The sequence below is a fragment of the Diceros bicornis genome, chromosome 5 (genome assembly GCF_020826845.1).
Source record: "Diceros bicornis minor isolate mBicDic1 chromosome 5, mDicBic1.mat.cur, whole genome shotgun sequence".
In the NCBI taxonomy this organism is placed as follows: Eukaryota; Metazoa; Chordata; class Mammalia; order Perissodactyla; family Rhinocerotidae; genus Diceros; species Diceros bicornis.
Genome location: NC_080744.1, coordinates 78,245,842 through 78,315,863, shown reverse-complemented (window position 1 = coordinate 78,315,863; position 70,022 = coordinate 78,245,842). Strand labels below are relative to the sequence as shown.

The window sequence follows — 70,022 nt, the reverse complement described above, 5'->3', positions numbered from 1 at the left end:
TGGCTGCCTGCTGGGCTGGGGTGGCCCCACCCAGAGGTCAGAGATCATCTGCTGCCCTTCCCAGCAGGGCCAGGCCTGGAAGGTGCTGAGCACCACCATCATAGCCCACCCCACACAGCTATCCACGTCCCACGGGAATTTGGCTCCATGCCATTGGGCAAGGCCTGCGGCCAGGTGGTGCTTCCTGGGGAGACAAGAATGGTAGAATGACTTTGCAAACACTTTCCAAGCTGGAAGGGCTGGGGGTGGGGGGTGGGAGGTGGGGGCAAGGGACTTGGAAAGCAGGTGGACAGCACCAGGCAGGGATTCACGCCTGGGTTCATGGAGAGGGCCCCCATGAGCAGTGTGGCTGGGCAGCGTCCTGCCAAAAGGAAATGCAATCTTCCTTCTTCCTCTTCTCTAGTCAATATTTATTTATCCCGAAGATGCTTTGGTGACAGAAATTCAGGGCTGCACATAGCCATCTCTAATGAGGTCGATAGGGAACAGAAAAGGGATGAAGCTGTCCCTCTGGGCCTGCTTTGGGAGGCTAACAGCCTTTGCGTCTGCAGAGCCCTGTGCCTGCTCTAAAGCATGCTCCCAGCCTTTCTCTCAATCTCTCCTTCCAGGTACCATGGTGCAGAGGTGTCACCAGTCAGATCCTCATTTTACAGATGGGGAGACTGAGGCCCGGGAACCACACTGCTGTGCCACATGCACACCCAGGGTTCCCAAGGCGCTGCCCGGAGGCAGCCCTGCTGGGAGCCTGCAGACTCTTCCTGTGCTCTGGGCACTGCCCACTTTCTGAAAATTACAACTGCCAGTTGTTGCCATGGTGACTGGTTGTGTTATTCCATCACTGCAGAGCTGTGTGTGCCACCTCGTCCCAAGACAGTCCGTCACTGCAGGAGATGTCTCTACCTCCAGGTGTGTGTGTGCGGCTGCCACCCTGGCCTTGCGCACCACCCTTCCCGGCATGCCCTCCCTCTTCCCTGGGCCAGTGGACCCTAGGCCCCTGTGATGCTCGGCCCCAGTCCTTTCATAGGGCACTGACTTCACTGTGCAGAGTGCTGGTTTATCCCTTCCAGCCCCTGCGCAGTCAGTTCCCCTGTATGGGTACACGAGAGCACCTTCATTCTTGTTTCAGCTGGCGAGCACTGTTATATGAGTGCACAGACCATAATCCCTTTAACCAACCCCTATAGATGGACACTTAAACCATTTCCAATCTCTGGCTGCTTGCTACAAAGAAATCTGTGAAGAATAACCTTGAACATATGTCATTTTGTACATGTGAGAATATTTGTAGGAAAAATTCCTAGAGGTAGCTTTATTGGGAAATGAGTGGATGCATTTCTAAGTTTGGTAAATATTGTCAAATTGCTGTTCATTGTTATCAGCCATTGCACGTGCCAGGCACTGAACTCAGTATTTTATCTGGATTATCTCATTTCATCTCACCACGACCCTATGATAGAGGCTATTCGTATCCATGTTTTACAGATGAAGAAACTGAGGCTCAGAGAAATTTGGAAATTTGCCAAATTGGCCAAATCACCGTCCAGGCTAGCGTGCTGTGGACCGGAAGGGTGCTTGAGTGTGTCAGTCTGGGGCTCAGGCCCTTCCCTTTGGCCACACAGGCCCAGGAGCCCATGGATGGGCCCTCCTCCCACCAGCCAGTCTCACCCTGGAACTGGCCACCCCACTTTGGGGCCTTGGCACGTGCAGCCCCTCTGCCTACTAGGCTGTCCACCCTAGATGCTGTCCCAGGCCAGCTAAGCCTGAGCCAGCTCAGAGGGGCCTCTCCTAGCTGCCTGGTGTCATTCTTCCCTGCTGGTTGCTCGATTCAAGGTGATGTCCTCCTGCCCCCGCTTCTTTTCTCTGGACCTGTTGCCTCCTGGCTGAATTTGAAAGTCCCCTAGAGCCCAGTCTCAAGCCTGGCATGGTGCCCGGCAGTGCTCACTGAGCCTGGCTGGGGAGCAGAGTGGGGATGAGGAGGGCAAGCTCCAGGAGTAGCAGCGCACTGCCCAGCTCGAGGGCTGTCTTCATCTGCATCGCAAAATGGTTAGTGTACAGAGGGGAGAGCGCGCCGGGAACCTCCTCCTTCATTTGCATAACAAAAGCAATTGCCCAAAGCCTCACAACAACCGCTCTCGCAGGCTTTGTTGAGAGCTCTCAGCAACGCTCTGGAAAGCCTCGAGAATTGTTCCCCAGCACAGGTCGTTCCCGGGCTCCACAGCCACCCTGGCTGACAAAAGCCACATTGTGAGGCCAGCAGCAGCTGCCAGCATCTGCTCCCTGTGCCACCACCCAGGGGCCTAGAGGCTCCATGGTGCAAACAATGCTTTTGCTAGGGACAGGGCCATGGTCAGACCTGGAGGCCAAGGGTCTCACCTGGAACTGGGCCAGGGGAGGGGGCCTGAACTTGCCTGATGAAATGAGGTCTCCAGGTCACTTGGTGGCTAAAGGTGACTCTAGACTTGAAGGAGGGAAGAAAACTGCTGTGGTACATGCACCTGCCACATGGTAGGCACCATACCCATGCCTCTGAGCATTACATTATTTGATGCTTCCTCGCAACAGGTGTTTTCCACACTTTTCAGATGGGGAAGCAGGCTCAGAGAGGTTCACTAGTCAGCCCAGCATCACACAGCACAGCCAAGCTTTGAAGGACCCAGCCCCTCAGGGGATGCTCCTCTCAGCCATCCCTGAAGCTCCCTGGTCCCTCCTTCTCTCTCCCTCCCTCCCTATGGCATCCAGCCAGCATGGGCCAACTCCTCTTGCCAAGCTCCTTGGGACCCCTGCTTCCAGCAGGTGTCACCTGCCGCCTAGAGCACTGTCCTCCAGCTGGGTGGAACTTCCTGTCCCCTGAGCACACCTCGCTGGTCCTGGGCTGTTTCTGCCATCACACCTGAATACCCTTCTGTCTCTGATGGACCCACAAACTCCCATTAACTCACCCAGCCCCTACACTCACCTCACCTTCCCACAAGTCCATCCTGGCTGTTGCCAGCTCTGCTGGCTTCTCTCTGCACAGGGTCCTGGCAGTGTCCTGGCTGTAAGCTCCTTCTGCATTTTGGCACCCTCAGTACTTAGCCCAGAAGCCGTACCTCAATGCCTGTATACAGCCAACATTTGTGGAACTAAATTGACTTTATGATAGTATTCCAAATAAGAATGCTGCGGCCACTTTGGCTTTCGGGAGAAACATTGAACTCTGTGTGTGTCTCCAGCTAACCTGAAGGAGGAAAGGTCATGCTGGCCACAGTTGCAAATGCACCCACATTTCCCTGGGGAGTGGCTCTTGAGGTCTTGAGAACTGCATGAGCAGTGTACAGAAACCACAGAGCAGGGCGTCCCTCGGGATAGTGAGGGCAGATGAGGGGCAGGTTACCACCTGGGGGCCCCATGGGGTGGGTGGGCAGTGTCTCGAACCAGGAAACAGCTGTGTGGAAAAGGATTCACTCAAAGCTGTGGGCTGCTTTAGGGTGACCCTGTGCAGCTCTATTCATCTTAGTGGGAGAAGACAGAGCCACACTGCATAGCTGAAGGAAGAGGGACTGGAGGACGCACTCCCTTTAGATCCAGGGGATCCCTCATCCCAGCTGTGAGGAGGCTCTTTGGGGTCACACCCACCTCGACCATGTTCATTGTGAGCTTGAAAATCCCATGCCCATGCCAGCCCTCCAACAAACCAGCCAGCAACCCTCATCAGGAAAACCCTGGAATATCTCAGAGGCAGCCCAGAGGTATGGAAATAGGAACACTGCATCTCCCGCTCATCCTCACTAGGAAAATAACACCCGCACATCAGAGCATGCTCATTTGCTAAGTATCCAATTAAACCTTACAGGGCAGTGTGAATTTGAGTGAGTCCCCTGAGCTGTCCCAAGTTGGCAGACATCCTGAATCAGAAGGCAGGATCTGTAAGGAGACGCTGGAGGTGGCCAGCACTGGACATGCCCAGCCCCTGGCCCATGCTGCCTCCCACCACAAGGGCTGAGAAGTCAGAGACTCACTGCTTCAGACTACCCTGTTGCTGGCGTGGCTGGGCCAGGTGAAGCAGAAGTCTGGGGAAGGTGCTGCTTTCTCACAGAGGGTGAAGGTCACGTGCCTCTACCATCCCCTGCCCCCCAGCTTCTAACCCTAACTGCAGACCTAGAGCTGTGGCCAGTGTCTCTAGAGCAGAATGCCAACACTTTAAAGATGGTGGAGAGGCAGGGAGAAGGAGATGAATCCCTGTGGGCACCCTTGAGCCGTGTCTCCAGCCCTGAGAAGGCGCACCTCCTCACATCTTATTATGGGAGACCCCTATTTATTTAAATAACTGTTGACTGGGTTCTGTTACTTGCAGCCCAAAGCATTTCTAGCTGATAAACTGGGCTTGGAATCTGAACAGGGCTCCAACCCCACCCCTGGGTGTGGCCTTAATGTGGCCTACTGTGCCTCTCAGAGCTGGTTTCCCCCTGTGCAATGGGATAATGATTCCTGCATCATGGGTGTCTCAGTCAGCTCGGGCTGCTATAACAAAATGCCACAGGCTGGATGGCTCAAGAACAGACATTTATTGCTCACAGTTCTGGAGGCTGGAAGTCCAAGATCAAGGTGTCGGCAGATTCAGCATCTGGTGAGAATTCTCTTCCTGGTCCTCACATGGTGGAGAGAGAGAGAGAGCTCTCTCGTGTCTCCTCCTCTTCTCATAAGGACACTAATCCCATCATGGGGTCCCCACTCTCATGACCTCTTCTAAACCTAATTTCCTCCCAAAGGCCCCTCCTCCTAATTCCATCACTTAGGGATTAGGGCTCCAACATACGGATCTGGGGGGACACAAACGTTCAGTCTATATCATGGGGCCATCGTAGGGACTACATAAGAGGCTGAGCAGCCTGAGTGCTGGTGTCATCAGCAGGTGGACAAATGTAGGCTGTTGGCTGGTGACCACCAATTTCTTCCCGACGTAATCGCCTTCCTCCTGGAGGGCGGTTGGAAGGAGGAGAGGGGTATTCTTTTCTGCCTTTATAAGAAAGAATGAGATGGTGACAAGGTGGGGACAGGCTATAGATGGCTGTGGATCTGAGGACAGCCCTGTGGCTTGAGGTGGCTGAGGGTGAGGCCTGAGGGCTGTGGTCTTGGGACCAAACCTCTCAAAGGCAGGAAAACCCCTGATGCCCCTTTGTTGGTGCTTTAGGTCCAGACAAGAACGGCAGGGGGACAATAAGATACCCTGGACCCTGGTGACTCCCTCATTGTGCCCCCACCTATACTCTTCATAAATTAATGATAAAGTTCTTAAGTGCAATAATGGCTTTGTGGCTTCTCAGGCAGCAAGTCCTTATTTTTGGAAGTATGTAGAGGTGAAGCGTCATGGTGTTGGCAACGTACTTTCAAATGATTCAGGAAAAGAGTAGATATAGATAGATATTTGGAAAGAGAAATAAAGTAAAATAAAATGGGGGCCGGCCCCATGGCTTAGCGGTGAAGTGCGCACGCTCCGCTGCTGGCGGCCCGGGTTCGGATCCCGGGTGCGCACCGGCGCACCGCTTCTCTGGCCATGCTGAGGCCGCGTCCCACATACAGCAACTAGAAGGCTGTGCAGCTATGACATACAGCTATCTACTGGGGCTTTGGGGGGGAAAAATAAATAAATAAAAATAAAAAATAAATAAATAAATAAATAAATAAATAAAATGTGGCAAAAACTCAACAATTGGTGAATCTATGTAAACGGTGTTCATTGTATTCCTCTTTCAGTTTTTCTGTATGGCTGAAAACTTTCAAAATAAAATGTTGGGGAGAAAAGCAGGAGCTGTTTGGCCCTCGTCTGCACCCCCCGAGTTTGAGGACGTCCTGGAGGTCCTGGCATTCCGAGCACAGCCCTGCCCACACTCTGTCCTTGTGCCCCTTCTGCCACCACAAGTGGGTGTCTCCTTTGGACCAAGCACTGTGTGGAGCCCTTCCTAGCACTGAGGTGTTTAATCCTGCCATGGCCCAGCATGAGAGGGAGGAGGATGCTTCTGATTTTAGGATGAGGATGCCAGGTGGTAGAGGTGGTCCAGCTGGGACTCCAACTCAGACCCACCTCCCCCTCCTCTGCATGGCCCTTCTAGGAAGCTCCCTGGCTCCAGCTGTGAGCTTCTCACCACGCTCTCCTGCAGCAGAGCGGATCCAAGATCTTCACCAGGGCAGCCTCTCCACCGACCAGGGCCTGCACAGAGGTCTGCTGTGAGAACCACCCACCAGCAGGGCTGTCCATCCGTCCATCAGATTTCCTCTTAGGGGTCTGTCCCTGCTGACTGAGAGGGTCAGCAGCCGGTGGTGAAGCTGAAGCACATGAAAATCGCTGTGAGAGGAAGCCCTGAGGTGGGAAGAGCCAAGGTGCAAAGCAAGTAGAGAGGAGGAGCCGCAGTGTCTGCAGAAGGAGAGGTGGCTGCGGCGCTGTCACTGCCAGGGCACCCAGAGGACAGCCAGGCAGTTCTCTCGTCCAAGCAGCCGACTGTCCTTCTCCAGGCCTTGTCCACCCAGGCCCTCCTACAGGGAGCCCCTAAGGGCTGAGGGCTCTGCATATTGCATTTTTGCAGAGGGGCATGCCTGCTCCAGGCATCACACTGGAGGGGCTGCGTGCTCCAGAAAACCCAGCACAGCCTGCTTCAGGAAGAGAGGAGCTCCTTTTTTTCTCTCCTGAAGGCACCCCAGAGGTTGGCAGCAGGGTCAGCACAGCAGCTCCTCAGCCTCGGGGCAGCTCCTGGAGCTCCAGCAAGGCTCTGGGTCCTGGGCAAGGGGTGCAGGGAGAGCAGAAGGCAATAAGGGTCACCCCTCTCTGTACGGGGCTTTCCTGAAAATCACCTTCGGAGATCCCATCAGTCCAAATGGAGTCGTGAGGCATGCCCAGCTCCAAGGGAGGCTGGGAAAGTCAGGGATTTTAGGGTTTTTTTCCTTCTCTCTGCTGCAGAGGTCCTTATGAGACATATCCGGGGTGCAGCAAGGCTCTGAGGGGGGTCACTCTCCGTGCTTACATTTCACTAACCTCCACTTGCTTCTCCTTTCCTTTTCCTTAGGGGAAAACATTTCTTTTTTCCTGGAATATCAATAGTCCTGGCTGTGCAGCTCTCTGCTTTACATTTGAAAGTAATTTCATACCAAATCCCAAATCGGAAAGCTCCAGTTCAAAGAGGCTCGAGTAGACAGAACCAACCCATACTACATTTTGAAAATATTTTAAATCAACTAGTTTCACTATAAAATCAGGTTTAATAGCTACTGACTCTCTCAATGTACTGTCTTACATAGGGAGCCCAGAGCCTAGGAAACCAGCTGAACATACGGAGGATGTGAACGACCGATGGACGTTCCTCCGAAGGTGTCAACAGACCTGTGTGCCCATACTGAAGGGCTCACCTGCCCAGGAGAGGCATGACCCAGCACATCGTTTCCGGCCCCACTTTCTGTGATTTTCTGATGCCTATATAATATCGCCTGGTACTCCCTTCAGCACTAACAAAAAAGAAGACTGCTTCATTTGTATCCTATCAGCTAACCCTTGCCATCCTTCGGTTCCTCACTAAGTCCTACACGCAAACAGCCAAGACTTAGAGTCTTATCCTACATCGTTCATGGCAAATCCTCCCAATCCCATTAATGGGAATACTTATTAGACATGCTTCCCATGAGATCCCAGAATGGACCAACTTGCTCTGATTGAATTGATTTGATAAATCCCCACATTATTTAGCTAGCTTCCCGTAGGCTGGGGGTGGAGGCAGCACTGTGAGGTGAAGGAACTCCGAGCTGACACTCCAGGCTCTGCATCTTGCTATGTGTAGCCTTGGGAAAGTCTCTCAGCCTGACTGAGGCTCAGCCTTCTCACCTGTAAAATGGAAAGGAATGGCACCTTCCTTGTAGCGTTCCCATGTGTGTCAATGTGTCAGAGGAGCTCTGAAGTGTTCCTGAAGGTTGGGGCTTATTGTTATTGACCAGGTCTTGGCAGGAATCTGAGTCAGGACAAAAGGATGAAATGCAGCATTTGACCCTGAGCACCCACCCAGGGAGAGGATTACAAGTTACGAACGGCAGACGACTGAGGGGTGAGAGTGGGGGGATGCACAGAAGAATGGACAATTAGCATCGAGACCACAGACCCTCCCAGATCACCATGAAGGAGGGCGGAATCCCACGTCAGTTGTATTTAGGAGTGGGAGCCATCTGCTCCAGCAAGCCTGGAAGGGACCATCCATCATTTTAACATGCTTTCCTCCTACATTTGTACAGACACTGTAAGTGTCTCTTTGGTCTTTCGATGACTTAGTCTCGGACGCATTTCTGGTTTTAATCTTTCCCCATGTAAAAGTGCACCAGATGTGAAGTCAGCTTTCATGATTTAAGACCTGATGAATTATTTTGCACTCCAGGACCACTGGGAGACGGGACATGAAAACAGAGTGTTCTCCCCCACTCCTATGTCATACAACAGAGAATGGCTTGTTTCCCTTTTCACATGCCAAGCCATCAGTGACTGTGATGATCAGGGCTTCGATCAGTCATCATCCAACCATCCAATTCTGAAATGGTCAGACTTGAGGACTGCAAAAGCTCTGGGGTCAAAGTCCTCTGTGGAGCGAATGATTCTTCACGATGTTGTGAGTAAGCCAAGAGATAGATAGAAACAGGTGAGAGAGTGCGTGGAGGACTCTCTTCCACTGTGACCCCAGGGCTGGGTGAAGAGGACTCTGCCTGCCCTCTGTACGTGGGAGGCACTGAGCATTAGAACATCATGAGATGGTCCTGGATAAACCCCAGCCACCCGCAGCCCAGCTCTAGGCCATGGCTTGTAAGCAGATGCACGACTTACAGGCAGCGGCTGCTCTGGGGATGAGGGAGCATGATGCCTAGAGCTGGTACCCCACAGCTGGGCTGCCACCAGGAAGCCAATCCCAGAGAACACTACAGAACAAAGCACAGCTCTCAGTCTGCCTGGCACCAAGCCCTCTCTCCATATACCTTCTTTTGTTGCTTTTCCTCCATCCTTTCCATCTCCTTTCACCTTCATATTAGGGTAGGCTAAGCTTCAGTAACAGGTAGGCTCTGAATTATTATGGCTCAAACACACTGACCATCCAGGAGAGTGCTCTTGGCCAGAATTCTGGGTCCCAGCCTCTTCTATTGGGTGGTTCCATCATCCCCTAGGGCTTTGCTGTCATAAGCATCAGGCTGGCCGAAGGGGAAAGAGAACATGCAGGAAGGAGACCTACTCTCTTAAAAGCCCCAGTGCAGAAGCAGCCCATAGCCCCTCCACTCAGATTCCACGCTGGGAATGTAGTCACCTGGTCACACCTAACTGCACAGGAGTGGGAGAAGTGTGGTCAATCACTGCTATGGAAAGAGAAGACAGATTTAGTTGGTGTCTTAGTCCGTTAGGGCTGCTATAACAGAATACCCTAGACTGGTCAGCTTATAAATGACAGACATTTATTTCTCACAGTTCTGGAGGCTGGAAGTCCGAGATCAAGGTGCCAGCAGATTTGGTGTCTGGGAGGACATCCACAGACGGCTGGCTTCTCGCTGTGTCCTCACGTGGTGGAAGGGGCAAGGGAGCTCTGTGGGGTCTCCTTTATAAGGGCACTAATCCCAATCACGAAGCCTCCACCCTCATGACCCAATCACCTCCCAAAGGCCCCACCTCCTAACACCATCACACTGGGGGTTAAGTTTCAACAAATGAATTTTGAGGGGACACATTCAGTCTATAGCAGTTGGGCGGCTGGTAGTCTCTGACACAATCTTTTAACTTTAGTTTTTCTTTACATCAAAGTTATACATGCAAATCACTTAAAGCTGCAATGTTTGTTATGAAACACAGCAGTGCCTCACCCTACTCCCTCCCCAGACAATCCCTCTTGCCTCTTTTACCTGATTATTTCCATGACTCAAATAGTATGTGCGTTGGTTTTCTACTGCTGCGTAACAAATTTCTAAAAGCTTAGTGGATTAAAATATTCATTTGTGATCTCACGGTTCTGTAGGTCAGAAATCTGGGCATGGTGTAGCTGAGTTTTCTGCTCAGGGTGTCACAGGGCTAAAATCAAGGTATTGCCTGGGCCATGGTCTCCTCTGGAGCCCGGAGCCCTCTTCCAAGTTCATGTGGTTGTGACAGGATTCTGTTCTTTGTGGTTGTAGGGCTGAGGTCCCCAGTTCCAGTTGGCTGTCAGCTGGGGGACACACTCAGCTAGCAGAAGCCACCAGGGTTTCTTACCATGTGGCCTTCTCCATTTTCAAAGCCAGCAACAGAGAATCTCCTTCACCTCAATTCCCTCTCATGCTTCCAATCTCTCTGACCTCCCCATCTCTGACCACTAGACCCACCCAGATAATCTCCCCATATTAAGGTCTGATTTGGGACCTTAATCACATCTGCAAAATTCTTTCACAGATACACCTAGATTAGTGTTTGACTGACTGGGAAAGGGAGTGTGGACCAGGGGCTGGAATGTTGCGGCCATCTTAGAATCCTGCCTACCACAGCATGACCACATTGCTACCTCTCGGGTCTTCAGTTTGGGGTGCTGTCAGTTGATCTCCGGGTACGTAGATGAGGACTTCGCTCCCTTTCCTCCCTCCTCCTCTACCCATGCACACAGCTCACAGGGCCCCATTCTTCCATGACAGCGACACAGAACAGTTCATCAGGTCAATGCTCCATGTTTGTTATTATCATTACAAAAATATTCTGTGCAACCAAGCCAAGCGGTCAACTACTATGGACTGTCCTTTTTTTGTTTTCTTTGGAGCTCTTCCTTGATTGTCTTCTTCTCTGTTCACTTAGTTTTCTATCTACTTACCATTAATTCAACCCCAACTCTTCGCCAGTTTTCTCAGTATCCTCTCAAGTCACACCAGGTTTTGTGGAAACCATTAATGCCTCACTGAATAGCTCAGTGCCTTGCCTTCTGGGCACATCATGGGTCTGCACCTACAGGATGGTCCATGTGACCAGTTCTGAGCAGAAGTGATGTGCAACATTTCCAGGCCAAGCATTTAATTGCCAATGCAAGACCTTCCAGGAAGTACTTGTTCCCACTGACATGGTGACAGTCAATGTTCCAGAGTGGCTGCCCCATTGATCTGGGTGCTAACGTGAGGGTGATCATGCCACAGAGCAGAGTCCCCAGCCAACGCTCAATGTACTAAGAAATAAACTTTTGGTATTTGAAGCCACTGAGCTTTTAGAACTATTTGTTACTGTAGCATAACTTAGCTGCTCATGACTGATACAGAGAATGGTAATCAGGAGCGGGGCATTGCTGCAACAGAAAACAAGATACGTCATATTGGCTTAAAGCTGATAGAGCAGGCAGTGAGAAAACTCATTGTGGAGGCTGGAAGCATGGCCATCATGTATCCAGTGGTAAACTGTCACCTGGGATAACTCAGAAGTTTCAGAGAAAAGAGATTTAAGGGAGTTACTCTACCATCAAAGACCAAGAGGCTCAAAGAACCTGCAATTAAGAGAGAAGCATGTCTTGAAAAGCACTGTGAGTGGTTACTGGAAATGAAGATAACTGGAATCAAACAGATTAGATAAGAAATTAACTAAATTTTTGAGAAACCAATACTGCCAAAGAAACCATGTACAAGGACTAATAGGGTTTGTGGTTGGAATTTAAGATAATCCTTGGTTTTCAACTGTCTAAAGGCAAGATGTGGGCTGAGAAAACTGCTCAGCCCCCAATGAGGGCACATTCCCAGTGCCCCCCAGTACAGCCAAGGAGGATGATGGCAAAGGAAGAACTCCCCAAGGGTGGAGCAGGGCCCCATAGAACAGTGGACAAGCCAGGCCTTCCCAGGGAGCAGGATTGAGACTATCCAAGGAACACTTTCACTTCAGGATGGGGGCAATATCTGTACAGTGGGATCTCAGGATTGCTACGGATACTGTCTGCTGGGTATCTCCCACCTCTCCCCTTTCTGAATTGGGCTCTTGTGTTATTCTGTCCCTTTCCACCACTGTGCATTGGGATTGTGTACTGGGGCTGAGGGTGGGATGGGGCCGCAGACGATTTATCTTTAGGTTATAGGTCTCTAGACCAAGAAGAACCCCACGAGCCAGCCACATGCATCACATGAAGAAACCGCTGAGCCTCCTACAGAGGTCCTGGACCTGGACCTGGACGCTGCAGAATCTCCCTCACCTCGAATCCCTGTCACCCTTCCACTCTCTGTTTCCTGTCTCTCGCTTCTAGATTCACATTTAAAAGGTTCATGAGAGTGAATCAGGCCCACTCGCAGACGGGGAAAGTGTATTTTGCGTGTGGGAAAGAAGGCATGAGTGATACCTCTGGGTTGATGCTCTCCCTGTCCCTCTGCCATGGTATGTTCTACACAGAGGCTGCTCCATCAACCTGGATGTCCTCAGGAGCCTCACTATGGACACACAGCATGGCCAGAAAGAAACCATTGAGATTTGCAGGTTGATTGTACTGCGGCACCGCCCAGCCACTCCTGACCAATACAGAGATTCTATCTATTTCACCTCCTGAAGAAGTGTCCCCAGAGCTTCTGACCTGCTCCAGCCTGGCCTGGAGGCCCTCTGTGCCTCTCTCCTCCCTCCTGTGTTGAATGTCTGCTTTCTGGATCACATACTTCTCTTTCTTGGTGAAGCATGATTTCTAGCAGCTTCCTACCATGAGAAAGGATGCATGGAAGGTCAATTTTTTGAGACCTCATGCATCTAAAAATACTTGGTATATACTTTGGCTGGGTAAAGACTGGAAAATAATTTTCCTTTAGATTTCTCAAGGCTTGGCCTCCTGCCTTCTATCTTCTACTTGTTGCTGTGGAGAAGCCCACAGCCACTGTGACTCCTGACTGCCTCTATGTGACCTGCTTCTAAAGTCAGGACACTTTCTGTCCCCATTATTCTGAACAGCGACATGCTTTGGGGTACGGCTGTTTTCTCCCATTGTGCTGGCCTCCTTGTGTGCCTTTTCAACACACGTTCTTCAGTTGTGGAGACTTTTCTTGGGTTAATTCATTGATGATTCCCCCCTGTTTTCTCTGATCACTTTTTTTGGTTTCCTACTATTTAATCAATGGACTTTCTGGGTGGTCCTCTGATTTTTATTTTTTCTCTCCTATTTCCCATTTTTGGGGTTCTTTTTTTCTGCTTTCACAGAAGTTTCCTCAACTTTACCTTCCAATCCCTCTCTTGCAGGTTTTTTCATTTCTGCTACCTTATTCTAAATTTCCAAGAACTCTTTGTTTGCTCTCTGAATGTCTGTGTGTCTTCCTTTGCTGGGTTGCAATATCTTCTTTAATTTCTCTGATGACATTATTGATAGTTATGTTGATGTGTACTTCTCTCTGCATAGTCTCTGTTTCCTCCAAGTTGCTTTAAAAAAACCTATTGGGGCTTTAGATTTCATGACACAGGATTTCCTGAAATGCCAGGTCAGCTTTGGTTCTCTGTGACAGACCAATTAGAAGCTCTGTACACATGCGTGGGGGTCATTAACTGTGGCCTTCCCTCCAGGGTGATCTGGCTGTTTAGTTGGGCAACAGCAGATGTCAGAAAGTTCAGGTGTTCTCCTTGGCCTGGGATGATGCCCTAGGAAAGACCCTTCCAGTCTCCTGGCTGCCTGCATTCTGATTCCCAAAAGGGAGCTGGGAGGTGGTCTCAGTGTCCCATATCTGTACGTTCATTTCACCCGCCTGTTCCTGTTATGGCACCTCTGACCTTAACTGTGCCTGGTGGCTCCCAGCCCAAGATACACCCTTTTACCTTCTTCAGATAATAAACATCCAGTCTTTTGTCAGGATGGGGGAGGCTGCACGGAATTGGGGGTGGGGGGATTTGGGCATCTGAGTGCTTCTTAAGCAGACTTGTAGCCAATTATTCTTATTTTAGCCCCCTATTCACACCCACATCCAGAGGTACCTAGTGCCATCCATTTTTGAACCTTCTGGAGATTCCGCAGAGTTTCTTCTTGGCTTTTCTTCCTAGCTACATAACAGGATTTCATTTCCTCAGGTCTGCTAAGTATCTTAGCTTCAAAAATCGTGTTGCTGTTACTTCCTGCCTTGCTCGCCCTGTCCTTGCCAATTTCTACCTGACAACAAACAAACACTGTTGTTTCAGGAGGCTCCAGAAGTTGGAGTCAACACATGCTATCAATCCACCACCTTTTCCAGAAACCTCAGCCACCTCTGCAGTCTTTGCCTCTTTACTCCCCAGACACATCTGCATCCACTTGCTCTGGTCTGATCCTCCCTCCTCTGCTTGTGTTCATTCTGTTCCTTCCATGCGACACTTGATGCCCATCCACCCTCATATATATACATAAGCCACCTCTGTCAAAATTCTATTTAGCAAGGAAAACAGGGACCCGCAGCCATGGGTAGATTTTCTCTGGGGGAGAGAACTGTATTTATCTGGAGAATATTTCCACGTGGGGCTGGGATAAAACTTGCCGGACCTGAGGCTTCCTCCAGTGAACAATCATCAAATGCTTGAGAAACCAGCCAAGAGGCTGAGTTTTGCATTTAGAATGCCACCGGGCACAGCCAAAACCCGCAGGGAGGCCACACTCCGAGATGCCTGTAGACTGTGTCGCACTGTGGATGGGGTGAGGTGTGTGTCAGTGCAGAAGACCCTTGACCAGGTTGGCCTCCCCTCATGTAGGGCAGATGTCTTGTCCACTCAATGCCTACGATAGTGCCCACTGGTAGGAGCCCCCCATGTGTGTGCAGGCTGGGGTGTCCCAGCAGAGGTCATGAAGAAGTGGAAAAATGTGGAACCTTGAAGACTGGGCAGAATCCTGCTGGCTAGAGAGGGACGGGGAGGGGATGTGTGGCTAAGTCAGTGTCGGGCCAGCTCCATCCTTAATAAAGTGACTGATTGTGACATGTGGTGGGACTGGAAGAACATTCTGAATCATTATTTGGTCAGAACACAAATCTCTTAAATGTCATCAACACAATCTGCCTGGGAGAAGAATGGTTACTTCCTGCCAAGAAGAGACCCTCTTAGAGGAACTTGACCCAGCGGGCCGTACAGAGCCACCCCAGCACAGCGCGCTGTGCAGTCTTCCCAGAGGGCACAGCTCCATCAATGAGGGAACTTTAGGGTTAGAGTTACAGATACTCTGGGTACTCGAAAGTCCACGCCGGTTCACAGTTCACCATGACATGTGACCCAGAATGCCTGGCTCAGTTTCTCTTGGTTACCTGGAAAGAGAATTTTTTTCTACCCAGGCCCCATATTAACTTGGTGAGAAATGACTGCTCTTAATCGCGTGGGCAGCACGACGCTGCCCCACTCACCCCTCTTCAGTCTACAGGGGTTGAGTGCCTAGGCTGCTTTCACTCTCCAGGCTGCCAGGGAGGGCGGCTGACACGTTCGAACGTCCATCGAGGCAAATGAACCAGGGGCTGCAGACTCTGGCCTGTCTCCCGGAGTCAACGGCTGCCGGCGAGGGTCCGGAAAGGGGCTTGCTGCGCTCGGTTTCGAGGCAGTAGGAAGTTACGCACCGGCCTCTCCGGCGATGGCTTAGGCCTGGAGAAGAAAGGCGAGGGCTGTGGGGTGAGTGAGGGTGGCGGCACCAGTAAGACTCAAGGGCAAGTTGGCGGGCCGGGGCGGGGAGACCGCGGCGGGAGCGGCCCGGCATTTTCTTCCGGAGGCCCAGACAGTGGGGTGGGTGGGGCGCGGTGGGCGGGGTCCTCGCAGCTGGTGGCGTTTGAAGCCTCCCCGACCGCGGCGGGAGAGGGGCAGCCTGGAAGTTGGCAGCAGGCCTGGGGCGGGGAAGGAGAGGAAGGGGCCCACGTTCCCCGAGCGCGGCGCCAGCCGCCCCCAGCACGTAGTTCACTCCTGCAAGCACGGGACGCGGTGGGCACGTCACCCACGCTGCCAGGTTAACCACCGGCTCGGGGCCAGTCCAGCTTCGGGTGACCCGGGCTCAAGGGCAGCGCGACCCGCTTCGGCTTCCCGGCCGCCCGGACCAACCGGGGGAGCTCCCGGTCCCTCCTGCGGGAGCGGCCCCGCCCCATCCGTGACCCCGTTCCCGGCCGGTCCGCGCCGAGGGCCCGGCGCTCAGCAGGGGAAGAGCGTGGAGGGAGCGAGTGGCCTGAGTCTCAGGCGAGGCCACCCGGGAGCCCGGCGACGGTGGGGAGCGCAGGAGTCGTTCCTCCCCGAGGCGAAGCCGGCAGCTCCGTGCCGGGCCAGGCGGACACGCCTCCTCGCCGCGCAAACCTAGCTCTGGAGAGGAGAAGCGGAGGCGAGCCCCGCCGAGGCGCACCCACCCACGCGCCCCTCACGGGCGGGGACTGGAGGGACAAAGGGGCGCTCGCCTCCGCGCTGGGGTTCAAGGCTGTCACAGTACAAAAGCTCTGGTAGGAAAATACCCGGCGGAGTCCCCGCTGCGGGGGGGCAAAAGGGGAACAGCACGCGCGGCCACGCCCCGACCCGCCGCCCTCGGACGTCGTGCGTCAGCGTGCCCGGCTCCCTGCTCCCATTCCGCCCCTCCTCCCGCCGGCCAAGGGGGCACGCCCATTGGCGCGCGCAAGCCCTGAGGCCGGGCAGGCCCCTCTTGGAGGCCCGGATTGGCTTGGCAGCGTATCCACGGACCAATGGCTCCCACCCCTGTCCTCAGCCACGCCCCCTCCCCAGGCGCGGGCGCGCGACCGCGCTATCCTGTCGGTGCGCGCTCCGGGATCCCCGCCCCCTCAGCGCGCGCAGCTCCCCGCGGTCGTCGCCGCCTGTAACCTGCGCCGCCAGGATGTGGCTGGGGGCTGACGTCGGGTCCAGATGTGGCCCCGGCCCCGCCCACCCCCGGGGCCGGGCCGCCCACACTGAGCCGCCGCGCGCACGGCGGCTGTCTCGCCTGCCACAATGCGCGGCGAGCTTGCGGCCGCGACTTGGGGCGGTTGTCCCTAACGTCGCCGCTCGGCATCCTTAGAATAGGCCGCCCCTGACGCCGCGCGGGGACCCAACTCTCCCGCGCCCCCCATGCACTCACTCATTCGTGCCCGGCTGGGCGGACGCCTCGCGGACGCGGAGCCGCGCTGGTGACGGCAGAGGCGGCTGCGCGCCCAGCCCAGCCCGCGGAGAGGGCGCGCCGCGCCCCCGCCCCCAGCCCGCTCTCCGGAGGCCGTGGGTGCGGATGCGCCGCTGACGACTCGCAGCGACTAGCAGTGCCGCCGGCCCGCCGGCCGGAGCCCGCAGCATGGCAGCCGCCGCCTATGTGGACCACTTCGCCGCCGAGTGCCTCGTTTCCATGTCGAGCCGCGCGGTCGTGCACGGGCCGCGGGAGGGGCCGGAGCCCGGACCCGAGGGCGCGGCCGCCGCTGTCGCCGCCACGCTGCCCCTCGTCGAGGAGCGCCGCGACGGCAAGGACAGTGCCTCGCTCTTTGTGGTGGCACGGATCCTGGCGGACCTCAACCAGCAAGCGCCGGCGCCTGCCCCTGCGGAGCGCAGAGAGGGCGCCGCGGCCCGGAAGGCGAGGACCCCCTGCCGCCTGCCGCCTGCGCCGCCACCCGCCCCCGAGCCCGCCTCCCCCGGCGGCGAAGGCGCGGCGGCCGCGCCCCTCAGCCCGGCGTGGAGCGAGCCGGAGCCCGAGGGGGGTTTGGAGCCCGAGAGGGAGCCGGGGCCCGCGGGGAGCAGCGAGCCCGGCCTCAGACAAAGGGGCCGCCGGGGCCGAAGTCGCGCTGACCTCGAGTCCCCGCAGAGAAAGCACAAGTGCCACTACGCGGGCTGCGAGAAAGTTTACGGGAAATCCTCGCACCTTAAGGCGCACCTGAGAACTCACACAGGTCAGTGGGGCGGCCCGGGCGCCCCGAGCGCGCGGACCGGGGCCAACGCGAGCCTGCCTGACACGCTCCCGGAGCCGCTGGCCGGGCTCGGGGGGCGGTCGGGCTGGGAACTGCACGGGTCTCGCCCCTTTCCCCGCGACTCGGTGTTGCGATCGGCCCCGCGCGCCGCGTGGGGCGGGTCCCGGCGCTTGGAGCCGGCGCCCGCCGGGCGACCGCGCCCCCGCCGGGCACGCCCCCTCTCCCGGCGCGCTCGGGCGGGGCCGCGGGGGCGGATATCGTCATCTGGGCTGGGGGCGGGGACCCCGCCCAGACCGGGGTGGGGTAGCTCGGGCAGGTGCGGGAGAGCTGGGTGGGGGCTGCGGTGCTGCTTGTGGAGATGGGTGGCCGGGGCGCCCGGGAGCAGCGGGGGAGGGGGTGCCCTCGTCCGCCCCTTGCCTGTCAGCCCCTCCCCCGTCTGCTGTGCGCGCCCTCGGGAGGGGAGGGGCCGGTAGGGCTCGGGCGCGCGGCGGGCGAAGTTCACCCGGGGACAGGGTTCCCTCCAGCCGCTCGGCACATTCTTCGCTCTCCTTTTCCTGTAATTTTTCCAGCGCCCTAAGGTTTAATTTGTCGAAACCAGAGCCAGCGGCGGCCGACGCGGGGGGCGGTCCGGGTTCCCTGTCCGCAGCTCTTTGTGGGAGCCCCGCCCATCCGGCCCGCGGGGGCGCGCCCGACCCGAGGGGCTCCTCTGCCCGGCGGCGCCTTCTCCAGAAAGGAGTGCCCTGCCCGCTGCGAGTGGGTCTGCGCCGCCCTCTTCCCGGTCCTGCTCTCACCTGCCGGGGACCGGATGCGGGCGGGCGGCACCTGCACGGGGGCGGGCGGCCTGAGCCGGCAGCCTGGGGGCCGGGGACCGCCGCCCCGCCGCCCGCTCTCGATTCCAGGGCAGCACTTTCCATCGCGCAGGCCTGGGATCTTGTAGTTGATTCATTGTGGTTGTTTTTTGTTTTTTAAACACCAAGGTGGAAACGTTTTAACAGATGGCAATCTTTCTTCCCCAGTTTGGTTTAAAGAATTCTATATTTCTTTTGCGCTCATGCGAACTCTTTTGTGACATTTAACTTTTCCACATTTGGGGCAGGTTCAAAACCCGTTTGGGTACTTATAAGCTTGTACTGTTGCCTTGTAACCAAACGTTTAGCCTTCTCATTTGTAAGATAGTTCACAAGCTGACTTAAAACTGCAGCCTTCACGGCCAAAGAGCTGAAGGGCCCCTTTCTCTCGGTAAATTTGGAATGGAGCGGCCCAAGGTTTGCAGGTGTCACGGACCGCGGATAACAGAGGAACCGTCCCTTCGGAGGCTGCCCCCGCGTTTCTGGTCCCACGCGCTGGCCGCCCCCAACCACCTGGCAGGTGGTGGGGTGGAGGGTGAAGGCGGGGCCATTTTTAGGAATTCTGAGTCAGAATTAAGGGTGTGTGGACCCAGATCGGGTGTGGGGTTAGGGTAGGAGTGTTAGTTCAGCTTGGGAACGTACCTGCAAGGGTGGGTGTGGCTGTGGGGGAGGGGCCAACCTTGGTTCGGAACCAGGTAGATCCTGAGTTCTAGGGCTGGGGCAGCGCTTCGGGCGTGGCTGGGGTTGAGGACCGCGTTGGGGGGCGAGGCCGGTACTGGGCGGGAAACCTAAAGATTGGAAAATCTTTTTGTAGCCAGTTTCACTGTGGTCTCCCACCCGGCAGCACCCGCTAGCCGGGTTCGCGAACTGCGCAGGGGCTGGTCGAGGGGCGGGGCTCGCTGTCGTGGGCGGGGCCGGCCTGGGCCGGGGGCATCTGTCGCGGGATGGCTTCCGGATTGGCTCGCCCCCTGGTCCAGGCTCTGTGGGCCCTGAGCGGGCCCCTTGGCTAGCAGATTGAGGCAGGGGCGCTGGGAACCCGCGCCTCCCGTGTTGGGGTGGAAGCCAGTCTCTGTGTGGTGCCTGGAAACCCTAGGCAGGCAGAAGAGGATGGAAGCAACACTCTGCTTGCATTGTGACTATGTCTATTGTTAGAGCAGGGAGCCGGTCGTCCAGGTGTGCAGAAACTGGAGGCCTTACCTCCAAAACGGATGCAGACTTCCAAGTCAGGAGAGCACAGATTTTCTTGGGGCCCTGGGAAATGCAGATTTCCAGGTCCCAGATGCGGACCTTCAGCTGAGCACTGTAGTTTAAGTTGCACCCCAAGTGAACCTGATTATGAACCAAGAATCTGCCTCTGGCGGAGGGCACGTTCAGGAAGCCCATTTCCAACCCAAGCCCAGGTGTGCAGAGCGCAAGTAATGGGTGTTCATAGAGGAGATAGAGGCAGCCCACAGAAGGGAGATGCCAGGCAGGCTGGCTGCAGAGAGTGACAGAGAGGCCAAGCCACCCTGGGAAGACCCGAGCAGCAGACCCTGGCCCTAAGGTGGCTGTGGTTTGGTTTGTGGGCTCCCAGCAGTGTTTTCAGTTTCTCTGCAGGCAGTGGCTCAGGTCATGCCAGGGCTTGTACTCCACTAGGGACCCTCTCTTCTCATAGTGGTTTCATGGCAAGGGGTGAATATCAAATCCATGTTAGCCAAGAAGGCAGTTGGCAGCTTGCTCTGTCTAGCTCTGTGGCCAGGGATGGGTCCCCAGACCTCCCTGCAGGTTGGTGGTGTCTCCCCTGACCTGGAAGGCTGTGTTTGTGAAAACCCTTTGGGAAGTGCAAGGGTCAGCTTTGACTCTGGGGCAACCTGGCCTTCCCTGGCTCTGTTCTGATCTCCTACCCCTACCGTGACCAACTGCACGCCAAGAACTTCCTGTCCTGGTTAGCTGTATGGCAGCGTGGTCCCCCCCTTCCATCCCTCAGTACTAAACCTGGGGACTGATTACTCCCGTCACATTTAGGTAATTGTTGATGTTATAGCAAACACATGATAAAGCAAAACAAAGACACAAATGTCTTTACAAGTCAAGCTGCTTACTATTTGGTCAATGAGAACGTCCCAGCCCACACCTGGGAAGTTTGCTAAGACTCTCTTTGGGGAGTAGCAAGATGAGCAGATTTTCTTGGAGGCTGAAGGGCTTTAATGGGAAAATTGGAGGACTTGCTTAAGGAAAGGCCTGAGGCCCTCTGAGGGGAGGCCCCCCACTCCCCCCAGCCGGCCAGGTCCTGCATCTGGAGATTCCTGCTTGTTGTCCAGAGTTGTGGGGCTTGGCAGGCCCCCAGCAGGATGGCCACTCAGTCTTTCTTGGCTGAGATGCCCCAAATACATTCCTACCTATTTGTTCCCACAGAGAATTGTTTTCAGAATGCCTCTGTGCGCTGTTTTCCCTCCATTGCCGGGAGACAGAACATCTCCTTTACGCTGCTGGGGCTGGGCCCATCTTAGCAGCTCTGGGGGCCTGGCCAGAAAGGTGGGCACTGTGCAGTGCACAGCCTCTCCCTCCTGCAGAGCCTGAGAGATGTTCCTGGTCACCTGGCCCTGTTTGGGGTTGGGGGCGGGAAGTAGAGTAAGATTGCATTTTCTCAACCATTTCCTGTGATAACTTGGGCAGGGTTAGTCTGAAATTTATCTTTACTCATTGTACAAGGGATTCGATCATGAGTGAGATTATTGGGGCAGGGTTTTTAGGCTCCCTCTCCCAACACAAACTCTGGATTGTTTCCGAGCACGCTGCTTGCTGGGACCCCTGGCAGGTGCTCCCTGGTGCAGCTGCCCTGGGAAGGCAGCCTGTCAGAGTGATGGGTGAGTGGCCAGGAACTCTTTCATCCAGGGCAAAGCCAGGCTGGCAGAGGACCAGCCCTTTGTCTGCTCCCGCCTCTGCTCCCCCTCGGTTCCAGGCTGCAAGTGGGCCAGGTTATGAAACTGTTCAAACAACGCAGAAGTGTGTAGACAGAATGTGCGAGCCTTCCCCTCCCCTGGTTAACCGCTGTTGCCCTGTGTGGGTGTGTCTCTTTCCAGACTTTTTTAACGATTTGTGTGTATGCATGTGCACATGCCTACATGTAGACATTTACAAAATGCAAATTAAGATCCTACCAAACACATTCTACCTCAGGCTTTTGCTCTGTGTTTGCTTAACAAGGCATCTTCGTTCTTTTTCCTGGCTGCATGGTACTCCAAGGTGTGGCTATCCCATAACTTATTTAGCTTCTCAGCTGCTGAAAGGCCAGCTACGGTGCCTTTCTCTTATCAGTCGTGCAGCAGTGGACTCAAGTGTATGTCTTGGTGCAGAGGAGCTGGCATTTCTGTGGGATTGAGACCTGGTGGTGTTATCCACAGTAGTGTAGGCAGTATTTAAATCTGTTGTGGAGTTACTGTGTTGACTTAAAAGACATATTATGTTTTTAAAGGAAATAGATGGATGTTCATTCTTGGTCTCCCCAGTGCTGAGGTTCCTGCTGTGTGAGGTTCCTGCTGTGTTGCTGTCCTGCCTTTTTTTTTTACTTCTCCCAGTTCTCCTTTTGCAAGTGTGAGAGCTTCATTTTGAGAACATTTAAAACACCGACAGAACCACTGTTGCTCTCTCAGGCCTCATGACTGCTCTCTTGCCGTCTTCACTTGCTTACCCCGTGGCCCAGCCTGGGTGAGTGCTCAGCCCCTGCAGCAATTAGGTGCGGCCCCCCACCCCCGCCCCGGTGCCTCCTGGCACCCCAGCACTGGGTGGAGGGCCTGGTGTGAGGCCGTTTGCACCCCTTGCTCCCTCCCTAGCTGAGAAAGGGCTGGAGGCCCTCCTGTGTGAGCCAGCTGATAGGACCACACTTCACTAACCAGAGGCCCTGTGTGTGGGGCTCAACTCTCTGAAGCCTTCAGAGGCAGGGGCCCTGCCCCTTCAGAGCAGGTGCCATGCGGTCCACTCACACCCTTAGGGCCTGCTTGCTCTGATTTTACTCTGAATCCAGGTGGTTGTCTAATTCCCAGACATAGCAAATCTAAAGCGGAAGGGCGAGGTACCTTGGTAGCCGCTAAAAGCAGGGAGGAAACAAAGCAACAAGTTACTGATCTAGACGCAGTGCTTGTGCACATGTGTTTAGATATATGACTCAAGAAACTCCGCAAAGCCAACAGCGCGAGGACAGACGTGGGGCCATTTGTGGAGGGGCACGTGGTCCTCCCAGTGGTCTCTAAGGCCTGCTCTGTAACAACTGACATTGGTAACAGTGGTCTTGAGGAATCAGGGCACTGTCAAAGGGTGTCCACTTGGTGTTTTCAGAAGGCAGTTAAAGTAGTTTTTAAAATAAAGACTTCTAAAATGATGCACTCAGCTCTCACAGTTGTATCTAATCTGTCCACACTGCTGCTAGGGGCCAGGCATTGTTGTGTTTGCATTAGTTTATAGTAAGCTATTCAGTCTTCACAAGGGCCTTGTGAAATAGGCACTATTATTATTATTACTGGTTTTCAAATAAGGGCACTAAGGCTCAGAGAGGTTAAGAAATACGCCCAAGGCCGCACGGCAGATGAGGGGGAGCTGGGTGTGTGCCTGGGCAACCATGCTTCTGAGTTTGGGTACACTCCTGTGTGGACCTGCATTCTAGGTGGTGACAGGAGCAAGGCCTCATGGTATTCGAAGCCTGCGTGTCCCCAGCACACTGCTTCCCCCATAAATCTTTATTATGTCTGAAATGCTAAGGGAATAGCACAGTGAACACTCATATGCTCGTCTCCTAGACTTGTCCGTTAATATTTTGTCACTTTTTTATCCTTTCCTCCCTCCTTCCTTCTCTCTCTCTACTATATTTGCTCCCTTCCCTGCCTCTCTTCTCCATTTAAATATTATGTATTATCTAATACACAGTCCATATTTAGTTTCCCTAATGATCCCTAAAATGTCCCATATAGGATCCAGGATCCAGCTGATCACACACTGCATTCGATTGTCCTGTCTCTTTTGTTTCCTTTAATCTGGAAGAGCCCCCCACGTTTTGGCCTTTTGTTGTATGGACATTTTAGGGGTCCAGGCTGGTTGTCTTGTAGAACATCCCAGTCTGGATTATTTCCTCATGATTAGATCCAACTTAAACAGTTTGTGGTCAGAAATATGACAGAGGTGATGTTGGGCACTTCCGTGCACCACTGCGGGGACATGTTGTGTCAGGTTGTCCTGTTGCTGGATCACGTGGTTAGGGTGGTATCTGCCAGATTTCTCCACTATAGAGGGATGTTCTCCTCTTGATAATTAAGAAGTAACCTGTGAGGTGACCCTGTGAGACTGTGGCTTTTTGGAGGGCCAGGGTGCTCCTGGTCCTGCGCGTGGCCAGGTGCTGTGCTCGCATGGGGGCGGCATCTGTTCTCCTTTAGATATTCGACCCCCTTCCGTCCAGTCCACCTGGTAGTTTCTCCTTCATCTTCCAACTACGTTGACTGGACAGTGCCGGGTTTTCTGGGTTCTGCTGTTGGAAGTCTTTTTAAAGTCAAAGGGCAACTCGGCTGAGTTTTGGGTGTTCCCTTCCCCAAACAAACAAGACTCCTAGTTTTACTTAGAATGAAAATGTTTCTGGGTGGTTTTTATAGCCAGCTCAGAAGGTGGTTATGGGCGTGACCTTGGTCAACCCACCCGCACCCTGGCCCGGTGGCCACAGGTGACCTGTCTCCCAGGCCTGGGTGGGGCCTGCAGCTGGTGACACCCTGAAGTCCTGGTAGGTCTCTACATGCTTTCCAGAAAAAAAACAAATATTGATGTACGTCCACACACCTGAGCCCGTTTTTCTTCCCTTTCACAGTTTCAAGTGGGATAATTTTCTTGAGAAGTCAGTTTCCTGTCAAGGTAGGACTGACATTCAGAGTGTCCTCTCCAGCTTGGTGCTTCAGAAGCAGCTGCTGGGATGGGACTGGGATGGGGCGGTGGGGATGGCTGCCGAGCCCAGGGTGGGAGCACTGAGCTTGGAAGGCCTCAGCCCCTGCTCTGGGTGAATATAATGGAGACTCAAACGCTAACTTTTTACTCTCTTGGCAGTAATTTGACACTAGGCACTTCATGTAAGACAGAGAAATTCTCACCTGACCAAAAGCTCTGCCATTTGGCTGCACACACACACACACATGCACACACTTGCACGCACGCACACATAAATGTGATATCCTGTTGGTTGTTGTGGCTGAATTCAGCATCCAAGCCTGAAACATGTTTATGTGGAACCTGTGATTTCTGGTTCATTTGTTCAGTTTTAGGTCTTAGGGTCCATCCTCGCACCCCCGCCCACCAGCAGCTGTAGAACAGCTGTGTGCAAGTCTGGCTTCTTAGGGGAGGCATGGGGTTCCCTCAGCTGAAACTAGGCCATGGTAAAGAGCTGGTCATGTGCCCCATCATCCCCCCCCCCCAGCCCCTTTCAGTGCCCTGGTCTGGTGTGCCTTCCACCCTGCTCCCGTCCTCTCCTGACCCAGGGCTGGGCTGTATCACCATTTGCTGTTGGGCACTGTGTGCCTGGTGGGGGGCAGCCTTGACTGGTGTGTCGTTTTAACTAACATCATTCTGAACAAACAGAACAGAGGGCATACTTCCACAGGTTTTTGTTTGGGGGTGTGTGTGGAGGGGGGATCTGTTTATTGTTCTCTTTTTTTGAAGTTCATCACACAAAAACACATGCTGACCAGGAACTTGGCTGTGCTCCGTGGCCGTTGGCCAGTCTGTCCCAAGGTGACCTGTTTGGAAAAGCGCTGAGGCTTGATGCCTCAGATCAAATGTCCCTGTGCTGCTGCCACGGGGGCGTGACCTGCCTTGCATGGCTCGGTGACCCGTGGTCCCTGGGCACAGGGCACGGGCTTGTCTCCTTGGAGCCAGAGCCCAGAGTATATCATGGAAGAGCTTTGCAAGAAATGGGGGCCCAAATTAAAAGTCACTCCCCAGAGAGCACATGGCTGAGTGCCTGCACTGGGCTCCATCTCAGAAGGAGTGGAGTTCTGCTGTGTGCCTGTCTCCTGCAAACATGGGCCAGTTGGAAGGAAGCTTGGCATGGGAGAAGGCCAGGGGAGCTCAGGGGGTTTCCTGCCCCCAACCCAGGGCCACCACACAGACATGGAGGGGGTCAGCAAGGTGATGGCTGGGCAGCCTGGCAGGTGGTCTAGGGCCCAGGATGGGGCCTTCTCATGCCCTCTGGTTAGGTAGACCTGAGGTCATTCTCGAATATGTGCAGGACCTATGATACAGTCAGGAATTCCACCTCTTGTAAATTCCTTCTCTGAGCCTTTTTACTTATCTTTAACTCTCTTTTATTGTATAAATGCTTACTAAAAAAGGGATAAAGAATTTGGTTTCAAGCTAGAGGTAGAAGCTAAAGTTAATGGCAGATCAAGAATAGAGGTTTTTGCCAGGAAGTGTTGGGAAAGAGAGGAAACAGAAAAGGCGTGCGTGTGCCTGAGAACTCAGCGCTTTCGGAGAGAGAGCGGAGGCCCAGGGGCCCAGGCACATCCTTGGCACTGAGGGATGTTTTGCTTGGGCCGTTGGCTGGACGAGTTGCTCAAAACCATGTCTGGGATCAGGGAGAGGGTCTGGGAGCTAGGGGTTGGCACCACCGGTGCACCCCAGGCATCTTACCAGTAGCAAACCTCAACACATTTTCGCTAAAGGAGGGATGATAAATGTGAATTAATTACATAGTTGCCACTGATACTGATCTAAGCTGTGTAACGAGTCACGGACAGTCTGGTTACTTAGCAGGCTCTCCATTGTCTGAGTTGACACTCCGGCCCATCTGCTTCCCTGTCTTACTGCCTGTTGTCTTCATTCCCCCGACCAGCCACATCTGGTTTGCCCACTAGTCATTGGTGGCTTCCCTGTCTCCACCCAGTCCCCTCCTACCCGGTGTGCTAAGTGACCAGTGGTGGGATGGGCAGGGACCCAGGCCATGTAGATGCCATCCACAGGTCCCCTCCATCCATCACTGAGGTCTTGCCCGCTTTCTCAGTGGCCTCACACTCTGGATTGGCCTGCGCTTGTTCATTAGTTGCCATTTTTGTCTCCAGCACGGGTGGCGTGGTGGGAGGAGGAGGCCCCTCACAGCAGTGTGTGAGGATCCACAGGGACCCTGGCTCCCTGCAGCCCTGCATGCTACAGCTTCCGTGTCTTTTCCGGAGTGCTCCTTTATGTCTGCTTGCATGGCAAATCCTGTTTTCTAAAATTATTTTGTTGCTTGGCGGTGAGCCCCAGGGGATTCTCTGGGAGGGTCTGAGGGGCTTTGCAGAATGCTGTCTTTTATGATGATGAAATGTAGTTTTAGCATTTTACACCATGCCCTCTTTGTGGCAGGGTTCGACTGATGAGCACAAGTCGTCACAGGCATCACGCTGCTGTGTTGGTGAGCACATATGTGGTTGTCGTGAGTTAGTGTCAGGCCTTAGAGTCTTGCAGGAAATTCAGCCTTGGCTTCTTATAGGTTCTGATTTGAAGCTACTCTTCCCTAATGATGGGCTGGGTATTACGTGTTAGCATTTTGCTTTGGACAAGTCGCATCATTCTTAAGTTCACTCACTTTGGCCTTTGAAAAACTTCTGTCTTTCCCTGTTCTTCCTCATCTCCCTGAATTATGAGCGGAGTGTTTAAACTCCTTCCCATATTTGGCCTATCCTGTCTCACATTCAGTACTGCACATGGCCTCGGAAGGCAGATATTGATGTGCGTGCGTGTGTGTGCCTATGTGCCTGTGCTGTATACGTGTGTGTGCGTGTGCACGTGGTCAGCTGCCTGCCAAAGCTCAGGATGATTGTTCCTTTGGAAGCAAGCCAGTCACGAGGCATCTGGCCAGGTGGCACGGGCTGCGGCAGGGATGTTTGTTTCTGTACGACCCCTGGTCGGGGGTATCACATTGAGGCTGATGAAGGACCTAGCAGTGTGTGCCCAGCTGTGGCTGCTCAGGCAGCACTGGCCTTCAGGATGGAGCGGGGACCCTGGAGCTGAGCTGGAGAGTGCGAGTTCCTGGTCCCGGTGGGGGCACTCCTCAGGCCATTCTGCCCCGACAGGGGCCAGCAGCCTGGGGTGGGAGTCTGGCCATGGCTGAGTGAACTGACTGGAGCTGAGCTCCTTGGCTGCCCCGCTGAGGCTCAGCCTGTTGCACCCTCACTTCTCCTCCTCCCCCTTCTCCTCCTCCTCTTCTTCCTCTCTGTCCTCGCCTCCTCTACCTTCTCTCTCTCTTCCTCCTTCTTTTCCCCCTCCCCCTCCTCCTCCTTTCACTCCTCCCCTCTTCTTCCTCCCAGTCCCCTCCTCCTCTCCCCTCTTCATCTCTCCTCCTCCTCCCTTTCTTCCACTTCGGAATGTAACCCTGGGATCCAAGCATGTTTCTTAACCTGCCTTCAGGAGTTTCCAGCCCTCAGGACTGGCAGAGGGTGGGTGTGCTGGGGAGCAGGGCCCCGGGGGCTTGAGGAGGGCAGGAGAAGACAACCCTCCTTTGTGCTGTAGCCCTGGCTCAGACTGGGAGATCCCGTGGGGAGGCTGCGGCTTCCTCCTCCCACCCTCTGGGGATGCCCTGGCAGCCCTTCCCCTGGGGTGTTGGAGGAGGCGGCCTGGTGGCTGTTCCTGGTCAGTCAGCATCCTCCTACAGAGCAGAAGGAGAGGTAAACACTGGGTTGCCTTGGCAACTGGGTGAGCTGGGGCTCAAAGTGCTTGTGGCAAGAGAAGTTCTCATTGTCTCAAGTTTCGAGCATGGGCTTCTATTTTGATTTTTTTCCTTTAATTAGCCGGAGTGACTAAGATACCAAAATGCCTGACCTGGTTCCTATAATTTCTTAATAAACATTTATATTCTCTTTATAGGAGGAACATTTCTTCTGATGATTCATTGACTTTTTCTTTTAAACTGTGTGAGGCAGGGTGGGGGCAGGCTGGCCACAGGTGGGTGCACTGCAAGGATCCAGGCACTGGGAGCTCTTACATAAATGCCACGCCAGGACTGCAGTGGCTTTGAGGTTGATAAGTTCCATGGGAAATTTGGGGGAGATGCCTCTCAAATCTCAGGGTGTTCAGATCCCCATGACTTGAGCTTCCAGAAGTCGTCCTACAGACCAGTAAGTCTTTCTGAGCCCAGGCAGCACTCTCCCCACCCTTGAGGTCAGATTCTCTGGGGAGGCCAAGGTGTGAACTAGTTTTACACCTTGGTACAAGGTGACACTGTGGGGTTAAACCGTAACTGCTCGTGTAGGTAGCTTGGGCTGCATATGCCCATCGGGTGCCCTCCTATCTGCCCTGCTAGCCGTCTCAGAGGGAGCACTGTGAGAGGGTCCGGGCCAGGCGGAGACCCAGGGGGCCTTGCCCTTCACCTGCACGTCCCTAGGCTTCCCTGCTCCATCCCTCTGTAAATTACCTTGAACAGAGTCACCTGCCCCTAGCTGGGAGGAACTAGGTGAGTATACAGGAAAGCTGACTTCATTCATGTTATCGTCAGTAGGGCTGACCCAGGTCTCCGGGCGAGTGGTGTGTCTGAGCCTCTGCAGAGTTATAGCTAGGCCTGTAGCCAGGGTCCCAGCTTCATCATGGGTGTGCAGGGCCACCTGGGTCCCTTCCTTCAACACAAGCTGAAGGTGTACAGGTTGGGCAGGGCTGCCTCAGGGTCCCCCCTCCTCTGGCCACACTGCCAACCCCACAGGTATACCTGCGTGGAAGGCATCCCCCTGCAGCAGGGGCTGTTGTGATCGCCACGGGGGCAGGGCCCACCAGCCCAGCACTGAAGGAAATGCCCGGATGTGCTGCATTTATTTTGGAGTGCGTCCCTGGTGTTACTTGTTCACATGCTGCGCCTCCCAGCTTTTCCAGGTTTTCCCATCAAGCACTGGGCAGCCTTCTTACCCGGGCACCGAGCAGCCTTCTTGTCATCCTTTCTCCTTCGTAAGGAGCCCCTTTCAAGGATGGATGCAGAATTTGATTTTTTTGTGAAGAATTTACATTTTATGGTGTTCGAGAAAAGAACCTCTAATGAAAGGTATTGAAAACTATTGAAGTCCAAAGCACTAACACATTTGAGGGTTTTGTCAAATAGCCAGCACCTCTGGGCTCTTCATGAGTCCTAACAATTTGGACTTGGAGCCCCCCATCATTGCTGCGTCTCTCGTCCTGGCTACATGCAAGTTTGACTCTGTCTGTGTTGTTTTAGTAACCTCCTTAAGGAGCCTCTCAATGTTTCGTTTTTATCAGAGAAAGTCCTTTTTGTCTGATTATGCATTGTCATTTAAACAGAGAGACAAAATGGAATGTTGATGAGATGCTGGCTTTGGAGTGAGAACAGATTGAGCTGGGCTCTGAGTTCTCATCTGTAAAGCAGGTCAGGGTGTGCTGACCTGAGAGGAGAGTGTGTGTGTAGTGTGTGTTGTGTGTGTGTATGGCACATGAGTATGTGTGTCTGTGTATGTGTATGTGCGCATGTGGTGTGTGTTTGTTGTGTGCATGGTGTGTGTCTGTGTGTTTAACCTGCAGAAGCAGACTTATACCCACTGTGGTGTTGCTCAGGGGCACTTGAATGAACAGACATTTTTGCTGCCTTCTCTTTTGAGAAGAAACAGACCATTTAGAACTACTTTTATGAAGCAAGTGCCATCTTATGTCCCAGGGCACCCCCAGAGCTGCCCTGTGGCACTGTGTGTAGGGTGAACTTCACAGGCACTGTGGCACCAGCTGTGTCCAAGCCTCGGCTCCCAAGTCTGTAAAATGCTCCTCTTGGGTTGTGGGAGGATGAACCAGGAGCTGCCTGCAGAAAGGCAGTGCAGATGGTGAGGTTCCATGAGCATCTTGTTGCTATGGAGACTACTGCCTGGGCGGCTGTGCTCAGATTAGGGCGTGGCAGCCCCATCTCAGGTGAGCCTCATTTTATTACCAGGTAACTAAGCCCTCCCAGGTACCAGCTGGTTGTACCTGGCCAGACTCTAAAGAGCAGAAGCAGCTGAACTGAAACCTTGCGGTGAAAGATACGGTCGCTGGTCACCATAGTGGTTCTGGAGGTGCCTCCCTGCCTGAGATGGGCAGGGGGTGGGCCTTCTCCCCCTCTCCTCTGGATGTCAGTAGCCTTGGACAATCTTGTGGTGACAAGTGGCTGTGCCAGTCCTGCCAGGTGGAAGGACTTTCTGAGTCCACATGTGCTCTGGGTGAGACTTCTGGAAGCAGGCAGTCTTTGGGGGAGGGTGCCCACCCCTCAGGGAGGCCCAGACTCCATGACAGCTGTCATAACTGGCAGCCTCTTCAGTCGGAGAACAACAGAATCCTGTTTGCAGTGAAACTTGCGTCCCCAGACCACTTGTAGCAGCTCCTTCAAGTGGGGAGTGCTTGTCTTTGCTGTCAGAGCATCTTGGACAGACGCAGCCGGGGAATCCCACTCAGGACCTACATTTGCTATTTTTATAACTTTCCTGGGCTTCTCTGGTTTCAGCACACATTCTACTTCTTGTTTACAGAAGTAATTGCTTTCTTGAGCTTCGGGCCATCTGTGGATATGTTTTTTTCCTTTCTTCTCTCTTTTTTGGGGGACAGCAATTCTATGTTTGCAGATATGAGAATTGTTTCCCAAAGGGAAATATGAAAGCATTCTTGAGGCTGGCTTTTCAGCCATCCAGCCACGATTTTGTCCCCTTTCCTGCCTGTTTTTAATCTTCCTATACGTGTGTTTGGCATTAGGATGCTTTCTGTGTGGTCTGAGGTGACTATTTTGAATGAATATACGAGCTGAGGGCATCTATTCTGAGAGAACACCTGGGCATGGGCATAGCCTTCCTTTCTCTCTCCTGTCGTCTAATTGTTCCAGAGGATGTTTGTGAATGTCTGGGTGGGGGCAGGGACTGTTCCAGGGTGGGGAGGACCCTGAGGGCCTGTGCTGTTTCCGTGCCCTACTCGTGTGGTCTTGAGCGGGTCTCCTCCCTTTTCTGCTCTGAGTGACTCGAGTGTGGAGAGACCTCTGAGCTGGGTGCACCCTGTAGGCTTGCAGAGGGCCTGCCGGCTCACGTGTGGCTGCTATAGCTGCCCTCCCAACACCACCCTGGGAGAAACAGCGGCCAGGCCCATGGTGGCCATGTTTGGATGTCCTTCATAGCATAGGGGCTGGGGAAGCAAAGGCCGGAGTTGTCCCATGCAGACAGGTTGGACAAGCATAGCCTCCAGAAGAGCCTCCTGCAAACCGGCCTCAGCACTTGCACTGTCCCAGGCATTGCCCTGAGCAATGTGGGAGAGCTCCTTCAGGATGCTCACCTACGTGGAGAAGGCGGGGAGGCCCGAGGGGTGTCCAGCCTTCTTTGGGAACCAGAGTGGGAAGGTGCTTCAGCCAGTGGGTGGCCTGGGTGCTCATGGGCCTTGGCAGGGCCGTGTGCCCACCTGTGCTGGCAGCACCCCTGGCCACAGTAGTTGGCCGGCCTACGTCATGGGTGTGCTCTGTGGGTTTTAGATGTTCTGACTGTGGGCCACCGTGACTCCGTGGAAGGTGGAGTCTTGCAAAGGCCTGAGGTGGACAGCCTAAGGGCGCCTTGGGCTCCTGGGCACAGAATTGGCATCTCTTGGTCCAGGTTCCTGAATTGGCTTGGGAAGGTGCGAGGCATCTGCCTTCTCAGTCTTCCTGGAGGGCTGCGGGTTACCTCTCTGGGGCGCCTGCCCTGCTCTGGGGTCCCCCACCTGGTCATCCTGCTTTTTGTCTCTTCCGGGGGCGGGGTGGGTGGGTGGGAATGTCTTGTCCCCCGCCCCCACTCCACCCTCACTTTTCCTCTGGGTGTGTTTTTGTGTGATGGTGTGTTTGGTGTCTCTCCTCCCAATGAGATGGGCACGCTGAGCAGAGCATGAGGCTCACGCCTGCTCCGTGAATACTTGTGGCACAAATGGCCCTGGGAGATGCTTCCTGCTGTGATCTGAATGTTAGTGTCCCCCAAATTTCATACGTTGAAATCCTAATGCCCCATGTGATGGTATTTGTAGATGGGGCCTTTGGCAGGTGATTAGGTCATGAGCCCTGGGGAATGAGATTAGTGCCCTTATAAAAGAGACCCCAGAGAGTTCCCTTACCCCTTCTACCACATAAGGACATGGGGAGAAGGTGCCAGCTGTGAACCAGGAAGAGGGCCCTCACCAGAGCTCTACCATTCTGGTTCCTTCCCATCCTCCAGAACTGTTGGACATAAGTTTTTGCTATTTGTAAGCCACCCAGTTAGTGGTGTTTTGTTATAGCCCAAACAGACTGAGACACTCCCAGCCCCTTGGGCAAACTTCCCCGGCTACTTGGGGTTAGCGCCTGGTGCCTATGCAGTCCGGAGCCTGTCACTCCAGCTCCAGAGGCAGGACTCGCTCCCCACACCCCACCTGTGCTGACAAGGGCACCCCCAGGTCTGTCCTGACAGCAGCCTGCACCTGGAGGGCGGCCAGCACCTGGCCTCATCGCCCTCACTCCCAGCAGGGCTGGGGGTGTCGGCAGAGTGGTCTCCTGAGTGTCTTCCTCATGGCCTTCACCTGCATTTTCAGGCCAGGGCCCACTGACAGTGGGGCTGTGGCTCAGACCTCTCCATGCATCCAGTTGGCAGGGGTTCTGGGGGCAGGGGCTGGGGGTGGTGGGACCAAGGCAGAGAACTGGCCGCAGGCTGGGCACTCGCCAAACTTGTCTCCTTGGTGCCCTGGCTAGTGGCCTTTGCCTTTTGGGGTGGCCTGCTCTTGCCCCACTGTCATGGGCCTGGCCCATGGTGGGGTGGGAGCGCCCTCTTCTTAGGAGCCCAAACTGAGGGGCCTGTTCCCACTGGTGCAAAGGGAGAGCCCTGGGAAGACTGGGCTGTCATTCCACACCCCTCCCCAGGGACGAAATGGTGGTCCCAGGATTTATCCTAAGAATGTGGAGAATAAGTCCTGGTCCTGGATTTGCAGATTTGTTTCCTAAAAGCAGTAGAACCTTTCTTTGAACAAAAGCTCATGGATTCCAGTGCAGGAAAGAGCTGGGGAGAATTACCGGCAGGGGCAGGAGTGAGCCTGGGCAGAGTTTGGGCCATGGCCCCTTTCATCACTCCGCAGTCCTGGGCACTTTCCACATTCCCGGAGGACAGCCCCCCATGAGGTTGGCTGTGTTGTCTGGAGGCTAGCACAGGCTCCTGCCTCTGCACCTTGGCAACATGGAGGGAAAGGAAGCCAGGTGAGTGGGGTTCAGCCCCCAAGGCTGCAGGCTAGGTGCAGGCTGACCCTTGGGGCCCGCCCGGGGAGTGTGGGCCCTCGAGGTCTGGGGCAAGTGGTTCTGGGGCTGTGGGTTGGTGTCCTCTCTGGCCTTTCAGAGGGGTGCCACCCTGGCGGCCCAGGCTCTGAGAAAGGTGATGGGGTCGGGGCTCTGTAGGGTCCAGCAGGAGGAGGCAGTGATGAGACCTTGACCAGAGCAAGGGGCAGAGTCGGGGGGACAAGAGGCATGTAAGGTCACGAGCCGGCGGGCGGTGGGTTCCTGAACCACCCTGCAGCCTGGCTAGGAACCACTGGGCTCTCCAGAGAGGAGAGAGCAGGTGGCCAGGGGTCAAGGCGACAGGGCTGGGTATGGAGGCTGAGGCCCGGCCCAGGGGTGGGGTGGGGGCTGGCTCAACCAGTGGCACACACTGGATCGGCGATCCAGTAAAGCTGCGTTTGTGGGGTGTCAGCGGATGGTGCCAGGGGCAGGGGGACATGGGGCTTCTTCACTCATTCCCCGAGTGCCATGAGGGCCCTGGCTCTGGCTGGTGCTTCTGTCCCTTGAGGATGTGATGTCTGTGAGGCCAGTGCCATGTGGCTCTGTCTCCATATGCTGCTCTGGGTCTGGGGGCCTCTGGCCCTCACCCCAACCCCCTGGGCTTCACCCTGCTCCAGGCAGGGCAGGCGCTCCCACCCCACCCCACTGGCCAGACCAGGTCCCATGGGGCTCTCTCTCCTTCTTCAAAGGCCTTCTCAGAAAGCACTAGGGGCGGGGGCCAAGTGACCTGACCACCACAGGGCGGAGACACTTGGAGAGTGAAAAGAAAGGAAGCGCTTCAGGGAGTATGAGGAGTGGGTGGAGTCCTGAAAGCCAGAGAGGTGAGCTGCCACTGTGGCAGCCCTGGCCCCATGCTGGGGGCCGGGACCTCCCTGTCACAGGACTGACCACACCAGTGCCGGGCCTGTGTTCAGTTCTGACCTGGGGGCATCTGCTCAGCCAACATGGTGGAAGGTCTTCAGATGTTTTTAGCCACGTGAAATCATGTTCACACCACCCATTTATGATGGACAGACCTCCTGGGGGGGCTCCAGCTGCCCCCCAGCTCCCACCAGCTCGTTGCGTCTGCTGTCCCATGGGTAAAGTTTGCAGCCACTGACATTTGTGCTCTGACCCCAGATCTAGAGGAAGAATATCACAGGGCAGACTTGTCTTGTGACGTCCTCAGAGCTCAGAAGGGGTTTGTGTGCAGAGGGAACATGACACCCGAGCGCCCGTGTGTGTGCAGCACGAGCCCCAGTCCGGGCAGTTGCCCCCACTTCCCTCCGCTCATGAACCTCCAGCCTGTCCCAACGGAAATCCAGGCCTGCTGTGCACAGAACAGCAGGTCGATGATCTCGACTCTGGTGTTTCTGGGAAGATCACCCATCTGTGATTCCAGAACGCACCCTCTTCCGTTTTCTGAAACCCACAGCTTCTCTGTCCCCTCTCCGATCCTGAGTTCCGGAGTGGAGCTTTCCCCGGTGGGCATCTCACAGAGCACAGCCCCGAGCTCCTCCACAGCAGCCTGCTGCCTCCCCTCCTGGTTCGGTTCCCTCTGACGCTACCCATCCCCTTGGCGAGAAGTAAGATGGACGTGCTCAGGACCCCTCCCTGTGTTACCATCGGTGTTGTGTCTTCCCTGGAGCTTCAGGCCTAGGCCGTCCCACGTGGCTGTGGGAAGCCCGCACACCTGACTCTGCCCCTTGCTTTCCCCTTGGCTGCAGCGTGGCTCTGTCTCATCTCCCTCAGGCCCTGGTGCCTGGTGTCCCCACACCCCAGTCCTACTGGTGCCACCACTGCCACCTCTTTTTACTCCTCACTTCCTACCTGGACTCAGGGCCTCGGGGGCTTCCAGACTAGGGGCCCAAAGACTCCTGCTGCTGCCCTCATGACCCCAGCCTCTGCTCTGGGGTGGCTCTCCCATGAGGTGATGACCCGCTTTGTCACAGTGGTTCACTTCCGTACCTTCTTTTCTCTTTCAAATGCGTCACCTTCAACTGGAAGAAGAAATGAAAACACCACCTGTGCCTCAAAACCTTTCAGTTTCTGCACAGTGACTAGAGTGTCCCAGACACTCAGCAGTTGGGCCTGAACTCCTGCCAGCCCTGTGTGACTCGGTGCATGGGTGGGCTCGTGGCCCTGTGGGGCCTGCTTACCCATCGCCCACCACTCTGCAACCCCCATTCCGTCAGGGTTGAGGGTTAGCAGTCAGGCTACTGAGGTCAGGGAGGTACAGACTGGAATGATGGTTTGGGTGGGCTGGCAGGGGAGAGGTGCAGCTTGGGGGTTGGGCAGCACAGCAGGGGCTCTGGGTGGGAATCTCAGGTCCACTGCCTACTGGCCTTCAGCCAGGCCTGTGGTGGGGTCAAGTCTGTGACAGGGCGCCAAGCTCAATAGGTAGGAGTATTGAGGGCTCAAGAAACTAGGTTAGTTAGGCAAGGACTTGGGGTTTAGACGCCCTCCCAGCATCAGCAGGTGTCCCCCACCCCGAGCTCAGCTGGCAGCACCAAGACTTCCGAGAAGAAGGCTTCTGCAGCTGAACCTGGGAACTGCCTGGGTGACCAGGGCCCCAGAGCAACTGGCTTCTCTGCCAAGACTGTACTGGACTGAACAGCGGTTTGGGAAGGGATGTTCTTGATGTTTGTGGGTGGGGAGAGGGGACAAGGGTCTTTCCAAAGCTGTGAGCAAGGTTCATGTAAGGGAGGGAGTGTCTTGGAGGTGGACTGTGGAGGGCGTGGGAGCAGAGAGGAGCTGCCCCGGTTGTTGATGGGGAAGACCAGACAGGCTGGATAGCAAAGGGCAAGTCAGAATGGACCCTCAGGAGGCAGGTCTCAGGCTAGGAGGGGCGTTACCTTGGTGATGAGAGATGGGCTCCCAGGGTGTGGAGATCCAGGGGCTCATTGTGCTGCTCCTGGGAGATGGTGGGGAGAGAAGTCCTATGGCAGCCCTTCACCAGCCGGGTCTGGATGGGGAGGCCCAAGGGAGGGGACAGAAGGAGAGAGAGGGAGGCAGCATGACTTGGGAAACCGAGAGAAGAAGAAAGGAGAAGTGGGTGTCACGGTGGTTGGGCCTGAAGGAGCCTATCCTGCCCTTCCGTGTCTGTGGCCTCTGGGCCCTGGGGCTGCATGCATGCCCCTCCAGGGGCATCTTTGGTAGAACACTCAGGCATTTTGTTGGCTTCTCCTGGATGGCACACCCTTCAGGGCAGCACATGCCCCACCTCCCCTGAGGACGACACTGGCCCACACGTGAGCAGGGAAGTTGTGTTTCCGAAAGTCGGGCCTGGTATCTCATACTTGAGTATTTCCGGCCTGGCCACCTTGACCACTCCTCGAGGATGTTTTAACCTTGGCAGCTTCTTCCTGCTCTTTTGGGCACCTCTTGTCTATTTCTGAAGACAAGACCTGAACTCCCTCCAGGTTTTCCTGCTAGTGGAGGAAAGTGGAAAACACACAGGACTTGGTGGGACGAGAGCATGCCGCCCCTCTGCCCAGAGATCCGGCCGGTGCATGGGACATGCTGCTCACCCCTGGTCAGAAAGACCACAGGAGGGGTCAAGTATAGAAGAGAGAAGAGAAGGCAGCAGAAGCAAATGGAGGTGGGGAGGCGGCTCCTGCTACTCTCTTTAATTTGGTCTTGCTCTAAAGTGACAGTGAAACCCAAGGGTCTGGCTGTGTCAGCCCAGCGTTAGGGCTTTCTGGGAGGAAAAACGCCATGCATGGCACACACTGGCATATGCACCCATACGTGTTTTTATTGAAAATAATACATTAACTGCAAACAATTTGGAAAATATGGAAAAGCTCACAGAAGAGGTTAAATGGCACCTGCAGTTTTACCTCCCAGAGAGCACTGTCGCTTGGCCCTGTTCTTACTTCAGTGAACCTTCTTTCACCCACCCTCAGCCCCAGGGAGCCCTCCTGGTGCCCCTGGCATGGCCGATTGTGACTGGAGATGCACGGCCTGCCTGCATGGGCACTGACAGCTTTGTTTTTTTGAGCCCGGGGCTTGGGCTGCACTCCAGGCGTCTGTGTCTTGGGCTCTGGTGTGCAGCCTCAGCCGCTGCCGTTGGTGTTTAGCATTGTTCAGGGCCATTTGTGGAGGCCTGGCGTCCTCTGCAGAACCGCAGGGTGCAGATGTGGAGTGGGTGGGGTGCTGTATCCCCTGTAGGCCTACTCCCCCCACTTGCAGGGGCTTTTTGTCGCCTGACTCTGGAGGGTCATGGTCTGTGACTGTCATTTCATCTGGGGGATTCCCAGGACCCATGGAAATGCCGCTGCCTGATTCTTCCCAGGACCTGCCTGTGTGGGTCCTGACTTGGGCACTAATTTCCCAGAGCCAGGGATGGACCGACTCTGCTGTCCACCCTCTGGCCTGGCCCATCTGGGAAGCATGTGCCCCGCTGGGCTGCAGTGGGAGTAGCGGCCCTCTCATGGGTTGGATGGTGGCTGGCCAGTGGGGCCAGGGTTTGCAAACGAGCTTGGCTTGTGCTGTGCCTGATCCTGGACCCGACTCTCCGGGTCCTGGCCGAGTGTTGGCACTGTCAGCCTCTGGTCAGCCACCTCAGCTCTGACACTTCACGGGCCTCGTGCTACGTGAGTGTGTGGCTGGTGCCGTCTTCGTGGCACCTAGCAGGTGGTGGGGAGGAAATGGGTGCGGCCAGGCCCCTGGGGGGTGGGTGTGGGAGGACTGGAGTCAGGAACAGGGGGCTTCAGGTCCTCAAGGCTGCTTCAGTCCTCTCTCTCGTGGGCCTGGAGGGCTCCCTGGGGGTCACAGCTTCCAGTGCGCCCCCACCAGTGGGAAGTTGGACGTGAATTAACGAAAAGCAGATGAGTTGAAACGTCCCTGGAATTCCACATAAAGCCAGACGGTAGAACAAGTGATAACCATGTGTCCTGGGCTGAACCAGAAGTACTCGGAGCGTTGCTGCAACTGCCCAGTCCTCGGAGCAGCCCTTACACAATTTGTGAATGTTCTTGGGATGATGCGGCTCTTCTCCACCAAGCGAAGCCCTAAGGAGAATTCCCCTGATCTCCCAGAACTTGGAGAGTGGTGTGGCATGTGGTCTCTGTTTTTAAGCCAGTGTGCAGATTCCAGGCTAGGAAGGGGAAGGGTCTGCCTGGGTCACAGTGCCCTGGCTGGGGAGGGGAAGAGAGGGTAGAATCTGTCCCTGGATGCCCACCTGCTCATTCCACAGATCACACAAATCTGTTGTTCAGAACTGTCCTGTGCTCTTCCTCCTGGGTCACACGTGGACAACTGGCCAGGCAGGTGGACGTCTCTGAACTTTGTATCATTACAGATCTCAAGGGGAAGTGTGTGAGGCTCCAGGCAAGGATGCTCCCTTAGGTTCTGTCTACATCAGATGCTCACACTCGGGGTATAGGGAACCATGTCCCCAGGGTGTGGGGTAGAGGAAACGAGGCCGAGGGCTTGGTGTTTGCACCTGTTTCACCCACCCAGTGTTTACAGAAAGCGGTTTGGTGTGTAAAGCGGCTTCTGGTCTGACTTCAAAGGATCACAGCGCGGCTCTGGTCGGCGTACAGCCCTCTAGGGGGCCTTAGAGGAGGCCCAGGCCAGTGGAGGAGGCAAGGCCCTTGGAGCTCTGAGATGCCCCGTGGCCAGGCCAGAACCCAGGCCAGCACCCCCTGCCCAGGGGGCTTTTGGGGCTACAGCAGTTTTGAAGAGGTGAGAACCTAGCTTTTAATGGCCTTTCTGTAAGAACATGATAGTGACGGTGAGAATAGGGGCGCTCAGAGAGAAAGTTGGTGGACATCCAAGTGAAGAATCCATGGCGTCTCCAGGAATGACTTACCTTTTCAGATGACCCAAATCCGCCATCCCTGGATCTGGTGGTAGTTTCTGAGTTGGGTCCAGTTAACGGTTGGAAATGTTTGCTCCCCCATATTGTGGACTAGCTTTTGGTGCTCTGGGACGGGGCTAGAGGTACATGTGTTCTTGTTTCGTGAGAGGAGTTGCCTTGCCTGGAGACTGTGCTTTGAGTGCATTGCATTTGTTTTCATTTCTGATTGTCGAGGTTGAGCATGTTCATGAAAGAGAATTTGGGAAACAGAAAAGTATTAAGAGAGAAATTAACAAGGAGGAAAATCAATAACTTTAATCCCACCTCCCACAGGTAACATTCTGCCTGTGTGTATTTTAATATAAAACTTGGGGTTGGGGCCGGCCCGGTGGCACAAGCGGTTAAGTGTGCATGCTCCGCTGCAGCGGCCCAGGGTTCGCCAGTCCGGATCTTGGGCACGCACCGACGCACCGCTTGTCAAGCCATGCTGTGGTGGCATCCTGTATAAAGTAGAGGAAGATGGGCATGAATGTTAGTCCAGGGCCAGTCTTCCTCAGCAAAAAAAGAGGAGGATTGGCAGATGTTAGCTCAGGGCTGATCTTCCTCATAAAAAACACACAAACAAAAAAAACTTGGGGTTGTCTCACACAGTCATTTTATGTTCTGCACTTTCCCACTTTGACATTCTGTCAGGATCATGTCCCCAGGGTGCTGACTGGCTTTCTGACCTGGCCTTTCGCAGTTGCCCAGTGCATCCTCATCTGTTTGTCTCTAGTGTCCTAATCGGGTCTGGGGGTGGGTGGCTGTGCTACTTCCAGTGACTACTCTTCTGGAACAGCCTGTGACTGACGGCCGTCTAGGGTGGGCTCGTCCTGGTTATTTTCATAGCATGAACTCCTGGGAGCCAGCAAGGGAATCTGCATTTAGGGGCAAATGGCCTTCTAGAAAGGAAGAATGAGTCTGACACCCACCAGCAATGCATGAGAGCGCTCAGTCTGGCAGGGAGTGTGTTATTAATGTCCAGAAGGGTTTTGCAGTGAATGAGGTAAACAAAGGTCTTCACCCCATTACCCTCAGACTCTCCTGCTGTGCACCCCACCCATGGACCCTCAGGGCTGGAGGCTGTGTGGTTGGGCCTCGTACACTGGGGTCCCAAGATCTCCTAATCCAGGGAAAAGTGAGTTTTTCTTGCAGCAGCACCCAGTCTTGGAAGGCAGCTGTGGGAGCTTTTCTCATCTTTGGGGGTCAGGCCACACCCAGGGGTTTTCATCCCTCCTCTCAGCTCCAGTGTCCACAGAGGGCCTTCCATACCCCCTCAGGGATGAGGACAAGAAAAGGCAGCCCTAGACTCTACGATTCTGCCCCTGAAGCTCCCTTGGTTCCCTCATCCTTAGCCCTGCTCTGAATGCACAGACCTGGTGGCCAGAGTGGTGGCTGGCTGGGCCCTGGTCAGAGCTTGCTGGAGATGTAAGTACAGCCGAGGCCAGCCCCTGCAGTAGAATGTCGTTCTGAGCCTGCCAGCGAGGAAGGCCTGGGCAGACCTGAGCTGGGCAAGTCCTGCCTGGCTTGGGTGTGGCAGCTTCAGCGACTGCTGAGGTTAGCGCATATGGGCAGTGGTGTCACTTAGTGTGTCTCCAGCTCCTCTGGGCATTTGCTCTTTCCTGGGGACAGGATCCCCGTCCTTAGGGCTGGGGCCTCTTCATAGCCTCTGTGCTTCCAGGCTCCCCTGAGCTTTAGTAAGAGGCTGTGTTAAGTCTTGCACCTTACAAGGCCGAGCTGAGTGCCCTCAGCAGTGAAAGGAGGACATTGTTTCCAGGTTTCAAGCTGTGGATATCAAGAAAGAACCCCCAGACCACTGGGCAATGGGACCTCCAGGGTGGCTACTTGGAGTTCTTCAGGGACGGCAGCTTGCTGACCGTGGAGCCGTGACAAGGCCAGGCCATCCTCCCCTTGTCTGTCTGCAGCCATCGTGCAGCCTGCCCACCCTGGGCAGTCAGGAGCCAAAACTCCTGCCTCCCTGGGACCTGGGGCCCTGGCCCTTGCCTCCCAGCCACGCCTTGCTATGGTCGGGCCCTCTGGCCCGGGCCGCAGGCTCTGTTGGCGCCTCCTCTGAAGGTGCAATGGGCCTTCAGGAGGTGGAGGGGCTACAGAGGGTGGTGGCAGGGGTACTGGGCAGGGAGCCAGGCTCAGGGTGGCTTCGCCGTTTGCTAGCTGTGTGACCCCACATGTCGCAGACTCTCATTGGGCCTGACTTCCTGGTCTGTGACTTAGGCAGTTTTACTGGGTCGTGTTAAAAGGCGAGTGCCTGCAGAACTAGAGAGGGGCGGGTGGTCCTGGTTACACAGCACAGTTACTGGGGGTTTTACAGCCGCTGTTGCTGGCCCTCCCAAGAAAGGAAGTCGAAACCAGGCTCGTGTCTGGACAACCCCTCGGAGCCCTCTGTAACCCGCAGTTGTAGGTGCTCTTCCGGCTGTAGAAGGTGAGCTGGAAGGGAAACAGCAGGAGGTCCCCATGAGAGGAGGGGAGCCCTGGGAGGGTCTTGGGCTGGGCAAAGTCTCTGCCATCTGGCCTGGCTGTCCCAGTGTCTGGCCTAGTCCTGGCAGGGGCTGGGCTGCTTCCAGATTTGTTTTCATTTTCAATTCCCTTTATTGCTCAAACCACCTCAGGGCCGCAGAAAACAAACCGTTATCCTCAGCTGACCTCGGATTCCTGGCCTCAATTGTTTGCCGTTTGCTAATTTTAGCTTCTGATCATTTCCACCCTTATCCTCCCCCCTAAAGGGAGACACAGACCAAGAATAGCTGCCGGGAAGGGGGGTGTGGTGGTTGTGGCCAGAGTTCCCACAGTGATCTGGCAGGGTGCGTGGGGCAGCTCCCTGCAGCTGGCCTTCCCCACGCCGGGCGGGTGGGCCTGGGCTGTGGGGGGCCCCTCAGCAGGCAGAGACCCACCAGCCCCTCTCACCCAGGAGCCTGCACCCACAGGGCACTGAGGTGCAGAAGAGGAGAGGGACTCTCTGTTTCTCCTTTTAAACGGGAACCAGGCTGCTTCTGGGAAAAAGCACCCCTGTGACCCTGCCTCGCTCACAGACTGCTGGGAGTCAGGAACTCCCTAGAGCACCCAGACTCCAGGACTGAGTGGACATGCGTAGTCTGGGTGAGACGTGGCACTTGGCCGCAGCGAGGCCCAGGAGACGGCGTCAGGCTGGAGGACCCAGGCCAGGCCCAGTCCCCGCCCAGCGCACTCTGCTCTCCCAGCTGTGGGAGCGAGTGCACGGCCTACATGGACCAACTGTGATGGCGAGTCCAGGGCACTGGCCCAGGCCTGCAGGGCCTCACCCGGCCCATGGGAGGGCGGGCAGAGGAGCAGCCCACCAAACCCAACCTGGGGTACCAGAAGAGGGATGAAATCCAGCGAGCACAGTGGCCTCCAGGCTGGGCTTGAGACATGCAGGTACACCCCACATCTGTACCGTCCTTAACTTCTGTCAGGGCAAAGGTCAGCCAGACACCTCGAGTGAGAGGAGCACACAACTAAGGCCCACACCCCAAGCGTCCCCTCCACACCGCCCTCGGTTGTTTTCTAGGAAATCCCCATTATCCATTAATATTTCAGTGCCGCACATTTTTAAATGAAAGCCCAGTGTGTCTAATGCTAGAATAACAGCAATTAAACGTGCAATAAAGAAAGCCAAAGCCTAAAGTCACCCCAGGTGACTCATTAGAGTTGGGAGGTGGTGTGGGTCCCATCTCACTGTCCCTTCCCCTCACATCAGAGCTTCACTGCAGGTAAGAAGGCACCCAGGAACAACCGTTCTGTCACCATTGAGCTGTCTGGACATAGGTATTGATGAAATCAAAAGCAACGACAGCAAAGGCAGTCACAAGTGCTACTAGGGTAATGGGGAGGCAGTGGGGAGGTCCGGCTGCCCCACAGGGCTTTCCTCTGGCTGGGGGACAGGGAGGAGCAGGACAGGTGCTGCATCCACACCTTGGTGCCGGCAGGGTCCACACCTCACACAGCTTCTGAAGAGGGGTGACGAGGATGGTACAGTGATTCTCTAAGGAAAGGCTTGGCTGCCAAGAGTGTTCTACTGGTCCTGATTTGTAAATTTTTATTAGAGTATACAGGTAGCCCAAGGCCCCAGTCATCCTGCGCATTTTGTTATGATAAACAGGTACCTAGCTGTGCCCCTTCCCTCCCTGTCCCTCCCCCAGAGGCAGCCGTGGTGGCTTCTTCAGCTGCCTCTTGGTAATTGCCATCCTAGCTCTCCATGGCATGCTCACGGGGGCTCTTCTCCATGTTCAGTTTTCAGTGTTATCTGTTGACTTCCCATGATGGCAGAGGAGACTTGAGTTCCGTGTCACCCCCCCACCCCCACTATGACAGCAGGATATTTTGGATGAGGTCAGTATTCAGGATTTAGAGATGATCAGGACTAAGTAAATGCTGGTTGCAGGTGATCCAGGGATTACACACGTTTTTTTACCTTAGAATTAATAGTTGCCTTTTTTGCTTGGTTTACCCGGCACTGTTGTCACTGACTTGTCCCATGGCCCCTGGCTTTGTGGCCCCTACAGCGTTGTCCTCTGGGAGTCTCCCTCCAGCCCTCTGATGACCTGGTCATCACTGGTCATCACCATCGTCCTGAGACCTCCCTGCCATTCGGGCTCCATTTCCTTGAGCCCGCACCTCTGTTTTTTGGTGGAGCGTGGAAGTGGGGCGTGGGAGGCTGTTTTTTTTGGAGACTTGGTGTCTGGAAATGTCTTGCTCCCGATTGAACACTGGATTCGTGTTGCGCCGGGTGTCGAGTCCTGGCTCCTGGTTTGCTCACGGGTTTGGAAGGCCTCACTGCGCTGTGTCGGACTGCAGATGCTGCTGTTGAGAAGGCTGAAGCCATTCTGATTCCTGACCCGCTCTTTCCTTCTCTGGAACTTCTGGCCCTGGGTCTTTATCCCAGGTTCCAAGGTGCGGACGAGGCCTGGCCCTGGCTCTGTGTCCTGCAGCAGGCCCTTCGGTGTGGCCGCCAGTGCCCTTGGCTGCTGGGACTCGTCCTTGCACGCGCTCTGGTTGATGGCCCACCTTCTGTGTTCTCAGGGCTCTCTGGGTTCCTTTTATCTGGAGTTGGAACTGTTGGGCTGACCTTTCCCTTTTCTTACCTTTTCCCTCCTATCATCCATGTGTTTGTCTTTTGCTCTGTTTTCTGTGAGACATTCTCCATGTTCTCTTCCAACCCTGAAATTGACATTTTATTCTCTGCCATATTCCCCTGCTGTGTCTCTACTTTCAGACTCAGGTTTCAGGATCTCCTTTTTGTAAGGAGCATCCTGTTCTTGCTTCCTGGATGCCATATCTCACCTCTGAGGATGAGTGACAGCTCTGGAAGTTTTTTTCTCTCCCCATCACGTGGCCTCTGCGTCCTATGGGTTGCCTGGTTCTGCTTGGCAGTTGGCATCTTTCGCCCCCCTGCCGTGTCAGAGACTCTTCTCAGATCTCTGACGATCCTTGATGTCTGAGGATGCTACCCAGAGGCCAGTAGCTGGTTGGGGGTCTGGGTGCACAAGTGGGCTCAGTGACTCTCCATCCCTGCCTGGGGTGTAGTCCTGGCTGCAGCTCTCTGAAACTGGGTGGGGAGAGGGCTAGGAGTGGCAACATGGAGTAGGTGAGCTGTTCCTCAAGTCCCTGTCCGGGAGGCTGCCCTGCTCTGAGCCGTGTCTGGGGTCCCCAGTCCAGAGCCCCTGCCTCCACTGACCTGCCCAGACAGTAAACCGATCTTTGGCAGGTACTGGAAAGGCAGGCAGCCGTCTCTGAGGCAGGGAGAGGACCATGGTGTATCCACTGCTTCTTTAACTAATGTTCAGGTGTCCCCTCTTTCAGTCCCACTGCACCCCAATGCCGGGAGCTCCTGAGCCTTTGGGGGACACCTTGTACAGGGTTATGTGGGTTGCTTCTTTGCTTTCTCTGCCATCTTTCTAATTTCCAGCTTCCAAATTATTATTGTTATTTCCTTTCACTTAGTTCTTTAAAATAAAGTCCCTTTTCTTTCATTTTAGAGGGATCTGGGGCTAGGAAGATGGTGACCCACCATCTTTATCCAGAGTCTCTGTTTGGCTTTGGGTCCAGTGCAGAGAGGTCTGGGAGAGATGAGAGGATATGATGGGGACCTGCCCACATCCCAGAGAACCCTTTCCCATCACAGGCTCCCACCACCCACCGTCATGGGCCGTACTGTGCAGCCCCTGTCTGCCTGTGTCCTCCTTTTGTTCTTGCCCAGTAACTTGCTAGGAGTTACAGCCAGAGCTACACCGAGCAGTATTCTCAAAGGGAGCTCACAAGAAGACAGTTGTGTGGAGAAGGGTGAAGGTCTACACCTAAGGTTGGCGGGTTTAGGTTTCTTTTTCTCCGATTACAGGTCCTGACGTGGATAGTCCGGGACTGGTGCAGCAGCTCCAGGATGCCACCAGGGACGGAGGCTCATTCTCTCTTTCTCTTCAGTCATTGTTGCATGTGGATTTAGCCATACTTTCCACCCCATGATCACACAACAGCTGCTGCTCCCACAGTGTTGGAATGTACTCCAGGCAGGACGAAGAGCAAGGGTGAAGGGCTGAGGGAATATGGCCCTCTTTATCATGAAAACACATCAGTGGCTTATCCCAAACTCATTGGCCAGAATCAGTTCACAAAGCCAATCCTAGCTGCAAGGGAATCCAGAAGGAGGCATTTTTTATCTGGTGCATTGCTGCTGCAAACTAAAGTTGTGTTCTCCGGGGAAAGAAGACAGGGAGAATGGGTGCTGGGCCAGTCAGCACTTAGCTGTCACTGCCACAGTCACCAGGCTGCTCCCACGTGTTAGTCCTCAAGGTGGGCAATCACGGATCAGAGGAGTGTCCAGTTGGCAAAGCTGACCACTGCTTGAGCCAGTGCTTCCAAAGCATTTGAAGAGCCAGTACTTTTGAGGAGTACTGGCCAAAGATTTTGTAGAATGTCCCTCAATTTGCATTTGTCTGATGTTTTTCTCATGGTTAAACTGGGTTTATGGCTTTTTGGGAAAAATACCACAAAAGTGAAGTGCCCTTCTCAACACATCACATCAGTGGGAGAATGATATCCACATGACTTACCACTGTTATTTATTTTGTTGCTCAAATGTTCCAGCCTTGGCCAGGAACTCTGTCAGGTTGGTTCCTGTGTCCCTTTGACATGCCCCCATCATTTTGTTTTTTTGTGCACTTCCTTACTTTTGGCATTACAAGATGCTTCAGGCTCATCTTGTATTTTTCCTGCTGTGGTTCTAGAATCAGCCATTTGTCCAAGGATCCCTGTTTCCTTTTATTGGAAAATGGTATTTAGAAACCAAGATCTGGGTGCTGGACATGCTCCTTGCTCCTGGGGTGTCACTGCTCCTGGCCCCTCTCAGTGGACAGAGCCAAGAAACATGTATGTGTCCTAGCCCAGTTATACACACATAACTCGAGTCATTTCTCTCTCGTAACCTCCCTCTCTGGTGGTGAGACACCAGCTCCCCACCATCAGAGAGTCTTGTATTAGGCACAAGTACCAGCCACCCCAGGACCAGGCACAACAATTCATCACCCTAAAAGTTCCTCTTTGTGGTCAACCACTTGATCCCCCAACCCCTACAGCCCCTGATGCATTTTCCATTCTTACAGTTTTGCCTCTGGCAGAGTGTCACATGAATAGAGTCATACAGTATGTAGACTTTTAGGTCTAGTTTCTTTGACTTAGCAAAATGCATTTACGATTCATCCATTTTTGTGTGTGTGAATCAATAGCTCCTTCCTTTTTATCACTGAATAGTATTCCATTGTACGGATATACCACAAATTGTTTATCCATTCATCTGTAGAAAGAGCTTACTTCCAGTTTTTGCTGATTATGAATAAAGCTGCTATAAACATTTGTGGACCGGTTTTCAGTTTACTTGATGAATGCCTCGGGGTGGGATTGATGGGTTATATAGTGAGTCCATGTTTAACTTTATAAGAAACTGCCAAACTATCTTACAGAGTGATTGTTGCACTCTCACCAGTGATGAACGAGAGTTCCAGTTGCTCCACCAGTATTGTCAGTTTTTGAATTTTAGCCATTCTCACAAGTGTATCATGCCATCTCCTTGTTTTGCTTTGCATTTCCTTAATGACAAATGATATCAAGCACCTTTTCACGTAATTTGCCATCTGTATATCGTCTTCGGTTGAGTTCAGATCTTTTGTTTATTTTTAAAATCCAGTGTTCATTTGCATATTGTTGAGATTTAAGAGTTCTTTATGTATTCTGGATACTAGTTGCCTTTACTTTTGATCTGCCTCAAATGGAAAAATCAAGTGAATAAATCTGGGTCTTTAATTGTGAATTCCAAACTTGTGTCCTTGCCTCTCCTTGGTGTTTGAGAAATCCCTGAAAAGACTGACTGCAAAGTCATTCCTGGGCCGTCAACAGCTGTCAACGCTGGGTGTGCGGTAGATCGCAGCTTCCCAGAGCAAAGGCTGTTGACAGCACGCTGGCTTCTGAAGCAGAGGATGCTCCCTTCAAGATTGCAAAGGAGAGGGAAGTCGGGAGCTTGGTGTGAGTCACTCTGCTCAGCTCAGGGAAGATGCTCCTGGCTTCCCTTTGGAGGCAGTTAGTGATGTGACCATCAGAATAGAGAGGAAAGAAATGGAAACATCTGTCCTTTGGGTTCAGCTCACATGAGTCCACTCACAGCATTCAGTCACCTGGAGAAGGACCCTCGCATGTAGCAGTCTAGGATCGGGAAGCTTTTGAGGGTGGGAGTCAATATACCTCTCCCTGCATGTCCCTTCAGGAGAAATAAGGGGTGTGTGAGTTGGTGTGTGTGTGCGTATGTGAGAGAGAGAGAGAGAGAGACTCCAGAGCCCTTGTCTGGAGTGGCTTCTGGCCGCCTGCTGGCAGAAACCACTAGTATTTTATTATTGCTGTTTTAAAAGAGACCTTGTGAACGGAAATTTTCAAATGTGTTTCGTAACCCTTAGCAAAAGGGGACAAAACACCTTCATGCAATTCCTGGCATGTGGTCCTTTTGACCTTTCCAGACATGTGCACCCGTGCGTGTAAATTAGTGCTACTCCCTCGTCAGAGGCCAGAGGTGCTGGGTTCTATGGAAGCAGGGCCAGTTAGTGAGCTGGAGTTTGGATGAGACTATTATTATTTTGTAATAGAAGTTTGTAATGTATATACATATATGTATGCATAGAACTATATGCGTACATACAACTTTGTGAAATAATGTATTGCCTTCTTTCTGATGCTGAAAGCAGTTCAGCTGAAAAGTATAGAAACGCAGAGGACAATCGTGCATGAATCCCGTCTTCCCAAAATAATGGCTGTGTTTTCTTCTTGCAGTCATAGCCCTGCAGCATATGCATTTCCTGCAGGCATTGGGACAGAGGGGCTCAGCCGCTCTGGGGTGTGTTTTCTTGGTTGGCCCACATGAGTGGGACTGCTTATACATGGGCCTGTCTGTGGCTTACGAGGACATTAGAGAGAGACAGCCGGGCGAGCTCCATGTTCACCCTCCCCCTGTCTACCCACTCCACTCAACACATGAGGCCTGGTTCCAGTGACCTTGTGGGTGACACCAAGGAGCACCGAGTCCGCCACGTCCCACCTTGGGGTTCTGTGGAAGAAGGCCGGGTACAGGACAGGATTGCTGCCTTGGCAGCCTGTCCCAGCTTTCGCTGGCCCTCCCTTGGCTCAGGCAGACCCAGGTAGCCTCGGATCATGGAGTCCCCTGCAAAGCTGTTCAGGAAGGGGATACTCCAGCCCTGGGGCTTCTAGGGGGCTGTGGAGGGGCAGTGCAGAATGGCATCTGCTTTTCTTCCTGGCTGGTGTCCCCAGGGTCAGCTCCCTTAGAGACCTGTTCCAGGCTAAGCCAGAGAAGGGCACAGGAACAGGGAGGAGGGCTAGGCAGGATGTGAGGAGGAAGGGACGGGCTCAGAGAAGCAGCAGGCAGGCCCTGGCCAGGCCAGTGACTGGGAAGGGGCTGGCCTTTGTCCCCTGAGCCTCGAAGGCCCCCGGGGAGTGCTCTTCTGCTGCACATCAGACAGATACCCGTCTTTCCACATAGCACTGTGCGTTTCTTCAGGAGGAGAGGGCTGCGGGTGGCTGCCTCGTCTCTGGCGTGGGCACAGGCTGGGATGCGCCTGAACGGAGCTCAGGTTTGCTGAGAGGCGAGGGCTTCGGTTTACTGCTCTAGGAGCCTGTTCTCTGCAGGCAGTTTTTTGAACCCTGAACACACTAGATATAAATTGCTCTAAGGCTAGCCGGCAACTGGTAGGTCTGGTGACCTGGGCTACTAAAGGAGAGGCCCTGGGAGCTTTCTCGGGCTCCTCCCTGGGTGTCTGGAGCAGCTCCTCAGCACTCTTCAACTGTTCTAGAAAAGGTAGGTCAGTGACTGACTTTTTTTTGCATCAGCTCTCTCAAATCCAAAGGCATTTTAAGACTATAGTAAAATGACTTACTCATTTTTATTCTGATTTATTTGCTTTATGAAGCCAACCCTGAAAAGTAGATTGTCTTGCTATGTTCTGTTTGAAATCTCGTGACTTTTTTCCTGAGACAGAGGGTCTGCTTCTTGCACCTGGAGCAGGCCAGGTGTGGGTGCTGGGCCTGGACAAAGAGCACCGAGGTCCCCAGGGGCCACTTCTCAGCTCCATTGTTTGGAGTGTGCTACCTCGGGCGCTCAGCCCTTCTCAAACAGGCCAGGCCTCTTGGAAAAGAGCTGCCCAGTTGCTTCCACACTTAGGTGCAGCCACGTGCTGCAGAGGGGCTGGAGATTGCCTGCCGAGGCCCCCTGAGGACAGACTGGTATAGTGCAGCCTGAGTGGGTTGGGGGACTGCTGGCCTTTCCCTAGGGAGCTGGAGCCCCCAGGGTGCCGCGGGTGGGACTTTACGGTGTATGTGTCAGGGGGTTGCCTCAGTGTGGAGTGTGGCGGGCCTCAGTGCCCTCGGCTGTGTGATGGGGCATTGGCCTCCATGGTTCCTCTCCTGTTCTCACCTCCTGGGACGTTAATGGCCGAGGTCAGCTTGGGCAGCTTGCCACAGCAGGTCCTATGCCACAGTAGGGAGAGGCTGTAAGGATGGCTTCCTTCTAGGTGAAGTCTAGACTCTGAGGCCCAGCCATTCTGGGTGTGTGACCTTGGTGAGGTCATTTTGACTGCCCAGCTTCAGTCCCCATCTCTGAGATGGGTGTCTTCTCAACACCTTCCTGTCTCTCAGGGTTGGTAGTCGCACGAGCTTGCTCATGTCAAAAGTAAAAGCTGTGTACCCGAGAAGCTGTGTGCTCGCAGATGTCTGTGCTGTGGATCGTCTCTGCCAGCTGGAGCAGGCGGGTCCCTGCTGGCACGGCCCATCAGGAGGCAGAGGGGAGAAGACAGGAGTGAGGACATGAAGACTGGGGGAGGGGGAAACACCAGAAGAGGAAGTGGGACAGAATGTTGCCATAGGCTCTGCAGAGAGGGGCCCCTCCCTCGGTTGCCCAGAGCCTGGGGTGTGGGCATGGGGCCCTGGGGTGCAGAGCAGGGCAGCTGGCTGTGCCCACTGGCAGATGGCTGGAGGAACAGAATCTGTTTGCTCCATGCTGAGCCCTCTGCTCCCAGAGGGCCTGGCTGACCTTGAAGAGTTTTGTTTCTTTGGGGAGGGGTGGTAGGGGCGGCTCCAGGTCTGCTGAGGGCTTGTCCTGTCAGGTCAAGGAGAAGTTTGGCTTCTCCGTGAGTCTCTGCGGACCTCCCCGCATGGCCGGCAGTGACTGGGGCCACCCCAGACGTCACAGCCTAGCACAGCCTGCCAGAGGCTTTTCCTTACTGTGCCCACTTCCCCCACCCACACAAGCCCTGCCCTCTTTTTTCCCTCCCTCCCTCCCTCCCTCCCTTTTCCTTTTTTTGGTATCAAGAGAAAACCCTTTCCCAGAAGCCTGCACAGGTCCCTGCCTCCTCACCAGCCCCTGGCGGAGGAAACCAAGTCTCCTGCCTTGAACTTGGGGTCTGTGTCCTGACAGCTGGACGAACTCGCCTGGCTTGGAAGGGGAGAAGGGGCTGGCAGCCAGCGCCTGCCCCATCTACCCAGGCTGGTTCTCAACAGTCAGTCCTGTGAGGATGGACAACATGATGTTTATGACAGGAGCATGGTATTCAGGAGCCTGTAAGGGCCTCTAGAACATCATTACAACCCTGAGTCTGCTGCTGTTCAAATTCTTCACCATCGTCTTTGTCAGGCCATGTCTGCCAGACCGTTTATCAGGGAATGTCCTTCACCAAAACAATTTGCAGTGTGACCCAGGGGCTCTTGAGCCCTGGAGTCCTGCCCTGGGAACACCTTCTAGAAAGGTAGATTGGACTTCATTGCTATATTTTAGTTTCTCATACTCCAAGGAGCTGCTCTGACCCCACCCTCGCCACATTCTGAGGAGAACCTATCTTAAGGGGAGCTCTGGGGGTAGTGTTCAAAATGTGCTGAGATGGGGGTCGGCCCCGTGGCTTAGCCGTTAAGTGCGCGCGCTCCGCTGCTGGTGGCCCGGGTTCGGGTCCTGGGTACGCACCGACGCACCGCTTCTCTGGCCATGCTGAGGCCGCGTCCCACATACAGCAACTAGAAGGATGTGCAGCTATGATATACAACTATTTACTGGGGCTTTGGGGGGAAAATAAATAAATAAATAAAATCTTTAAAAAAACGTGCTGAGGTGTACTCGAGGCCAGATGTGGCCTGAATGGGCCTGGCCAGGAATGTGCAGTGTTGTTCCTTTAACGCGTGTTTTTAAACTTGCATTATTTGTGGCTAGCATTTCCTAGTTTGTTATGGATTTTTGTTTTTAATTTTTTTTAATAGGTAAATACATTTGTGTGTTTCAAAATCCAAGAGGTTTAGTTTTCCAAGGAAAATTCTCCCAACCCCCTTTGTCCTCATCTGCCCAGCTCTCTGTCCCCAGGTGATCTCTGCTCTAACTCTCTCAGGTGTCCTTCCAGAAGACTTTCTGCATACACACACAAATGCACACAGGTGTACTCACCGATTATCCTCCTGCTTCATGCACTCTGCTCTGGACCTTGCTTTCCTTGCTCAACAGTATCCCTTAGAGATCTTTCCATATCAGTTCAGAAAGAACTCATTCTACTTCTTTTTCGTAGTATTCTATTACGTGAGTGTTTCATAATTTATTTAACGGGCCCCAGTGGAAGGATGTGAGTTGTTTTGAGGCTTTTGCTGCATTGAATACTCAGGCACATATCCCATTTTGTAGGTGTGCAGGTGTGTTTGTAGAATAGGTTCCCAAAAGTTGAACTGTGGAGTCACAGGGTGCCCACATTTGTAATTTTCATAGGTATCGCCAGGTCGCCCTCCATAGAGGTTGTGGCAGTTTGTGCTCCTGTCAGCAAAGCGTGAGAGGGCTTGTTCCTACAGCCTCAGCACCCTGAGAGGTAAAAAGTAGGACTTCAGTGGGGTTTAGTTTGATTTGTCTCCCGATGGGCGAGGTTGAGCATCTTTTCAGATGTTTGAGAGCCATATTTATATGAACTGTCAGTCATAACCTTTGCCCATTTTTCTATTGAATGTTGGTTTTTCCTTTTAATTTCTGTGAGCTCGTTCTATATAGTCTTTTTTACGAACTGTCAGTTATAGCCTTTGCCCGTTTTTCTATTGGTGTTAGTTTTTCCTTTTAATTTCTGTGAACTCTTTCTATGTTGGAGGTTAGCCCTTTGTGATATGAGCCTCAAATCTTTTTTTTCTCAGTTTGTTATTTATCTTTTTTGCTTTTGCTTATAGTGACTTTGTCCATGGAGAATTATTTTATACTTTTGTAGTCAAATTTATCAATCTTTTCATTTACAGCTTCTGGACTTCGATTCATAGAAAGAACTTCTGTCCTAGCATTAGAAAGGAATGTCCTCATGTTTTCTCCTAGAACATCTGTGGTTTTATTTTTCACATTTAAATCTTTGGCCCATTTAGAATTTGTCCTGGCGTAAGGTGTGAAGCACGGACCTTACTTTCTTTCCAGATGCTACCTACTTGTCCTAACACGTTTTCTGGACCCTCTCCCCACCCCACCTGAGATGTTACTTTATGCTAAGCACAGTTCCCCCTGTTTTAGAGTCTAGTTCTGGCATTTCCGCTCTGCTCCACTGGCCAGTTAGCAGCTTATGGGACAGTATGTCGAATATCTGATGGTCCATTACCCCCACATCATTCTTCTTTTTCAGAGATTTTTCTGGCTATTTCTATCTGTTTATTTTTCTGTGTGACTTTTAGGATCAAAATATCCTATTCCAAAATAAAGCAAAGCAACAATAAAAATGCCTACTTTAAAACTACACCCGCATCCATTGTAGAAATGTGGAGACACACACATCTGTGGAAGGCAGATTTTCCTGTTTAAACTGTGCTCCCGAGGCTGTGTGTAGCACTCTTCAGCCAGGCACCACCTGCCTTTATGTCCAGCCAGCTCTGGCATGTGCAAGAGTGTAAAGGAGCGTGTGATTAGCAATACTCATGCACCACAACAGCAGCACTAGACCAAAGCGTGCTGGGCCAGGGCCAGGGCCCGCACTGCCTGGCGTGGGGCTTAAACATGCAGCCAACAGTTTGCCACCGGCTTACTCAGGCACACGCTGCCCAGGAGCCCCACCGGTGATAACAGCGTATCTTGAACAAGCATGTGTGTGCTCCCACTTAACCCTCACAGTGACTGTGAGATGAGGCCATCAACAAATGAGTAGGAGTGTCATGGTGGGGTGGGGCAGGCGCTGACCACTGCAGGGGCTGCTTCCATGCAGAAAGCACCTCCCCTGCTGCAGGCCGAGTCCTAGGCTGGGAAGGGTCCCCGCTGAGTGGCAGCTCTCTCTCCAGTGCCTCACCTCCCTCACCTGTATGATGGTGGGAAAGAGCTTCCAACCTGGACTTCCCAGGAGGAGACAGGGCAACTGTGTGTCAGCTCTATGTGGGTCTGTAAACCACCAGCATTTTAAGTGACCAGTAGAACAGCCCAATGGCCTCCTAAAGAAAGTAGGAAAGTCCACTCCCCACCACAGAGGACAGGCCTTTCTGCTGACCCCAAGGCTGCTGTGGGCCTGGGTTTCCTTGGAGGCTGGCAGTGGATGGGCCCCGGTGGTTGGCTGTCTGCCGAGCTGCCCCAGAGCGGGAGAGTGAGTGAGACTCCTTGGGGTGAAGAACATGGCAATCTTGAGGTTGGGAGCTGGAAGTGGCCCCATGCCAGTGGCCACAGATCAGAGCTATCTATTGATGAATGACAGCCCACTTGCTAGTGGTGAATAGCTGGGGACTGGGGACTGGGCCCTGGGGCCCAGGAGCAAGCTGTTTCTCTGTGGAGGCTTCTCCCTGAGTCTCCCTCTGACTCTGCCCCTGCCCCTCACTGTCACCCCCCAGACACACACCCACGTGAATTCCTTGTGCACACTGAGGTCTGCTCTTGTGATCTTGGGCACCTCTGTTAAGTTGATGGATTCATATGCCTTGCTCTCTAGGGGCACCTGGTCAGAGATGCATCTCTGCCCTTCTCCCTTCCACAGAGGGGAGCTTAGCCGGCCTTTCCAGAGCCCTGGCTGGTGCAGCCAGCCTGAGCTGAAAAGACCCAGCAGGAGGCCCCAGGGCAGGGGGCAGCTGGGGACAAGCAGTCACTGCCCACAGGCAGAAAAGGCCCTGGTCTGCAGATGCTGCTCTGGTCCAGGCTCAGTGCAAGGCACTGGGGAGACAGGGAAAAGTGCCCCCGCAGACTGCCCACAAGAGGCTCACAGAAAAGAACCACGGTGGCGGTTTGTGCAGGTGCTATAGGGGCCAGGAGGGTCCCACTCACCTTGTGGGGGCTGGCAGTTTGGCCAAGGCAGGATGGAGCCAGCGAGATAATTGGGAGCACGCCCTGTGGACAGGAGGGCAGAGCGGGAGGGAGTCTCACCTCCGCCCAAGACGGAGCTGGAACATGCGCGCTCCTGAGCCCGGCAGCACCTGCAGTTTCGCGGGGCCAGGGGGACAGGGGCAGGGCCCGGTGGGCGCTGAGGCAGGCGCTCGGCGGAAAGAGAGCCTCTGCGCTCCCCACCCGGCCTCTCGCCGCTTCTCCGAGGGAACACGCTGTCCCGCCTGGCCTGCGGCTTGGGCAAGAGCAGCGTGTGGGACGCCGTGTTCCCTGATAAGATGAGGCAATCGCTCTCGGCCCCGCCTCGCTGCGGCGCCAGGGAACATTTATGTAACCCGCGCCCCGCAAGCCCTCAGCCCTGGCGCCCCCGCCGCCCGGCTACCCCCTCACAGCGCGCCCACGCCCCTAACCACCTCCCCTCACTGCACGCCCCGCCCCGTACCCCCGACCGCCTCCCCTCACTGTGTGCACCCCTCCCCTACACGGAACCACCTCCCCTCCTTGTGGGCCTCCCACCCCATACCCCAACCACCTGCCCTCGCTGCAGGCCCCCGCCCCTACCCCCAAACACCTCCCCTCCCTGCACACCCCTGTCCGGGTACCCTGAAGCACCTCCCTTCACTGCGTGCCCCCTGCCCTGTAGCCCCCATCCACCTCCCCTCACTGTGTCCACCAGTTACCCCTGAAGCCTTCAGCCCAGCACCGGCAGCGCCCCCCCCCCCCCCCCCCCCCCCCCCCCCCCCCCGATAGGGCCTGGCCCCTTCCCAAGCCCAAGCCCCCCACAGTGACCCGGGCCCTCCCCCAACCTCCCCCCTTCCTGTGCACCCAGCACCCCACAAGACCTGACCTCAGCCCCCTTCCTCCCACCCTGCCTCCCTGTCACAAGGGCCTCTCACCATCCTGTCCCACCTTTCCAGCACACACCCAGCCACAGCCCCCTGCAGCCCTCCCTTCTGAAAGTGGAGGCAGCCCCACCAGAGTAGGCCCATCCCAGGCTTAGGCTTCAGAATGCTGTAGGAGGGCTGAGCTCCCTTTAGGGTTCTGGAAACTGGAATCAGGTTTCCCTTCCTGAGAGGGCCAGTGCCACTGCTGAGCTGGACTGAGCACTCTCCTTGTGGCCGCCCTGTGGTACTATTGCTGTCTCCTTGTCACATGCCCAGGAGGAGGCAGATGCAGAATTTGAGCCCAGTGAGAAAGAAACTCAAATTTGTTTAGTCCAGTGGGCTGACTCCCTGTGGGGCCCAGACCTGCTGGCTCCCCACCCTACTCTGGGTGCACACCCCATGTACTCCCTCAGCCCCACACCACCCTGGGGTCAGTCCCTAGAAGAGCCGTTTTCAAAGTGAGGCCCAGGGACATGTGTAGGTACCTGAGACCCTTCCAGGGATCCATGAAGTTAAAACTATTTTCATAATAACATTGTTTGTCCTTCATTCTCCCAAAGAGCGCAAAGGAACGTTCCAGAGGCTACATGATGTGTGATGACATCATCTCTGACAGCTACTGGGATGTGTGCTTGAGTTTCAGTTGTCTTCTAATTTCTAATAGAAATATCAATGGGCATAACCCACATAAACAAAAGGTCTTTGGAGTCCTCACTACAAGCATGAGAAGTGCTGTCCTGGAGGACTCTTGCCCCCACCCATTCTCCATTCTCCTGGCTGCTCCTTGTCAGCCTCCTGGGTGCTGCGTGAATGTCACCACCCAGAGGCCAGCCCAGCCAGACCCTGGTGCTGCTGTTTGCCAGCATGAATCATAACTTCTGTTATTTTATCCGTCTGTTTGTGGACCAGTGTACTGGCCGTCTCCCCTCCTGGAACCGGCTGACAGAGAGAGAGAGAATGGGGCGGGGAGGACTCTGTCTGTCGGCATCACAACCATGTCCCCAGGGCCAGGCATCGGGTTTGTGCTCAATAAAAGTGTCAAGCTGCTGACGCCCAGACAGGCCAAGAGCTGTGTGCTGGGTGAGTAGTGATTCTAGGCTTTCCCCAGCCACTCGAGGCTGCTGGGCACCAGCATCCCATCCCATTCATGTTGCAGTTCTCTGTGGACCCGACATCATGTAGCCCATCTGTAATTATACCCTCCTCATGTATCTCTCAGTGTTGCAAGCCCCCAATGAGGGTCCAGGGCTTATTAACAAGCAAGGGTGAGTTTGAATTTGGGTTGTTTCTTTTTCTCCCTCACACACCCAAATCTAAAAGACCTAGTTGAGAAGAATAATGGATCAGAGCAACAATAATAGCTAACATTTCAGGAGTAAGCATTTGGCCTGTGCCAGGCACAGGTTGTGTGTGACCCCATGGAATCACCCTGTGGACCCCACTATGAGCATGGGACAATGTGTTCGTTTCCAGTGGCTGCCGTAACAAATGACCACAAACTAGGTGGCTTAAAACAACAGAAATGTACTCTCTCACTGTTTTGGAGGGCAGAAGGCTGAAATCAAGGTGTTGGCAGTTCCTTGTAGAGGGAGACTCCATTTAATGCTTCTCTCCAAGCTTCTGGTGACTGCCTGCAATGGTTAGAGTTCCTTGGCTTGTAGACACACCACTCCAGTCTCTTCCTCTGTTGTCACATGGCCTTCTCTTCTCTGTGTCCTTTTCCCTTCTCTTCTAAGGAACATTTGTTATCTCATGTCAAGATCCTTACCTTAATTATATCTGCAAAGACCCTTTTTCCAAATGAGGTCACATTCACAGGTTTCAGGGATCAGGACTTGGACATATCTTTTGAGGGGCCTCTGTTTACCCCATTATGGGCAATGAGGCTCTTGTCTGAGGCCACCGCTTCAATACACCATGGAGACTGGATCTGAGCCTCATCTGTTGGACTTGATGCACCAGGTTCTTTAGTTCAGCACCTGGTCACACAAAATGATACCATTCTATTTAATGCTGGACCTTTCCAAGCATTTAATGACAAACATGGGTGTGAATATCCTAGAGCAGAATTATCGTGCTGTGTTTCTCAAACTTTTTTATTGACAAGACTTTTTTCCCCTGGAACTGATTAACGATTTATTCAATTATAACATTTCTTTGAATATGGTTTGGGAAATGTTGGGCTAGATATTTAAAGAATTATATTTAAACATTTCTTTGTATTGTTATCAAAGAAATAAATGCATATGAGTTTTTAAAAAGACACATAACACGGAAGAGCTTACAACAAAAAAAATCCTCTTCCCAATCCAACCTCACTCCCCAGAGACCAACACTGTTTTGATTTTAGTTGTCTTGGTGGTTACTGCCGTAAATAAACTATATGATTTTATTGTTCTTTCTTGATTTATCGAATTAGATACTATCTGTTAAATCCCTGCCATGAAATTTAAGGATTTATCTCATTCCTATCCCTCCCCTAACCTCCTCCTGAATTGATGGATATATTATTATTTTAATTTTTTTTTTGTTGATTATCCTTATAACTTTAATCTCATTTAGAGATTTCCTTTGCATATGTGTGTGTTCCTTTCTCTTAAATCCATGTTCTCTACTGGGTCCGTGAGTCAGTTGTATGGGCTTTGTCTATAAGATTGATTCTAAACACTGACAGCTAGTGCTAGAGTTCACATGATCACGACTGTGTTAAGATTGCTTCCCTACGTGAGGGCCCGTGCTAGGATTACATTCCCTTCCGCTGCCTCATGGGGTTGTCGTGAAGCGTAAATAATATAACGTAGAAAAAGCCTCTACAACAGTGGTTGGCTCAGAGCTCTTCCCTGATTGCTGATAATCATGTGGCCTTTTAGTTTGCCTCTAATTTAGATCACAGTCTTCTTGCATGTCTTCTATTTTTCCTGGAGTTTCTAATTGCCTCACTTTTTTCTTTTAACCAAAGAATAGTATGTGCCTTCACTGTGTCCTGAAGTTTATTCAGCCTCTTGATCATACTCTCTCATGCACAGAACTCTCTTTCTTGGAATTATCCCTCCGTGAGTCCTGGCCCTCTGCTCCCATGGCCCCCCAGCTCTCTGCCTCACTCTTGTCCTGAGACGCCCGTTCATTGTTCACTCACTTCCCTGACTTTGTTTTTTCTTGTTTTTGCTGGAGTGTGAGAGGTAAACTTGGAAAGCCCTGTTTCTCTGTTGTCTAGCATCCAGTGTGACTTATAAGTCTGGTGTCTGTCCCAGCCTTGTTCCCTCACAGATGACATGGTGTTTGTTTCTCCTCTCTCTTTCTGTTAAGTTTTGTGATCTCTTTTTACCCAGTGTTCTGACATTGCAGAAATTCTTGGAGCAGGAGCCTTTACTCACTACCCTGCCTCCCTCTGGGCCAACCCTTCCCATAGTAGTCTCCTGTCTCCTTCTTCTTCATTTTTCACTCTGTCAGATACTGTTCTATTGTTTCTTTGGTAATTTCCTCTCCTCTATTTTTTGTGCTTTTACTCAGTGCCTTCTGTTAGATGTTGCGCCCGCAGGACTGATTCCCTGTGACTCTGAACTTTTAACTCATACTGTTTGTAAATATCAGATAGGTTTTGGAAATGATGGTTTGCTGTCCTATTTGATTTCAATTCGCACCCCCCATACCATTCCCCCTAAAACATAAAATCAATAAGGAGAGCAAATACAGCCACACACAGTCCTCAACTTCAGGATTACTAGGAGACAGAGAACACTGTGACATTCACATATTTTCTAGAGTTTTTTTTTTTGTTGTTTTCTCTTTTTCCGGCTTATTTCCTTGAGTATATTCCCAGCTTTTCTATGGAATTTTTGTTTGCGCAATAATACTCTCAATTTTTAAACATTATTTTTTGTTCTCTGAACTTTCTTTCTATGGTATCCTGTTTGCTTTATGCATAATATTTTGTCTGAAATATCTCTGAGAATACTAATGAGAATTTTTAGGTTAACATTCTCTTCTGTTTCCTGGCTCTGCTCTTTTTCCTCTGGAGTCAGTGGTTTTGTTGCTCTTGGCCTTTCCCTTTCATGCCACTGGTTTTCCTGGGCCATCTGGCCTTCCCTGGGTGTCTGTTTATATTTAAAGTTGATGGGCTCATTTGGAGTGGGTGGTGTGGATGTCCTCTGCTGGCCACAGGTGGGCCAGCTTCAAGGACTGCCTCTCTGCTTTAGGGCTTGAGTAGGGGAGGGAAAGAGAGAGACAGGGCAAGAAGGGTGGCCGTGCGGCCACACCCAGTGCCAGAAGAGCAGCATTCTGGGGTGCCAGAACCCCCTGCAAATGTTTCTCCTTGAGCAGTGGGTGTCATTTTCTGTGGTTCAGTTTCCTGGGTAAATGCTGGCCTGTCCCTAGCTCTGAGCAGGGTCCTTACTGTAGCTGACCTTCATTACCTCCCTCTCACGGGGTGTTCTGGGAAGCCACCCTTGTCTGTCACCGTGCTTGGGTCTTCAGGAGTCTGGTGCAGTCTCCTGCTCAGCTGGCTGTCACCTGTTGGCCACGTTGGAACTTCTCTGTGAGAAGGAGTAGCAGAGTCTAGATGGAGGCTGCCGGGGTGAGAGAGACATCTTGGTCATAGACTCTGAGGCCCTGGAAATTGCCTGGTCTGACCCCCTCATGTTACAGATGGAGACTGAGTAGGGTCAGAAGGGTGGCTGAACACTCTGGTTGGGGAACTGTCTCAGGGCCCTGCAGGGGTGCGGAGCTCTGGAGTGTGGCTCCCTTGGGGCTGGCATATGAGGCGGCTGGACTCGCACAGACATGCGAGCCCTCTCTGGGCCCTGGACCCTTTTCTCCTGGCTCCCAGTCTTCGAGCCTGAGGACAGGCGTCTGCTCCTCACAGCCCAGGGACAGCTGGCCCTGCAGGAGCTGTTGGGTGGCACACTCTGCTGTGTACTTAGGGGGGCCACTGCCAGGGGCCACGGGCCCTGATGCCACAGCACCTGAGCTGCTGCGATTTCATCCTGGGAGATGTCTGCTTACATCCCAGGGTGCAGGTGGGAGGGCACTGGCACATGGCCTTTTGCCGTGATGGATTTGTCGTAGAGGCTGGTGGCGAAGGGCGCGGAACGGGGGGATGCACCGAGGGGTGGGCGCGGCAGGGCTGAGGAGGAGCAGGTTCGGGGACAGGGGAGAGGCTGTGGGCTGCCCTGAGACTAACGCTCCGCCCATGTCGCCCGCAGGTGAGAGGCCATTTGCCTGCAGCTGGCAGGACTGCAACAAGAAGTTCGCGCGCTCTGACGAGCTGGCGCGGCACTACCGCACGCACACGGGCGAGAAGAAGTTCAGCTGCCCCATCTGCGAGAAGCGCTTCATGCGCAGCGACCACCTGACGAAGCACGCGCGCCGCCACGCCAACTTCCACCCGGGCATGCTGCAGCGGCGCGGCGGGGGCTCGCGAACCGGCTCGCTCAGCGACTACAGCCGCTCTGACGCCAGCAGCCCCACCATCAGCCCGGCCAGCTCGCCCTGAGCGCCCGCCAGCGTCTCCGCAGTAGCACAGTCCCCGCCCGCCTCCCCGCAGCCGGCCCCTGTCCCGTCCCGGGCCGGCCGGACCCTCCCTACGACAGCCATGAGCAGATGCTCTCACTCCCTCTGTGACCCCGTGTCTTGTCCTTTTGTAATAAGAAAGAAGAGAGAACTTTATGAAGTCAACAAAAAACAATTTTCTTCACCTCAGGTGTTAATTTGTAAAAAAACAACAAAAAAATTTCAAAAAACACCATCCACAGATTGCACAATAGACATGCCCACGAAGGTGAGATTCCGCGGAGTTGAACCCCCTTTCTCAGGGATGGACATGTTCCACGAGGTCAGTGAGGACCCCCTTCCTGCCGCCTTACTCTGTACATAGATTTGCACTCTGGAGGTTTCTGTTAGGTTTGAGAACACACTGGAACACAGCGGGCGGAGCAGTGCCAGCGCAGCCCAGCGCCGGGCCTGTGGGTCAGCCCCTCGTCAGTTGGGAGCCGACATGTCACTGACATTTGTGCTTCCAGGGCAGGTTCCTAAGCAGGGGCCCCGAGGCGCCCTTGTCCTGTCCGCCCGCCCAGCCTGCAGCCCCTGCCTCGCGGCCCGGCTGGGCCGAGGACGCCGGCGTTCAGTGGGCTGCCTTAAGCCATGCCGGGCAAAGGGGCGCTCTACCCGGGGAGACAGCAGAAGGGCCTGTCTCCCTGCCTCCAGGAGCCTTTCCTGGGCTTCCTGGAGCCCCGGGAGCAGAGGGGCAGGCCCTGGTTGGGAGAGCACTGTGCAGCCACATCCCATGTGACAGGGCCCTGGCCACACCTGCCTGGTCCTCGACCTGCCTGAGGTCCGTGCCCCGCACAGGGACACCGCTATCTTGTGTCCCTGCAGAAGGCACATGGGACCTGTCACTATTACATCATGCTCTCTGACTGGAAAATAGAGCCTGGGAAATCGGGTCTTCTGCAAAGATGTCCACAGGTGTTGCTGGTGCATCCAGTCCCCGAGTTCTCCTAGCCGGCCCTGCCCTCGAGACCCCTCTGTTTGAAGCAGTGAGGGGAATTGGGGGCCGCCTTGCCAGAGGCTCTGTGTGTGGGGCTGTGCTATGGCTACACTCAGTGCTTCGCAGAGACTGTTCTGTAGCGAGAGAGTGGAGCATTGTGACTTGGAACTTTCTGGAGTGGCGAAGCGCACGGTATGGGAAACACTTTCGGAGAATGTGCATTCTGCATCCTCCCCAGGGAACACGAGGCGGCGAGTTGTGGGAAACGCTGTTCTCAGACCCACCGTGTGCCCAGCTCAGAATTAGCGAACCTCCAGCTTCTCTCGAGCTTTGCGCCCCCAACCCCTCCCTCTCCCTCCTGTTTCTCCCCTCCTGCTCTGGAGGCCCCAGCCCACACCCTGCCTGCACCGTGTTAGGGCTGCAGTGCCCCACCACCAGCCCACTCCTGCTAGGAGAGAAGGAGGAGAGAGCTGGGCAGCTTCTCCCAGAGCAGTTTCTCCTGGAGCCCCAGCCTGGGCTGGGTTGGGGTTCAAGCCCTGGCGGGTTGGTCAGACCGGGCTGCAGCGCGTTCCTCTGCAGACAGCTGGAGCATCCATCCCAGTGCCGCTGCCCAGGCACTGCCCTTCCCTTCCTCCCAAGAGTTAGGGCCTGTAAATACAGCCCCCAGGACAGTGTGTGTGTGTATGTGTGTGTGTGTGTATGTGTGTGTTGGGGCGGGGGTGTGAGTTTGGGGCGAATGTGGGGTATCTTTCAGAGACCTCTGCTCATTTTGATGAGGAGGAACGACCCTTGGGACCTCAGAGGGCTATAGATGAGCTTCCTGGGCCCAGAGTGCCTTGGTTGTGGCCATCCTGCTTCCACTCCCACCTTCCCACAGCGTGGGATGCAGCACAGAGAAACCCCAGAGACCCAAGTGTGGCTGGTGCCCCCAGCCCCTGGCTGCTGCTTTGGGCCAACTCCAGAGTGGACAGGTACCCTCTGTCCATAGCTACCACGAAGGTGGCAGTCTGCCATCTGCAACACTCTGGGTGCCCACTTCTAACTCTACTGTGTGACAGCTGGAATTGGCCAGTGGTGTGCTGGTGGCCTCTGAGTAGCATGCTAGGTACCAAGTTGGGCAGTAGCATTGTTGTTGCTGTGGGTGGGAGATGGGCGGGAACAATGGGGTGGGACCAGTGGGGGGGTGGCCCCTCCCTGGTCAGGTGCAGAGCTGGCTGCTGTGGCCGCCACGCTCCATTTGGGCTGCCTGACAGCCCTGCTTGCATTTGGTCTGGGAGAGAGAACGGAGTATGCTGTGGAGACCTGGACAGAAGAGCGCCCTGAGTGCTTGGGGTGGAAGAACTTCATGCCCAGTTCCAAAGTAAGGCCCAGAAGGGCCCTCAGAGGCCCCTCCCAAAGTCGTTTCTGTGTGAGGCAGAGAAAGCCACACTCTGAATACATTTCATGTCTCAGGAACTCACATTCCAGGTTCAGGAATTTTATTCCAAAGTCCTTTGGTGCGCTCACTGTCCACGGGTCCCCGAAGGCAGGGAGAGGGAGCTGCGTGTCTCTCGGAGGCCGCGCAGTGCTGTTCCTGGAGGAGCCAGGGTCTCCTTGTGATGTGCCCATGGCATCTTGGAAGGAGGGTTTCTAACCCCACATCTATCTGCACATAGGAAGGGGAAAAGGACTCTAAACCCAGTGGTCTTGGAATAAAAGAAGAGCCGGTTTGTTTTAGAGGCGGGGTGGGGGGTGGGGGAGGGAAAACGGGCGTTTGCTGTTTCCAAAGAGAGCACTTAATTTAATTTTTCTTCTCAATGACCCAGGGCTGTTCCGTCTGATAGATGGAAGGGTAACATTGCCTTAAAACAGAAATATGCAGGCATTGGCTATTTTTGGCAAATGAGCGTGTCTTCATTCCCAAAGTGGTTCTTGTCTAATGGTAGGGTGCGGCCCTTCCGCCTGAGCCCTGGCCTGGGAGGTGGGACACTGTTCTTCTGACTTAGGGCACCTGGAGGGAATTCCTGCCTGGACTTCTGGGCACTCGGCCTGGGGCTCAGGCAGCAGACCATCAGGACCCACCTGGGGCTAAAATTCATCTCACTTGAAGGGCGGGAAAAATCTTTGACTCTCAGGCTAGGTTCAAATGGGTTCTCACTAGCACCTCATCATCACGAAATGTGGGGTGCACGTGGAAGAGGGTGGTGGGCCTTGTAAAGATGCCCTCGCTCAAGCCCCACTGAAAGCAGTTACATGGGAGCCCCCTCCTGAAACAGCCTGCATTTTCTTCTAAGATGTAGAATGTCTTCCCGGCCTGGGTCTGTTTCAGGGTCTTTCATTTTTCTGGGTTGTGGCCATGCTTGCTGGCTTCAGTGTGTTGAGGAACCCATAGGACTCCTAGAAATCATAGTGAAAACTCAAACCTTTATCTGTGGCAGACATCAGTTCTCGCGGGCCAAGGGGCAGAGATCTCACAGCAAAGGTTGCCTGAGTAAAGGGAGAGTTCCCCTCCAACAAGGCCTAAAACTAACCCTGGACTCAACCATCAGGGGGCTGGTGTTCAGCTCACATCCCAAACAAGAAATCCCCTCTTTGTATTCAGTTATATTAGGGGAAGAGTTGTCAGCTCCCCATATGCCTACCGAATCTTACAGCCATCCAGAAAGACAAATGGACACAGTCCCTTCCACAGAGGGCCCTGGGGTCCTCTCCTGTCAGGTGCTACGTAGGAACAGGCAGTGATGCCCTTGATGGGAACATGGTCCTGGAGGTACCCTACCTGCATCCCGCACCCCCACCCCCAGCACTCGAGGTTCAGGACACACACCTCCTTTATTCTGAGGCCATGCATCCGGGCAGGTGCAGGATTCGCCACGGTGCAGCCTCCAGGTGCAAACATCAGCGGCACTGAGGTCCCCAGACCTCACTGTGCCCTAGATCACAGCTCAGACCAGTGAAGGGTGATTCAGGGGTGGGGCAAACAGGCCACAGGCGGCCCCCAGCCCTTTTGTTGGGACATGCAGAGAGGGCTGGTGGCTTTCTGTGGTTTCAAGTGAAGTGTGGCAGAACTGGGGTCTCCATTCAGGTCTTCTGCCACCCAGCCCAGAGTCTCCAGAAGACGCAGCCACCTTTCTTGCCAGAAGCAGGTGCTAAGGTGGACTGCATGCTGTCATGGCACTCCCCAGGGACTTCATCCTTGATCTCAGCGAGCAGGAGTGCTGCCTAACAGGAAAACATGATCTGAGCAATAGCATCCCCTCATTCTCAACTCCTGGTTCTGGCTGTGTTTACAAGGCTACATGATTATTTTGACTTCTGACAGGTATTACTGATTTTTTTTCTTTTTTAGCGCATTTTTAAAGGATCATTCAGTCAAAGGCACAGTGCTAGAAGGTAAGGGTCTGATGTACTGGTCATCGCAAGCAGTAAGAAATGCTCTTAGGTCACCCACATGTTTTGCCATCCAAAGATTCCATATACAATTATGGTGACCATATTTTTCAAAGCTAAAATCAAGGATGTGGGCTGATGCTTTTTGAATTCAAAAACACCTTAGAAGGAGCCAGGTCCTATGACTGATTTTCCTGATTCTGAGGCTAGGTTTCAAAAGTTTGTCCTAGACACATTCCAGAGAATTTTGTACCAGAATTTGAATGCCCAATCCAGCTTACTACTCATAAATGACTGAACATCATTTAGGGAGAGGCCCTTTCCCTACCCGCTGTTCCATCCCTCATTGGTTAGGAGAGTTGGATTTGGTGGGTGATGTGAGCCCCCGGTCCACGAGGGTGGAGGGGCACACTTGGTTTCTACTGACCACTCTTGAGATGTCAGACCTGTAGTGCAGCCACCTGGCCCTGCCCAGCCTCTCCCCTTCTCGTGCAGCTTTAAAACCTTACTACTATTATTTAAAAATGAACAGGATGGGAGAGAAATAGCATCCCCTGCCCCGCACATCATACGTTCCCTGTGGGGGACACAGGAAGCATGGGGTGGACCACACGATCGGCTTTCTCCCAGGGCTCAGGGATGTGATCCTAGTGACCTGTAGACAGATTGCTGCACACGCTCATTTGGAAAGCAAGTATGTGAGCTGAGTGCCTGCAAGGTGATCACAGGTCTGGTTGAAGGCTGTCCCTCTCACTCAGAGCACGGGTGGCTCCCTCCCCAGCCTGCCCTCCATGTGGAGCGAGGGGGCCACCTCCCAGTGTGTCTCAGACACCGCTGGCGGGGGCATCCATTTCTGGGTCAGGGTGCCTGTGTGGGTGGGAGATGTCACTCCATTGGCCTTACCCTGAAGGGTCCCCGTGTGCTGAGGACCCCAAGGACTTGAAGGCCATGGCTGGAGGCTCTCCTGAGCAGCTATGCATTGTCAGGTGTGGGGCTTGTTGTGGCTCCCACGTGACCAGGAATTGCTTGTGTGGTTGTGTTAGGTGCATGCACTGGGGCCTCAGTCACCCCCAGACCCTTGCAAATGACCCCTCCCCATCCAAAGCCATTGATGGAGCTTCTCTGGAATCGTTTGCCAAAATCCCAAGGCAGAATCCGAGGGTCCAAGACCATTTCCATAGAGCACACACTTTTCCTTTTCCATAGGAACCTTTTTTTTTTTTAACCAGCACCACACCATGCTTCCGAAAGCTGCATTTCATCTTTCCTGGATCACTACAGTGAAGTATTACAGTTGTACAGTTCCCAACCTGGCCTTGGCTTGCTCGGATAAAACTTTGTATGTATTTTGTATGGCATAGATTCTATATTGTAATGATGTCCTATGCAAAAAGAAAAAAATTAACTAAATTGTAAATTTTATTGTTTTAACGTGTATGCATGTTTAGTGACGTTTACATTTTGAAATAAAATTTATGATTCATTATTTTATTTGTCAAGCTGGTTCTTTTGAAGGGCATGCCTTGGGGAGGCTCTGGGAAGAGAGGGGAACCGAAATGGACAGACTCAAGCAGTTGTATGTAATTGGCTGAGGGGCAGAAACCAACCTGGAACTTTGCAGGCCCCACAGAGCAAAGACGGGTTTGCAGAAGAGCCCTTTGCAGAGAGTGAGTGCCCTTCTGGCTGTCCCCTCCTGCCTAGCTGGGCGTATTTCAGCTCATCACATTCCCAGCCCTCAGCCCCTACCCTCCCCCTCCCTCCCAAAAAAGCTCAGCCTCACAATTCTATCCCCAAGAGCACTAAGGAGGAAGGTGGATTCTCAAGGGGGTGCAATGGTAGGTTCCCGCCCAGGGTGCAGTGCTTGTTCTTAGGAACCCCCACAAACACCTGAGCTTCCTCTCCTCCGCAGCTGTCACATCTCAACCCCAGTCAGCCTCAGAGGTTCTGAAAGTTAGTGAGACCACACTGTCACTCAGCCAGACACCTGCTCCCCTCGCCCTTCTGCCCAAAGCCCAGAAAACACCCTGTTTGCGGCCACTGAAGTCCCTGAGGTTGCTAAGGGAACTGACCCCAAAGCTTGCTGCCACATGGGCCAACCTGGCGCTCCCAGGACAGCTCCGAGGGCCCTGGGGGTCTGGGGAGCAGAATGGTTTGTGTTGATACCAGAGCTCATTTAAGTCCCCTGTGATCATTAACCACCCCTGGCTGCCGCCAAAACAAGGCACGTCCACAACGGGCAGTGGAAAGGCTGCACCCGGCCGGAGGAGGTGGGGATGGGGCCCCGCCCCGTGACCTGTGCCTGCAGCGGTGTGAGGAAGGAAGATGCGGTGCCGCCCTCTAGGCGCAGCCCCCAGCCAAGTGCAGACCCAGGACTGGTCCAACTGACAAGATTCTTAGGTTGTCACCCATTGTTTATAGGGTACATGAAAACCATGAAGAAATGTGAAATAGGAACAAGGAAAGGCACTGCAGGTGGTCAAAGATGACTTTTCCTAAAGCGACATCTACACGGGCAGGCGTTTCCTGATAAAAGCTTGTTTGCTGTGTCATAGATGAGGAGGAGGGGGTGTGAAGTGAATGCACCGGAGCACATGCTGAACCCTCACGATAACCAGCACGTGTTTTCAAACAAAAGTCTTGGTGCGGAGACATTTGGAGCTCAGTCTTGGTTGGAGTGTTTTCCCAGGACAGCCGTTGTTCTGCCTTCTCAGAAACGGTTCCTTCTTGCTCAGGAACTCCCCAGATAATGGCAACAGCGGATGGATCCACTTCCATAAATAGTTGCGTGTTGAGAGCAGTCCCAACGCTTTAAAAATATTGACGGGAAGAAAACAGCAGTCGTCAGTCATGACGTCACAAGAGGCTGTGGGCTCCTGCTGGGGTTCCTTTCCAGAAGCTGGGGGCCTGGCATTTGGGGAGCCCCCGTCTTGGGAAGCAGGGATCTCCTGAGACCTTGAGAGGCCCCCGGAGTGTAGAAGGAAGAGAATACTCAAGCAATAGGTTTTCCCGATGTTAAAAAAACAAACATCAGTGTGTGTGACACAACCACGGCACATAGGCAGTGTTGGGGGAGGGTCTGTGGTGACAGGACCTTGGGGCTGAGCAGTGACTTGGTGACACCGAGCTAGCCAGCGGGCAACCTCATGAGCCCCACCCCCTGTGCGTTTTTGTCAGGACTTGGATTAAAAGATCCCATTTGTGGAGGTGAGGTGAAGTGCTGTGAATGTGGGGAAGTTTGCACATAGGCAGGCATGTCGTAGTTAATGTACTGGTTAGCAGAGTGAGAATTAAAAAGGTCAGTGGGGGGCGGGCCCCGTGGCTTAGCGGTTAAGTGCGTGCTCCACTACCGGCAGCCTGGGTTCGGATCCCGGGCGTGCACCAACGCACTGCTTCTCTAGCCATGCTGAGGCCGTGTCCCACATACAGCAACTAGAAGGATGTGCAACTATGACATACAACTATCTACTGGGGCTTTGGGGAAAAAAAGGAGGAGGATTGGCAATAGATGTTAGCTCAGAGCCAGTCTTCCTCAGCAAAAATAGAGGAGGATTAGCATGGATGTTAGCTCAGGGCTGATCTTCCTCACAAAAACAACAAAAAAAAAAGGTCAGTGGGGCAGCAGGATGGCAATAGGTCCCTGACCAAATCCACCGAAACGAAGCGTGTGGATACCGGCTGAGAGACCCATCTTACCGCATAGAATCTGGAGGA

At 54.0% G+C, this 70,022-nt stretch overlaps 1 protein-coding gene across 1 annotated transcript; it reads left to right on the top strand.

The window, feature by feature from the left end:
* Window positions 1-16,834: 16,834 nt before the first annotated feature.
* KLF13 (KLF transcription factor 13) lies at window positions 16,835-67,797 on the top strand. The gene is made up of 2 exons (XM_058542268.1): window positions 16,835-17,778; window positions 61,660-67,797. The coding sequence occupies exons 1-2, from the start codon at window positions 17,193-17,195 to the stop codon at window positions 61,947-61,949; spliced, it is 876 nt and encodes a 291-aa protein (XP_058398251.1). The 5' UTR covers window positions 16,835-17,192; the 3' UTR covers window positions 61,950-67,797.
* Window positions 67,798-70,022: the final 2,225 nt, after the last annotated feature.

Coding starts and splice junctions, on each gene's coding strand:
- KLF13 (XM_058542268.1), top strand. CDS start 17,193: ATGGCAGCCGCCGCCTATGTGGACCACTTCGCCGCCGAGTGCCTCGTT. Junction 17,779..61,659: donor GCACCTGAGAACTCACACAG/GTCAGTGGGGCG, acceptor TGTCGCCCGCAG/GTGAGAGGCCATTTGCCTGC.